The 70162-nt window shown below is 34.9% G+C and overlaps 4 protein-coding genes across 8 annotated transcripts in view; 3 read left to right on the top strand and 1 right to left on the bottom strand.

Moving 5' to 3' along the window:
- Positions 1–9465: 9465 nt before the first annotated feature.
- LOC131163837 (annexin D4-like) lies at positions 9466–14148 on the top strand. Its single transcript, XM_058120623.1, has 6 exons — positions 9466–9539; positions 9967–10136; positions 10639–10857; positions 12002–12232; positions 13618–13689; positions 13793–14148. Exons 1-6 carry the CDS (start codon positions 9491–9493, stop codon positions 14009–14011), a joined length of 960 nt encoding a protein of 319 aa, XP_057976606.1. The 5' UTR covers positions 9466–9490; the 3' UTR covers positions 14012–14148.
- Positions 14149–26318: 12170 nt separating this feature from the next.
- LOC131163836 (annexin D4-like) lies at positions 26319–29536 on the top strand. Its single transcript, XM_058120622.1, has 6 exons — positions 26319–26386; positions 26788–26960; positions 27800–28018; positions 28447–28665; positions 28996–29067; positions 29222–29536. The coding sequence occupies exons 1-6, from the start codon at positions 26338–26340 to the stop codon at positions 29420–29422; spliced, it is 933 nt and encodes a 310-aa protein (XP_057976605.1). The 5' UTR covers positions 26319–26337; the 3' UTR covers positions 29423–29536.
- A 354-nt stretch (positions 29537–29890) lies between these two features.
- LOC131163835 (annexin-like protein RJ4) lies at positions 29891–32669 on the bottom strand. The gene is made up of 6 exons (XM_058120621.1): positions 32435–32669; positions 31934–32079; positions 31032–31247; positions 30606–30818; positions 30304–30393; positions 29891–30208 (listed from the first exon to the last, which is right to left on the bottom strand). Exons 1-6 carry the CDS (start codon positions 32505–32507, stop codon positions 30005–30007), a joined length of 942 nt encoding a protein of 313 aa, XP_057976604.1. The 5' UTR covers positions 32508–32669; the 3' UTR covers positions 29891–30004.
- A 32312-nt stretch (positions 32670–64981) lies between these two features.
- Positions 64982–70162, top strand: part of LOC131163833 (protein LNK2) — an 86601-nt gene continuing 81420 nt past the window's right edge. For 4 of the 5 annotated variants that reach the window (XM_058120620.1, XM_058120616.1, XM_058120619.1 and 1 more), the window contains exon 1: positions 64988–65437. In XM_058120620.1, the coding sequence (XP_057976603.1) occupies positions 65414–65437 (24 nt within the window). In that variant the 5' untranslated portion in view covers positions 64988–65413. Of the gene's footprint in view, positions 65438–70162 lie in introns of all 5 variants that reach the window. The other variant, XM_058120615.1, reaches the window with a different exon arrangement.

Here is a 70162-nt window from a genome sequence, read left to right as displayed (position 1 = left end):
TACCCTAAATTTTTACTAAAAATTATATTAAAATATGAAATTATAAAATAAATAAATAAATAAATAATCACTTAAAATTAATTGCTTTAGGAATTTGATTTTCTTAAATAATAGGTACAAATCATCCTTAGAGCTATATTTATAAAGAAAAGGTTCATAGAAAATGCTTAGGGAAAAAATGATAATGGGAATACAAGAAAATTTACTACGATTGGATCACTATATCTGTCTTTTGGGTACAAAGTCATTCCACATTCTCAAGTCGTTCCATTTTTTTTCCCTCACTCCCTTAAGTAACTTTTCAAATTACACATGTATCCTAATATAGTCGTGTATAAATAGGTAAGAGGAAGAAGAAAAATAATTAAAAACAACAATTTCATATTTTAAATTCCTAATTTTTTTTAATTGAATAAAAAACTAGAATTTTTTTTTTTATAATTGTTCTTCCCCTAAATTTTTACTAAACATTATATTAAAATATGAGAACATAATAAATAAATAAATAAACACTTAAAATTAATTGCCTTAGGAATTTGATTTTCTTAAATAATACCGACAAATCATCCTTAAAGCTATACTTATAAAGAAAAGGTTCGTAGAAAATGCATAGGGAAAAAACTGATAATGGAAACACAAGAAATTTACTATGATTGGATCACTGTATTTGTTTTTTGGATACAATTTGTGAAGGTAGTTCGATTTTTAGACAACAACAGTAATAAATTTGATTATATTATATTCTTATACAAAATCTGTAATAATAATTTTTTTGGAAATGAAATTAAATGAAAAGTTTGAATAGAAAGTATGAAAAAATTGAATAATAAATTTGATTACATTCTATCTTACTTAATTCTATTCTTATGTATGTAGTTAGTTCTCATCATTTGGCATGACCTTAAAAGCATATTTTTTTTCTTTTTGTTTTTGCCAAGCCTAGAGTGAAAGCAATATGTAGTATATAAAATTTCTTTTTCAAAGCATAAATAAATAAATAAAATAATTTTACTTTTATTTCAACAATAAACGTCATATTTAATATATTTTCATTTAGTTTATTCATGAAATCAATTAATTTTTAACAATTTTTGTGACGCCCTGACCCGCCAAGTGGGGCCTGAGTGTCACGTGTTCCAATCACCTGTATCTGATACCATAATTATCATGCACGCAGCGGAACATAATAAATATCTCAAATAAATACCAGAATTCTATATAACAACCCAAAAACAAACACTACAACATCCAGATGTTTATCTCCACAACTAGTATTTAAAACATAATCTAGTACAAAAATATTTATACATATTTCGGTATCTCACAATACCCAAAAAAAAAAAAAAAACACAAAAACAGTAACAGCCTAGGCCTTCAAACCCGGTCTCCAGAAGAACCTGAAAAAATGTTAATCCATTAGGGTGAGACACTTCTCAGTAAGAGTGGAATAAATTATAACAGTGTGTGACAATTGAGTTTTAATATTTATATCTCAAAATAAACTGCTTCTTATATAACATCAATAACAACTGAGAAAACGTATCACTGGTAACATCACTAACATATGATATCATACGCACACCCAAAATGCACAAGTACATAATTTTTATACAGACGAAAGTCCCCAAGGATAGGGAAGATTACCCGCCCATACAAGTAACTTTCCTCTGCTCTGGTACTAAAAACTACTTACCAGAGCACTCATCTTACTCAATAAGCCCTTAGGTGAAGTATTACCTCGCCGCCAGTATACACATTTTATTATTTTAAAGGCTAAGGTTTCTGAGGATCGGGATGTCTACCCGCCCATACAAGTAGCATCCCTTTGCACTGATACTAAGAAACTACCTAGCAGAGCACTCGCCTTTCTCAGCAAGCCTACGGTGGTATGTTTACCTCGCCGCATGCACACACATGCATTCACAATATGTTATACCATTATTTTTATGCTATAATTAAATTCACATGTGCACAACACATCCACACAAGAATCATGCAACTCATACTTCATCTTCCAATGTTCTCAGTACATGGCCCACATAGAGCAACTGCGTATATGTCAGTAGGTCCACACAGGCACCTACGTACTTCCTATCTACACGTGGCCCACACAGGCACCACTAACCACACAGGGTTCATAACATGGCCCACACAAGCGCCATTATCCACACAGGATATAACGTGACCCACACAGGCACCACTACCCACACAGGGAATATAACATGGCCCACACAGGTGCCATTATCCACACAGAATATAACGTGGCCCACACAGGCACCACTACCCACACAGGGTACATAACATGGCCCACACAAGCGCCATTATTCACATAATATATAACGTGGTTCACACAGGCACCACTACCCACATAGGGTATAAAACATGGCCCACACAGGTGCCATTATTCACCAGTATCCAATTCCCATGACCTACCCGTCATACATCAGTAGAACAAGCCCTCGACCTGCCAATGTCCTACCCCATATAAATGACAATATGACAAACTCCTCAACCTACCAATGTCATATCATGATTTACATTTAGGCAATATAACAACCTCCTCATGCCAACGTTATTGAAATGCATACGAATAACCACACCAGTTAGTTCACACAAATGTATCAAATCATTTCTACACAGGATTCCAACATATCAATACATTTCCCACACAGTATCCCAACAGATCAATACATTTTCACACAGGAGTCAAACATAACAACTCATTCATCATGCTATAATCATTTCAAACACCCCCACATGCAAACCTAAATGTCACAAAAATTCATATTCAATTTATTAAAAAGAAATTGTTCTCATGCCACACGGTTTTAATATCATAAACAATTATCCCAAATATAACTTTAAACCAAAATCATTATTTTCTCAGTAATCAGGCTATTCTGAAAATCATATAGATAAATAATAAATTTCGTATGCTCGTAAATAACTGGTTTACTTTAATAAAATACTGATATAATTTTATTCCCCCTTACCTAATTCCCTGAACCACGCCTGCAGGGCTCCTAAAATTATACCCGTAGCGCTCATCCAAATCGTAGTTTAATCAAATCAACCCCAATAAAATATTATTTTAACCTTTCCTAATTTATAATAATTAAATACTAATTAATTTCTAAATAACTCATTTATCCTAATTTTAGAACTATTCCTACAACAACCCTACGAGAATTTCGCTCCGTTAGACTTGTAGAGAATCATCCCTAAATTCTCGTGATGGTGTCTGATTACCTATTTGGCTTAAAATTTAAGAAAAATTAAGATAATAAGAATTTGTCTTACCTCAAGAGATATGTCCACGCAATTCCTACAACAAATCCACTTCGATAGATATGTCGGTGGCAGAGAATAAAGTTCGATGATATTCTCGGATTTTCAATTGGACGAGAATCGGCCGCGAAATCATAGAAAGAAGAGTAGTAGAAAGCGTGAGAGAATATATTTTAATTTTTTTTTCTTTCTCTTTCCTGCTCTTATCTGCGCGTGAATCTTCATCTTTCTTCTCCTCTTCTACTTCTCCAGAAAACTCAACCTTTAAGTTTTTTTTTTTTCTTTCCTTTATCCTCTTTAACCTTTATCTTTCTTTATATATACTCTTTATATATATATATAATACTTATAAATACTTATAAATACTTATATATTTCCAAAATTCTTAAATTTCTTAATTTAATTAATTTTCTTAATAATGATTAATTAATTAATAATAATATTTTTTTAATTAATATATATATTTTTTGGGTCGTTACAATTTTTTTATTTTTTTTATAATTTAAATAATTTCTATGTCAAATTAATAGTATTTAAGATCTTAAAAAGTAAATATCAACAGAAATTTGAAAAATATTTGCAAGTTCACAATATTTTATGACATTATCATTAATATTTTATTTAATCAATATTTTTATAAGAGAACTGATATATACATGCACGCACACATATATAGTTTAAAAGCAATTTTTGATGTAGTAAGTTTTGAAAACATTATAAACCAATTTTTATATTCAAAATTAAATATTAACTACGAAAATAGGACTAGGCAATTAAGTTCTTAAAGACCAACTTAAAATTAATTTTGTATCATAAAATTATTTTTAGTAATTAAGTTTAGTTTGACTTTTTGAGTTCGATCTCTATTTTAATGTTAACAAAACATATGATTCTTATGTGTGTATTTAATATGTGAACAGATCTTTAATTCAAACATACATATAAGGAGAAGTGAAAGTCATGAAAAACTTCAAGCTTATCATCATTATGACATTTTCCATGGAGTTTTGAAGAGTAAAAGGAAAATGAAGACATCTGCTTTTAATTGTATATGCATTTAATTTTTATTTTTTGTCTGTAGTAATGTATGCATCTGCATGATCTGATTATATGCTCAGACAGAACCATAGTTTGACCATAGGGAACCAAATAACCTTAGGACACTTAACATTTATAAGAAAAATCTTTTTCTAAAAGACTAAAATCATACAAAAGGTTTAAAAATAATTTATGGTCAAATTTGGGACAAAAACAGACTTGTCGACCGACGTTGGAGTTTTTGAGTTAATTGAATAGCTCTGGTCGACCAACCTAGTAACGTTTAAATCACCACAGTTGACTAAACACTTTGTAGGCCAGGATGTAAAAAGTTTGACTTGCTCGGTCAACCGACCCACTTTTGAACTAAGCTTCCATGATCGATCGGCCTCTGAAAATTTGACTTTTCCACCTACCTAGTCGACCGAATTTATAGTTTAAAATCACATTGGTCGACCAAACCTCATAAATGGTCAACCGGCCATTTTGCCTTTGTCGACCGAACCCACAACGGGTTCAAAATCGTTGTGCAATGATTGACCATCATGCTTCTATGGTCAACCGAGCTATGACTTAAAATTCAATATTTACACATGTTGATCAACTGGCCTTTGCCCTTGGTCAACTGAACCTATCGGGTCAGACCATTTTTAAACACTAAAATGAGTTTAAAAATTAATTAAATTTTTTTAATAATACCTAACGTGTCCTCAACGGCAAAAAAATCTTCCAAACTCTATATATACCCCTTCATTTGCTTAGATTAGTAACTTTGATTAACTCTAAAATTTTTTCTAATCCTTTGTTAATCAAAGTTCTTTCAAACCAATTCTTTATTACTAAAATCATTTCTTTGAGGCATATTTTTTTAAACAAATCTCTCTCAAACTCTCTTTTATTTAATCATTTCAAAATTCATTTTAGAATAGAGTATTTTTATTGAGCATTTATTTTTGCAGTGTGTTTATTATAAAAAAATTTTTGTGTATAAATCCTAACTTCTCCAAATATCTTTTATTGCAAATCTTTGTTGGAGAAAACTTTTATTACATTTTGATCTTTGAAATTTTTATTGCATATTTAGTTCACATCAAAGATCATATATGTATTGTTTTTGCAAAAATATTTTTGAGAGCAAAACCCTAAGTTCTATAGTTTTTGTTGAAATATATTTTAGGAGAAAATTTTATTCGAGGTCAAATCTTTGAAGCATTTATCATATATATTCTTTTCAAAGATAACAAAATCATTTTTAGAAAAACACCCTTACTCTACTGAGCTTATATCATATCATATTAGAGTGCATTTTATGAGCTTAAATGTATACATCTCAGCTCATTGTTTGAAACATGTAATATGTACAAAAATATTTTTATTGTACCGGTTGGGTTTTTAGCCCATTAATTGAACTAAAAAGTTTCAATCCCGTAAGTGAGATCGATTTGGTTCAGTCTGAAAATTGAACTGGGGTGTCTCTGCCCCGTAAGGAAGACCAATTGAGCTCAACCTGGTAATTGAGTTGGGATTTACCTCGTCTCATAAGGAGAGGTTATAATGGCTTCTACTCTGTCCGTTTAAGTGAACAGGGATAGTGTAATTCTTGGGGCGTATGCACAAGGCGGGGACATAAGCTGGTTTAACCGAATCTTGATAACAAATATCATGTGTCTCTCTCTTTATCTCATTTACTTTCTACACTTTAATTTTCACATGTAAATGATTATTTATTTACTATTATGATTATTTGCATGCACACATTTGAGTTAAATGAGATATGCCTCATGTGTATTTTTAAACGTATAACTTCATCATTTTTCATACACGCTATTATACTGAATGAGATATGAATTGTAGTGAATCGGTGTAAATGTTTAAATTGGGCGAAATATTTTTAAAACCCAATTCACCCTCCCTCCTTTTGGGATCATACAAATTCCAACATTTAGATTAGTGAAGAATCCGAAAAAAATGTCATCTATGTTTGAACACTCTAAACATTTATAATTCTTATACAAGCGCATAAAAATAAAAGGTTATTAAGTGTTATATATACACACACACACTAAAAGAGGGCAATGCCTCCATTTATTTATTAATATACCCTCACTTTGGTGGAAAAATACCGTGATTACATGATAAGCAAAAGGGAGATAACGGAAAAATTCTCCCAAAAAAACAATACTAGCAACCAACAAAATTAGGACAATAAAACTAAAACATAACTAACAAAGAAAATAAAAACATAAACACAACAAAAAACAAATCAAAATACACCAAACAAAAATCAAAGTGTAATAAATATTACGATATTACATACCTATCAATTAATAAAAAATAACTTAATACCCATTGGACGATTCCTCAACCCTTTACCATGTTTTTTTTTTTTGTAATGAAATCCCAATTTTATTGATAGCTCTCGCTTATGGTGGAGGAAAATTGTGGTAACAAGCAGGACACATGTAATTTACATATAAATTATCAAAATCATCCCATACATCAAAACCAATAAAAATACCAATACAGTATTTGGCCTATATGAAATCAACACCAAACAAATCAAACAAAAAACAAAAACTAGAGGAACACCAAATGGTGTTGCCTCCCTCCCCTTGACAAGCCAAAAAACCTTTTACCATGTTGGAGTTATTAAATATTCATAATAGAGTACTAAATAATTAAACACCTCCAATTTTAAATTCAATAATTATAAAATTCATCCAAATCCCCACTCTTGTTTTAGTTCTTTTGGCTTTCTTTAAAAAAGAAAAAGAAATTACTTTTTCTTATTTACATCTTATAATAATGTTGGGAGCATGAAGAAACAAATATCTTCATTTTCTAATTCACTTAAAAGGGTGAGTTGGTGGGGTCGCTTGCTTCATAACTAAGAAGGGAATTAGGTTCATGCACTCAAATTTCTAAAGTTATGTTTGATTTGCCGATCCTTTTTTGAGGAATAAACTAGATTTGATAGGTTAGTTGTAATTAGTTATGCAACAAATTATATTGTTACCTTAAAGTAAATAACAACGTGAAATATTTTTGAGTTCATAATAAATAATAGATAATAAATAATTATTTAAATTTATGAACAAAATTTTAATTTTACACCTTACTAATATTTAATATGTCCTATTTTTTAGTCGTATTAAAATAAACTTTTATTTTTTATAGTATTTAACAGAGAAAGAAAAAATAAATTTATTTCTTATTTCCCTTTTCTTTTCATTTCCCAAGTTAAATCCTTGACCCAAATGGACCTTAAGTACAATTTATATATACAATATGTAATCAAGCTTAATATATATATGAATTGTGTGGATCATATTACGAAATCCTATGTTGAGATATGGCACGTTTTTTTTTTTCACCTATTTTGTAAACCTTTTGTCCTCTCTCTCTCTCTCTCTTAGATGGAGGTCTCTCTCTACATTAATCCATTTATTTTATTTATTATTATTTAAAAAACTTATTAGACAAAATTTAAAAAATCCCTAAATAGATTTCACTAAATAATTTTTTGCAAAAACAATTCCAATTCAACAATTTTCCATCATTTTTTTCAATACTTTATTATAAAATTAATTTAAATTATTAGTTTCTACTTTCTTTATCATTTAAATTATTAATTGAAATACAGGTAATTCAAATATTCAAATTTTCATGTTTCATAAAATAGAGTATTTAAATTTTACTCAAATTTTATATTTTAAATCCTCTTTCAAAATAATTATGGTTTATTTGATTTTTTCAATTAATTTTACATTTAAATTCATCCGGCCCAAATAAATTTATATCCATAATATTTTTAAAGTTTTAAAAAAGTAATATAAAATATTATATTAAATTTTAATATTTTTATTAAAATTAATTATCAAAATACATATATATACTTGCGAGGCTTTATGAATTCATTAATATTTTTTTTAAAGACATGTCCTGTAAGCACCATACTCCATTGTACTGATTTTCCAATGATACCCTTGCACATTTTGTTCTACATTGCGTCTTAAAGAGATCTAGATGGGGGGAAAAGGTAAATTCACATTTAAAATAAGGACTCAACAGGTGTCAGTGGGCTCCAGTTGACATAAGCTTCCTGGGGTAATCAAGTCCCACACTCCCACAAGTCAATTTTTTTATACCAATAATACCCTTGATTATTAAGTGTCCGGTTGCCCCAAGCAGCATGATCTAATTTTTGTCTTCAATTTGGTTAACAAAATAAGAAGAAGAAGAAAAATAAATTAAAAACAACAATTTCATATTTTAAAATCCTAAATTTTTTTTATTTGAATAAAAAACTAGAATTTTTTTAATAATTTTTATTACCCTAAATTTTTACTAAAAATTATATTAAAATAAAAAATTATAAAAAAAATTAATAAATAATCACTTAAAATTAACTGCTTTAGGAATTTAATTTTCTTAAATAATACGTACAAATCATCCTTAGAACTATACTCATAAAGAAAAGGTTCGTAAAAAATGCTTAGGGAAAAAACTGATAATGAAAACATAAGAAAATTTACTTTCACTGTATCTTTTGGGTACAAAGTCATTCCATGTTCTCAAGTCATTCCATTTTTTTTCCCTCACTCCCTTAAGTAACCTTTAAAATTACACATGTATCCTAACATAGTCATGTATAAATAGGTAAGAGGGAGAAGAAAAATAATTAAAAACAACAATTTTTATATTTTAAATTCCTAACTTTTTTTAATTGAATAAAAAACTAGAATTTTTTTTTATAATTGTGCTTCCCCTAAATTTTTACTAAAAATTACATTAAAATATGAAAACATAAAAATTAAACAAAAACAATTAAAATTAATTGCCTTAGGAATTTGATTTTCTTAAATAATATGGACAAATCATCCTTGAAGCTATACTTATAAAGAAAAGGTTCGTAGAAAATACTTAGGAAAAAAACCGATAATGAAAACATAGAAAAATTTACTACGATTGGATCACTGTATATATTTTTTGGATACAAAAATCTTTCTGAATTCTCAAGTCATTCCATTTTTATTTTTTTTTTCCTCACTGCCCCTTAAAGTAACCTTTCAAATTACACATCTATCCTAACATACTCATGTATAAATAGGGCATGTAAACACTTCTTCCATTGCATTACCAAGTAGAAGAAGAAGAAAGAAGAATGGGTTCTCTCCAAGAAGGCAAAGCCATTGCCGCAGCCATAACAACAGGTACGTCAGCAATGGGTGGTGTTGTTCTTTCCAAAATATTAAAGAGGAAAATAGTAATTCAATTATTACACTAAGTTCTTTTGTTTGGGCTTGTAGAAAATAGTTTAATTTTTTGTTTTAATTTTTTAAATAATTAAAAAATGTCATGTTATTTCTAATTTTTCAACATTTATATTTGAAAGTCAGAAAGACAATAAAAACTTACTTTACAAGTATAAAAATAACGTGATATTTTTGTGATTGTTCGAACAATTGGCAAATGTTTTTAGATTTTTGTTTCTTGATTTTCCATTTGCAGTTTATGATCTAGTAGTGTTTATCTAGTGCATCATTCTAGTTATACATCGGAAATGAGAATTTTTATGATAATTTCATGATTTGTAAGAGGAACATTATTGTGGTTATTTAAATTTTGTTCGATCTATAGGGATTGGAATCGACGAAAATCGGTTGGTCTCACTTGGAAAATGGACTTCGAAGGACATGCCACTTTTCAGGAGCGAAACTCAATTCTTTTCAAAAGACGACACCTATAATTTTGAAAAGTGGAAGGATGGGCTCTTCAAACATTTGAAACGTGAATTCTTGCGTTTTGAGGTATGTAATGATTTTTTTTAGAAGAAGGTGTGGCAATTAGGAGGAGAAAGCAAAGATTTCATGTACTATTTAGTTTACCTTTAATGATTGGAGATATAAAACAACTTCTAATTCAAAGTTCATTGGATCAAAGTGCCTTGATGCACTAAAAAGCTTTCATGTGAAAAGCTGCAATAACAAAAACAAGAATAATAATAACAATTTATGTTATACCAAACAAGGTATTAGAATTCAATGTTTTTTTTTTTTTTTTTAACTAAAAGAGAACATCACCTCAATTTTTTTTTATTAATATACCCTCACTTTTGACAGGAGAATATCGTAGTTATAAGATAGGCATTAGAATTCACTTATTATAAAATAGGCTTGTAAGGAAAAAGAGGTAATACGTAAAATAATAGATTGTACACAGAATAGGATCCTAATTTAGAGCATTATTGAGTCTTTTTTCAAATTATTTTGCTGATAATTTTTATGAGTCTACTATTAAATGAATCATTAGAACGCATTGGTGCAATGGAGTATGCATCCTTGGGAAAGGGATGCACGTTTGGCAAACGAAGCTTTAAGCCAGCAGCGGCAATCTTATGATGTGCTTGTGGAGGTGGCATGCGCCAGGTCTTCCGAAGAGCTTCTTGGGGCAAGAAAAGCCTACCACTCCATATTCAACCTCTCTCTCGAAGAAGACGTTGCTTTTCGTACCAGTGGCGGCCAACGCAAGGTAACTCACTAGCTGCACTTTATTTAATGTCCCCCTTTCAATCTCATGTGCAAAATTTATAGTGAAGAGAAATAAAAAAGGAATGGATTAAGAAATCTTTAGTTCGAAGCTCGTCGTGAGGTCGTAAGTTTTCTCTCTCTCATAAAAGAAAAAAAAGAGAGTAAGATTGACGGGTTAGGAATTGGTACTAGAACCTCGCATGAATTGAGAGTTAAGAGAGACTCTTCGAGATAGATTGTGTATGTCATAAGCATCCTAATCATATTCGTATTTTGTGTTTTAGGAAAAGTTAGTGTCTTTTGTTCTTCTGTTTTTTATTTTTTAGTTTTTATAAAAAATTTTAAATATTTTGTTTTATTAATTTTTTAATATTTAAATAAAAAATAACAATAAAGAGTTTATTTAAATGTGTAAAATAATTTTTTTATTTTTTATAAAATTTAAAAATAATTATAAAAAATAATATGTTATTGAATTTTTTTTATATAAGTTAATATTTGGAAGCAAACTTGGATTTTTTAGATTCTTTGCCAGGATTAGTAAGATTGTACATTCTTATTTTAATTTTAATTTTAAAAAATAAATTGTTGACATATTCTTATTTTTCAAGCTACCTAATGTATTTAAAAAAATTTTATGCTTAATTTAAAACAAATTACATGACAACTAATCATGAAAAATATGATCTTTGATAACTAATAACATTTTATACATTAAAGCAATTTTTACACCTAAAATTGTTCAAACGCGAGACCAAATTTTGTATATATTATCAGATTTTTGAATTAAGTACGAAAAAACTATGTCGGTGTTGAGAATTTCACTTATGAGCTTATCCCACATTGAAAAATTAGGGTGGATAATGAGTGCTTATATACATGATTGGACCCAATATCTAATAGGCCTGAACTTTTATGTCAAATTGATGTTCATCAATGTGTATCAAGCTCATTCATAGGCTCCTCCGGTCCTAACAGACGGTATCATATTATTTTTAGGATAATATTTAGCTTTTTTTTACTCAAGGATACTACTCCAAAACATTTTATTAAATCAAATGTTTGAATAAATAATATTTTCAAATGACTAAGGAGGATATTTGATTTTTCTTTTTTTTTTTTTTTTTTCATCCCCACGCCCGAAGTTGTTGGTGGCACTTGTGAGCTCCTACAGGTATGAAGGGCAAAAGACTAACTCAGCGATTGCCAAAGAAGAGGCAGCGAAGCTTCGTACAGCGATTGAAAATGGTGATAAAATTAAAAGCAAAGCCATTGAAGACGAAGAGCTGGTTAGAATATTGAGCACGAGGAGCAAGTTGCATCTCAAGGCAACTTTTGATCACTACAAGGAAACTCACAAGAAGAATTTCGACGAGGTATGAAATGGAAATAACATCAACCAAATTATTTGTTCATGTTAGCGATAATAATTATTTGCATTATTCTATATTCTCGGGAAAATTGAGAGATTTGAAGCAATGAACCTCTTAGCCCATGTTTGGAATCCAAAAAACAAAAAAATTAAAAATAAAGTAATTTAAAATTTGAAATAATATTTTTTGTCATAAAAAAGTAGAGAAAAAATAAAATATATAATCAATCATTATAAGACTTTACTTTTTACAATGTTTACTATATAAATATAATTCAAATTATTTATTTTTCTTTTTTTTTTTTTAAAAAAATGAGAGCTATTCCAACAAACTAGGAACTAAAAAACCAAATTTCTCTCCCACCCCAGAAAAAATTGGGCCCAAGCAAAACCGAAAAAGGAAGAGGTTTTTTACTTTTGATGAAAGAATGATCAATTTTAAGAAAACTAAGAGACTTGTAGAACCTATAGTTTTCAATGAAAACTTTTTCTTTTCCTAATTTTTTGTTCCCCTTTGATTCTATCGTGGTATTAGAGCAAAGCTCATGTTCCCTTTACTTATTTTTGACATAAAATGTACAAATATGACGTTGAGTTCGATCTTTCATAATGTTAATTTTATCAAAAAAATAATGAAAAAAATATCTTTTATTATTTTCTAGATTCTTGATTTCTTATAAAACATTTGAAAAATTGAAGAACAAGATGTGGTTTGAAAATTTAGAAATGAAAAATGAAAAGTAAAAATTATTGTACACAGGTTCTTCATTTTCTACCCTTTTTATTGCATTTGGAGAATTGAAAAATAAGCTAGCATTTTTTTTATATAACCTTTTTGAAAAGATAAAAATAAAAAATATAAATTTTATGATTAATCGCGTCCTTATAATTGCATATATTCAACATATAAATATTCGTAACTACCTCATAATTAATTTATAGATATATGTAATTCTTTGTTTCTTGTCTACCTTTTAATATATTAAAATATTACTAAACAATATCACTTTTTTGTTAAATTATAAAATAAACAATTAATTAAACTTATGAACAAATTGAATAAATAAAGCATTATATGTGTTGGCTAGCCTAATATAGAAAGGAAAACTTCAATTTTAACTAAAAAAAATAAAAATCTTTTACTTCAAAAATTTTTTCTAAGTTGGAATAATTCATTATAAACTGGAGTGTGAAAGTTATAGACATGCAAGAAGTATTTAATTGAATAAAAAGTGAAAAGAACCATGTAATTTTATTCATAAAATTAAATCAAAACATATTACAAATAAGTTGAAGAAATCCAAGCAAAAGTGGAAGCTCAAATTTTTATTTTTTATTTTGATTTCTTGAAAATCGTTCTTCTGATATAATTCCTCGTTCCGTTTCAAGGATATCGGAACTGATCCAATCCTAAAAGCGACAGTTCAATGCCTTTCCACTCCCCCGACATATTTCAGCAACGTAAGTTGAAATTCCTGGCTGCGATGTTACAGTAGGGAGTTTCAGTTTTCTGCTCATACGATCTCTTGTTAACTTCAATTTCGGCTAATTTCTTCTTCTTCAGGTTTTGGATGAAGCACTGAAAGATAATGCAGACGAGAAGGCAAAACAAGCCCTGACCCGGGTGATTGTGACCCGGGCCGAAACCGATATGAAGGGCATTAAGGAAGAATACCAGAAGAAAACCAATGCTTCTCTATCTGACAAGATTGGAGAAAAAACTCGAGGGAACTATAAGGAGTTCTTGCTCAACTTGGTTGCAATAGGGGATGAATCTAAGTAATAGAGCTAAGTGGGAACTGGGTTATAATGAAGTATTCTCATACTTTTGGGTTGTGTTTGTTTCTGTTCTTCAATATGATTGTTGCATTGCTGTAAGAAACATCTAAATAACTAAATGCAATCTGCCCTTGTTTTGTATCTTCTTCTATGTGCTTGGCTAATTTTTTCCTTATCTATCTCTACAGAGGAGGATGTTAATTTCAAAGTCCTATACACAACTGACAGCACTTTTTATTTGGTGTTATGTTTTCATTTTTTTTTTCGGTTGTCCTATTGCTATGAATAAAATTGTGGGCAAGAAAGCTTTTTGTTTTGATAGAAATTCTTGGCCTAAGCCAATTTGGTTATCCCAATTCCCAAGTGATGGTGGGTTATCAACCATTATAAGTGTTGAGTAATTAGGACATTTTTGTTGAAGATTGAAAGGAAAATAAAATTAGCGCAAGGGAAAATGACTGAATTGCAATGTACAGCCAGAGTTTATAACCATTTGTGCATTTGTGGGCGTCTTTGTGGTGAGTGATGTCAATTTCTGGAATCATTACTTTATATGAAGGCAATCTTTGGGAGAAAAAACTCACAGATTTGTCTTCACAGCTGTTCATTTTTTCCTAAGAAGTATATAACTTAAGGTTGAAGTGATTGATCTGAACTGAAATTTCCAGGTACTATATTGTTTCTATATTTGATTTTCCAATTCCCTGGAGTTGTTGCTAGACATCCTTGCTTTATTTCTGCTATGCGTCTTTAATTAGGATTGGAATATCTAACAATAAAGTGCTTATCCCTATGGCTGAACTGAGTTGGGGGAGAGGAAGCTAGCGGGAGGGGGCAAACAAATTACGAAGGTCAACTCAAAGGGCAGCTCCACCTTTGGGGCAGGTATAATTTTCCTGTCAAATGTTTTTCAATTTTAGTTAACAAAACACGTGGTATTATCGGTTAAGGACCACTGTAGTTAAGGAGTTCGTTCCGTATTCACACAACTGAGGAGATTAATTTAGTCATGACGGCATACATTATATATAATATATAATTCATGTTTTGCAGAAAAATAATTGAAAGAGGAAATTTGGTTTTTTGATTTGTTTTTATAGGCAATTAAGAATTAGGTGATCTAGAGCATACTTTCTAACCTCCTTGTCTATTTTATGTCCCTTCCTTGCTGCTCAACTGCCAAGGTTGGAAGGAATTCATAGGAGATTCTTGTGGGGAAGCGTGGAAGAGGAATTCAAGTATAATCTCATTAACATGGGGATGGTTAAAAACAGCTGATTCAAAAGGAGGCTTGGGGCTTAAATATATCTCTACTTTTGACAAGGCCGTCCTTTGGCAATCACTCTGCAGATTCATAAAGGAGAAGAATCATTACTGGGGGGAAGTCTTCTCCTCTAAGCATGGTGTTCACTGTTACGATTGGGCAATGAAAGAGGTGAGATGTGCTTATGGTGTTCAAACTTTGGAATTTTATTAGAATGATTGGATAACTTTTTCTCCTATATCAGTATCCAAAATTGGGAATGGGAACAATGGCTTCTTTTGGCGTGATATTTGGTGTAATCAATCTCCTCTCAGGACTAAATTCCCTACCATTTTCAGTGTGGCCTGCAATAAAGAAGCCTTAATCAGCAGCCACCTTTTGTTTACAGAGAATGGATTCTCCTGGAATGCCCCCTTGGTTAGAAATGCCTTTGATTGGGAAATGGATCCCAGATAAAAATGGTTATTTTATGATCAGATCATATTACAAAATTCTCACTCTTCCAACAGCTACCAATATGAATTTCCATTGAAGCCTACAGCAGCCCCCACAAAGGTCATCTTTGCATCGAAGCATCTCTTGGGAAGATTATTACCAAGATAAATATTATTAGGACTGATTCAATGGAATATAAAATGAGGACAAAGTGTCCTCTAAGAACAAAAAAGCTACAACCAAACAAACTCCTATAGTGCTGCCTTCCAATCCCTTTGAAGGTCAGATGGTGATAAACCCCCAAAAAATCCAAATGAATAGGCCAAATAGAAGCCAAGAACACCACTCTATCTCATAAAAGCAAGGATAAGTATCACTCTTGAAAGTTCTCACATTCCTCTCAATCCAAAGAGTCCATAAGATAGCAAAATCGCAGCAGACCAAAACGCAGCCCTTTCTACATGAACCCGAAACCCCAAGGTATCACAAGCAAGAGACCTCCCGCATTCCAAGGCACCACCCAAGCTTCACCAAAGCAAGAGAAGAAAGCATCTCAGAGGTGGGTTGCCACCTTACAATGGAGGGAAAGATGAGAGTTCATTTTTTTGGGTTGCAGCACATCAAGCACATGTAAGGATTGAGTTGACAACCACTAAAAAGAGGTCTACCTCTTGCCAATAGATGCTACTTTTGTTTGAAAATGTTGAAACAGTCGTGCATGTTCACGTACTTTTGCACTTCTATTGGGCTAGATGTTTTTGGACCCTGGCCACTTCTCTAAGCAGGCAGCAATGGGTTATTGCCAAATAGTGGAAGGTTAGATATGGACATAAAAGGGAATCTACTCAAGCAAGGTTAGGAGGAAGGCTTTGTCTCTTATTCCCCTTTCTATCTTTTGGGCCGCGTGGAGGGAAAGGAATAGTAGAGCTTTCAAAAGACCATGTTGTAATATGTGGCTCATATGATTGAGTGGAAGGCATGTACAAAGAAAAAACATGAAGAAAACATGAATGCTAACTTGTAGGAGGAAACCGCCGACGAGTTCCCTGTAACCATCAACGGTTTGGCCCAGATTCAGTGAAACAGTCAAGGGTTCTAAACCTGTTACATCAACTGTTTGATCTTGGTATTTAATCGTTGACGGTATCTCTACAAACCGTCGACGATTATGCTCTCTGTATTAAACCGTCGATGGTATCTCTGCAAATTGTTGACGGTTTGATTCGGTTACTTAGTGTTTGTTTTCAAATTTTGAATTGGGACGTTGGACAAGTTGGGTTTTGGAGGGAAAGCCTTCAAAAAAATTATAAATATATGTTGTACTATGTAACAAAGTGTCTTTGGACACAAGATGGTGAAAATCACATTGCCGATTGCTCCCGCGGATGTAGGCATTGCCGAACCACGTAATTCTCTGTGTCATTGTTATTGCTTTCATTATAATGTATGTGATTGTTGTTCTATATATTTCACTGTTGGTTGTTGTGTTTGTAAAATCATTTTATTCCGTTGTGCATTCAATTTACACAACAAATTGGTATCAGAGCATTGTTGTAATGACTTTTGGAACTTCTTCTGCAAAGTTCAATGTTGTAAAGTTCGATAGAATGAGAAACTTCGATTTATGGTAAAGAAGGGTTAAGGATATGTTAGTCCAGTAAGGAATGGTGAAAGCTTTCTACGGAGTTCAACTGGAAAGCATGGATGAAACAAGTTGGAATGAATTGGAAGCGAAGGATGTGGCGACTATCAAATTATGTTTGGCCGATGACGTGCTGTATCACGTCATGGAAGAGGATTCTCCTGCGGCTATTTGGCAGAAACTTGAAATCCGGTATATGTCTAAGTCTTTTACTAATAAATTATTTCCTAAACAAAAGTTATATTGGCTTAAGATGGTGGAAGGTTCGGATTTGAACCAATACATCAACGCATTCAATCAAATTGTAAGTGATTTAATGCGGGTTGATGTGAAATTCGAGGAAGATGACAAGACACTGATGCTATTGAATTCCTTACTTGTGTCTCACATGTATGAGAAGTTTGTTACTACTCTAACATAAGACAAAGAAACCTTGAATTTGGAACAAGTAACAAGCACACTGCTGGGTTTTCATCAAAGAAAGAAAGCCAACGATGAAATTTCACATGGTGAAGGGCTTGTGGTAAAGGGTAACCAGGAACGCTGGAGAAGAAAATTTCGGAACAGATCGAGTGGTAATAAGTCTCGGTTGCTGTCCAAGAATAAGAAAGATATTCGATATTTTAAGTGCGGGAAAAAGAGGTACATAAAATCGGAGTGTCCAAAGTGGAAGAAGGGAAATACTAAAAAACAATAGGGCACTTCAAAATTAGCAAATGCCGTAGAAGAAGAAAACTTAGAAAGCAGTGATGGTGATATGCTTTTAGTTTCATCGGGGTCAGATCGCCACACGGATTCTTGGATCCTAGATTCTGCGTGTTCTTATCACATGACATCAAATAAAGAATGGTTTAGCACCTACAGGTTAGTTAATTCTAGTTCCATTCTAATGAGAAATGATGTTGCGTGCAAAATAATTGGAATAGGAAACGTCAAAATAAAAATGTATGATGGTGTTGTAAGAACAATATGTGATGTAAGGCACATACCAGACCTACGGAAGAATTTGATTTCATTGGCCACTTTGGATTGTAACGGATTTAGTTACAAGTTTGAAAGTGGGGTTATGAAGGTGTGTAAAGGCGTTCTAACAATGATGAAAGGGCATAAGTTAGCAGGAAACATCTATACACTGTTGGGCACTATAGATGTAGGTGGAGCTGCAGCCATAGATTGTAAGTTAGATGACACCATTTTGTGGCATATGTGGTTAGGGCATATAGGTGAGCATGGGATGAAGGAATTTCATAAGAGGAATCTTTTGAAGGGTATTAAAACATGCAGGCTGAACTTCTGCAAGTTTTGTGTTCTTGGGAAGCAGAACAGGGTGCAGTTCAAAACAACCACTCACAAGACGGAAGATATTCTTGACTACATTCATTTGGATATTTGGGGGTTGGTAAGAGTAGCATCACTGGGTGGACATATATACTTTGTGAGTTTTATTGATGATTACTCATGGAAGGTCTAGGTGTACTTCATGCGGCACAAGTCAGAGATGTTTATCAGGTTTAAATTGTGGAAAATTGAGGTGGAAATACAGTCCGAGAGGAGAATTAAATGCCTCAGGTAAGATAATGGGACCGAGTACACTGATTCGAGGTTTATGTAGTTCTGTGAGCAGAATGGCGTAAGGAGATATTTCACAGTTCGCCGGACTCCACAACAAAATGGTGTGGCAGAAATGATGAACTAAACTCTGGCTGGGAGAGCTCGGTGTTTTGGGTTTAATGCAGGGCTAGTAAAAACTTCTAGGCCGAGGCAGTTAGTATGACATATTTCTTGGTAAACTTCTAGGCCGAGGCAGTTAGTATGACATATTTCTTGGTAAACTGATCGCCAAGGACATCACTAAATGGGAAAGTTGCAGAGGAGGTATGGACAGGTAATGCAGTAGACTACTCTAGTTTGAGGGTATTCGGTTATCCAGCTTATGTGCGCATTTCTAGTGAGGATAGATTAAAGCTTGATGCAAAGTCTAGACGCTGCATTTCTCTGGGGTATCAGAAAGTTGTGGGATCCAATGGCAAACAAGGTGATGATCAATACATACGTGGTTTTCGATAAGAAAGGCATGGTGCAGCGTACTCAGGAGGAAGATGAAGAGAAACTGGAACCAAAAAACTGAAGCAGAGATGAGCACATGGTTTTAAATAAATGCTGCAATTGTTACGTAACGCCGTTATGTAATGGTTTTTTGGGTTACCGATACCGTTACACTGCAAAATCGGTGGGAAGAAAAATCAAAGCCGTAGTGCCGTTACGGACTGCAACTATTACGTAAAGGCCCACTACGGCCGTTACATAACTGTTGCAAGACTGTTACACCAAAAAATTATTTTAATTTTTACTTTTTCTTCTCACTTTTTCCCTCTCATTCATATATCATTCTCAATATACCTAGTGGCAAGAGGGGGAAAAGATTATAATGAGGATGACAATGATATAAAATTTACTATTTCTTTAAATACTAACAATAGATGCATTAATTAACAATTTGAAAATACTAACTTGTTAGGAAAATATTTTATTTTGATAATATTAGTAATGTGATATTTATGTTCTATATTTTTCAACTTCAACCTTCTTTGTTTTCTAGCTATTTTATATTTGCATTATTAGTATGTCTTGTGTGTGTAATAAATTAATGGAGTGTGTAATGTATTTTGTTTTATTAATTAATTTAGCACACATAAAAATTTATCACAGATAAGAACAATGAGAAGTATAAATACGCACACGCACACGTAATTTTTCTATCAATGGTGGTTTAAAACAAATGTAAACTTGTTACCCTTACCAAATAACTTAGTTACACAAACTAAATGATCCAAAATACACTAAAACTCTTTCTAAGAAGGGCTAAAAGCTTAAAACATGCAAGTACGCTAATATGCACAAGATTATGCGTGCTTCAAAAAAATTCATGGTCATTAAACCTACTTCCCATTATGTAACATTCGCTACTTCTACTTCCCGTTACACCCATTACTGTTTTGTTACGCTACTCGCTACCGCAATTTAAAACCATGCATGAGCATGTTGTGCAGGTGGAATTAGAGACTCAGGGCAGTGATGACAGTATTCAGAATGCAGGGAATTCTAGCTCAGAAAATCAGCAGGATCACAGTATCCTTATACGCAGATCCAGACGTACTATTTGGCCACCGTCAAGGTATGATTTTGATGATCTAGTGTCTTATACTTTTATTACTAGTTGCAAGGATCCAACTACTTTTCAAGAGGCAGTGCACAGCCAAGAGAAAAGTAGATAGATGGGTGCTATGGTGGAGGAAATGGAGTCATTGTATAAGAACCATACGTGGGATTTGGTGGAACTTCCATAAGGGAAAAGGGCGATAGGTTGCAAATGGGTGTATAGGAAGAAGGAAGTAATTTCAAAAAGGGAATGAGAGAAGTTTAAAGCATGGTCACTAGCAAAGGGATACTCACAAAAGAAAAAGGGTTGAATGTGATGAAATCTTCTCTCCTGTGGTCAAGCACACTTCCATCAGGATAGTGTTTGGGCTAGTGGCGCTTCATTTTATGCAATTGGAGCAAATGGATGTAAAAACAGCATTTCCCAATGATGATTTGTAGGAGCAGATTTATATGGTACAGTCAGAAGGGTTCAAGCAACCCAGACATGAGCATTTGGTTTGTAAACTGAAGAAGTCATTTTACGGGCTGAAACAGTCTCCAAGGCAATGGTTGACTCCTATATGATCCAGATAGGCTACATGAGGTGTGAGTATGATTGTTGCATGTAAGTAAAGAATCTTGATAATGGTTCTCTCATTTTCTTGTTACTTTATGTTGATGACATGCTAATTGTTGTGAAAAATATGATTGAGGTAAATTGGTTGAAGACTCTGTTAAATGAAGAGTTTGACATGAAAGATTTTAGTGCAGTTAAGAAAATACATGGGATGGAAATTCGCGAGGACAGAATTGCAAGGAGATTGTGATTATCTCAAGGCGATTATGTGGAGAAGGTGTTGGAGAAGTTTAGTATGGCTTATGCAAAATTGATAAGTACACCGTTAGCGAATCACTTTAAATTTTCTACCGTTCAATGCCCAAGGACTTATAATGATATCCGTGATATGTCAAAGATTCCCTATGCTAGTGCAATGGGATGTTTAATGTATGCTATGGTATGTACAAGGCCGGACCTGGCACAAGCTGTCAACGTAGTAAGTTTCTTTCAAATTCGAGTAGACAACATTAGTATGCCGTCAAATGGATTTTCAGATACTTACAGGGTACTTCTCACTATGGCATCATGTTCAGCAAGCTACAGAGTAATCCGTCAGTTGTGAGGTATGTTGATACAGATTATACAGGGGATCTAGATGACAGGAGGTCTACAACAGGGTATGTGTTCACCCTTGTGGGAGGATTCATTTGTTGGAGGTCCATGGTACAATTTCTGGTGGCATTATCAACAACTGAGTCAAAGTATATGGCAGTCGTTGAAGCTGTGAAGGAAGCGTTATGGTTTACTAGTTTAGTCAAGGAGCTGTGCATATAGCAAGGTGGAGTTGAGCTGCGTTGTGATAGTCAGAGTGCTATCTATTTGGCGAAGAATCAAGTGTATCATGCAAGAATCAAATATATAGATGTGAGGTTCCAAAGGATTCGGGAGTTGATTTCTTCGAGTGAACTTGTACTTGAAAAAGTTAACACTTCTGAGAACGCAACAAATATCTTGATGAAGCTAGATACCACGGATAAGTTCAAGCATTGCTTGGACTTGCTGAATGTCTCCAGTTGCTAAACGGGAGACGGTCCCAACCTAATCTCCCAAGGTCAAGGTGGAGCAACGGGTTTATGTTTTCAACTTTTTCTTAAGGGGCGTATATTTGCCCAGGTGGAAATTATTGTAATATGTGACTCATATGATTGAGTGGAAGGCATGTATAAAGAGAAAACATGAAAAAAAAACAGGAATGCTGACTTGCAGAAGGAAATCGTTGACTATTTGGCCCAGATTGAGTGAAACAATTGACGGTTCTGAACCTGTTACATCGACTGTTTGCTCTCGGTATTAAATTGTCAATAGTATCTCTACAAACCATCGACGGTTTGTCTCGGTTACTCAATGTTTGTATTCAAATTTTGAATTGGGATGTTGGACAGGTTGGGTTTTGGAGGGAAAGTCTCCGAGAAAAAGTGTCTTTGGACACAAGATAGTGAAAGTCACATTGTCGATTGCTCCTGTGGATGTAAGCATTGCTAAACTAAGTAATTCTTTGTCATTGTTATTACTTTCATTATATTCTACGTGATTGTTGTTCTGTATATTTCACCGTTGGTTGCTGCGTTTATAAGATCCTTTTATTCCGTTGCATTCAATTTACACAACAAACTAGTTACCCCCTTCATGTTGTTAAAGACCAACAGATTGTTACCAATGGGCATATTGTTTTGGTTGTGAGTGGCAATATAATGCTTGAATTTTTTTTTTTCAACACCCTGCAATGTGGGTATTTTCTTCTTGTTGTTTGCACTTGCATGGCATCCCCTTGATGCCCTTTAATGAACTTATCTTTACCAATAAAAACAACTGTTAACTATTAGGTGAAGTTGCATTAGAGTTGAATGTTCTGCTATGCATTTGATACTGATAAAAAAGGAGAATAGGAAGAAAGAGAGAGAGAGGTTTCACAAAGCCTTTGCCTCTTAGTGAGATTCGGTTTCACTTAGAGTGTAATGTGTTTCTGTTAATGCTGCTCAATTTTACACCCGTAGAGAAAATTTGTTGAGATGAAAAGTAGTTCCTATGTTAACAATATCAACACTGAGTAAGGTATTTGCCACAAAAATGAGTTGTTTAAAGCAATTTAGTAATAAGAATAAAAAAACTAATGCAACTGTGATTTCATGTTTGAAAAGTTGCTACATTAGTTGCAGCAGTGGAACATCAGCAGTGATTGTGTTATTTGCCATAAAAGAAGTTGTATAACTTGTAATAGAATTTGGAAAAATCTCAAAGAAAAAACAATACAACTGATATTAGCTGAGAGCGCACACACAAACGCAAGTTCAAATAGTATCTAGTTCAAATCGTTGTAACTAGGTATCAATAAGTGCCCAGAGAGTTGCTGGGTAAATGTCAAAAGAGGCCACAGAAATCTTTTTTCTAATTCATTTCTCAGTCTTGTGCTGGAGAAGGTAATTTTTTATGTCTGTTTAATGTTAGTGTACCCATTTCCTGTTTTGTCCTTGACAACAATTTCGAACTCTGAAGCCAAAATTTTTTTTTTTTTTATCTTTCAGATAGAAATATGTATTTGAGAATGTAAGAGCAGTATCTTTCACTTTCTCCATCCCCATTTACATGCTTCTGTCTTAAATCTAAGAAGTGTATTTTTTTTCCTTTCCAATCTGAGTTGAATTTTTTCATTTATGTTGTTTCAGAATTTTAATAGAAAAGATAGTAAAAAAACACTATATAATATACAAGAAAGTTTAAGGTGGTCCAAGTATTATTTTCTTTCATTAATCATTAAAGACCAAGTTCTTTTCAACAGACGAACTTTTTTTTTTTTTGCAGACTTTAGAAGTTGGTCAATAGTTACTTGTTCAATAAGGTGAGAATGTAAATAAAGCAAAAGGCATATGGAGTTGCTTAGGAATTAATGTAGCCAAAATTCCTATCTTTCAAATGTCCCACAATTAGAGCACATACTAAAGCACAATATGTATGGAAATTGCATATGCATATATTTGTAATTGTGGCATAGAGCTCTCCTTTTTTTTTTTCTCCCTAGATTTTCCTTTATTTTTCTCTCCCTAGATTTTCCTTTATTTTTCTCTCTTGCTTTTTTTCTTCCATCATCATTTGGACGTTGAATACGTGACATCACTTCCCACCCAAGTACCATCATTCATTGCTTTCTTGTTTTGATAATAAACTCCTTATTCCTCCATCTCCTCTCCTTTAACCGAGTACAACAAATTTGAATAAATTTTAGACTATATGAATTACATGACACATAAGTCATCAGATTATGTCTTATGGCTTGATTTTCTGTGTGAATGCTTGGATTCTTCACCCTCTTAAGGCAAGGACAATATTTGGTGGCATGATACTCCAGCACCAATCAAGGGCACAAGTTAGCAATCACAGATTTTCTGGTCCTGTAAAACTCACAAGGACAGCACAATTAAAATATTAACAACAAATTTTAATCTCTGCTAAAGCACTATTAAGAGCAAAAAAAATTTTCTTAACCATTTGAAAAGGTTAGTTTTGGGCAGTACTTCGTTACGAGGAAGAGAAGTGGATACGGCTAGAGTTGAAAGCATAATACCCTACCGATGCATTTGTCTCAGACTAAGTGAGGCTAGGCTTGGCTGAGCTCTTTATAGTTTACGTTTGTTGCAACTAAAACAAGGAATTCTTTTAAATGTGTTTGGAGAGGGGAGGGGGGTGTTGAATGGACTAGAACTGGCTGGTCCCCCAGGATCTTCTGGGGTATAAAGAGTAACAAAAATGTCCTTATCCTATTCCTCAAAGATGGCAGCCAAACATGGGCCAGCCGGTCCTGCAAAACCCAATCATGCTCGAACCACACCATTAAAAATTAGCCTGTTGGAGGCTAGAAACAAAATTTTAGTCTATTGGTTTTGGCATGGAATCAAAATGCAGTTGGTGTATCTGTATCTTGCTTGAGCTAAAAGGGTAAAAAAAATGCAGGGACTGGGTGCCGGTGATGTCTGAATATTGGATTGACTCTGCTCCTGTTTTAGTAATCTATCTAATTAATCAAATTCTCATGGATAGTAACCGCAGAAGGTCAACCAAATTTTCCTTTATATTGAAGATTTAGTTTTTCTGTGCTTTCAGAAATGATACCATCTGAGTGTTATGGTCCCCAATGAGACAAGATAATAACTTCCTTGTCAATGTGCTTTACCTTGATGAACTTAAACTGCAACTAGTCTCGAAAATCTAACCAGTATATGTGGCTATGATGAATAATTTAATCAGAAAAATGAATTCTTAATGAACAAATTCCAATAATAACAGAAAATTATGTGCTGATGTGGCCATAATTGGTCTCAGCAATGTTGCTATATCCTGACCATGTTATCCCAGGGCCTTAAAAAAAACTGAGGGTGGGTTTTACAATCTGCAAATTGGGATCAATAGTTAAATATAAACTAGCTTTTTTAACTCTCAAGCATTCGACACAATTGCTGATTGTCATGCTCAATGCCAACTGACTAGGTTTGCACCACTTTCTAGAATCCATCTAAACGATTTGAAGTTGGCATCCTCATTCAACTTCTACTCCTTATGAAACTTCTGATCACAGTGATTCTTATTTGCGATTACATAGACCTCAGATATAAATATTCCTAATAATTGCCGATCAATAATTAGCGAAAACCAAACTTCTCATTAACAAGGGGCCGAGTTAGGTCCCTTTCCTTGCATTCTGAAGCATTTTAGAGCTAACTGCTGTCTATTAATCTTTCATGCAAAATGCCTAGAAGGCTTGATTTGTGCTTTATGCTCTTAATTTCTCTTGGTTTCAGACTTTCAAGTCAGGCATTATGTCTTAAATACACACTACTTGTTGGACTTCCAAGAACAAAAATGTTATAAAATTTGGTACACAAAAAGTGCACCCTGTTCTTAAATAGAATAACCTTCTAATTCACAGCCCCACTATTTTAACAATGATTTGCATCTAATTAGTTAGTTTACATAAATAGTACTAGCAAATTTTGTTCCAGCATGTATGAAGAAGAAGGCATTAATCAATATAAATGCTTCCCCATATGTGTTTGGAAATTAAGTCACCAGACCTTTTACTTTTCTGGCACAAAACCTTTTTGGACCCACAAGTCATTCCATTTTTTATGTCTTCCTACCCCTTAACTTTCTTAAGAACAAAAGTATCCTTGCATATGCATATAAAAATAGATAGGATGGCAGAGCCTACTTCTGCTATATAGTTTGCTAGCAGAAAGAATGGCTCCGTCTCCAGAGGAAATAGATGCTGTCACCAAGGCTCTCTCAGGTCTCTATCTTTGTTCATCTTTGTTCTTTCCAAATTTAAATAGCACGGATGGGGAAAAAAATAAAAGACTTAATTTATTTCTCCATTTCGTGGCACTATTTGGAATTAATGGTCCTTTGACCCAAAGCCTGTTACTTGTTTGAATGCTTGAGCAAGAATGCATGGAAAGAGAAGAAAGCGTGTGTTCGTCATACGTTCATCTTTCTTTCAATAAAATTTATTGGAATTCTTTATTTTCTCAATGTTTATGCTACAGTTAAATGTTCTGCATGGTGTTTTGTTATTGGTTACAACTTAACTAAAGCACCAGCGGTCCTACAATTCAAAGACGCACTTCAAACGTTATCTGCAGTTCCAGTTTCTAAACAAAAAATGCTATTAAAGTTCTTTTTACTTCCTAGGAATTGGTGTCAAAGAGGAAACATTGATATCAAACTTGGGAAAATGGAATCTGGACGACATGTCATCCTTCAGGGAGGGATGTGATAGGTTCTTCGCAAAAGACGACCGTGGTTTCCATAAGTGGTTTGCATCCTTCATAGAAGCTACTGAACGTGAATTCTTACGGTTTAAGGTACGTACCATTTTATGCAGCACCCATGATAGTTATTCAATTGGTTTTTGCGCTGCACATCATCCAGGGACGTTCACAATTTCTCTCCATATATATTAATTCTGTTTGCAATTATCTTCCCAGAGTAATCAGCTTATTTTGAACATCATTCACTAGTTTTGTTAAAAAAATCTTACAATTTGTTGTTTGATTTCCTTTTTATAAACATGTTTACTGATCTTAGTTTCATGCAGTAATATTCAAGAAATCTCTGACAAAATTCGTTACTCTCTAAAGTTGTGTTTGATTTCCATTAAGATTGAAATGAGAATACAGAAGCAAGGAGGCCCATGTGAATTGTGTGTCTTCCCCTATTCTTTCTCATTCTTATCCCAGTTCCACCATGCAACCATATGGAAGGAAGTTCAGGAAATTTTTATATTATTCATTATTGATGTCTTTTACTATTAAACAAGAACAACCTTCTGCATGGATCTTTTTTATATTTTTATTTTTTGCCAACAGCAAACAATTCCTAAATCCAGCGGCTTCCATATTTTGAACCCTAATTAATTACCACCCCTTTTGAGCTACTAAGAATGATTTACACAGTTTATGTATACATAATGTTTACATTACATTCTCTTAATAAATTCCTTTTCTATCTAAAAGAACATGTTTACACTCCCCGTCCACTTGATGGATATCTTTTAAATGCCTAGGAAAGAATTTCCAGATCCAACAATCACAGCTGTCTGATATCTTATAAAAACAATGAAAACAGTGGAGAATGATAATAAATTTAGTACGAAATTAGATCACAAGGTCTTGACTTTATGGGCGTTCTGTTTATACTTTAGAGGGCTGTGGTGCTATGGACCATGCATCCTTGGGAAAGGGATGCTCATTTGGCCAATGAAGCTCTCCAGCATGGGCAGACGTGGTATGGTGTGCTTGTTGAGATTGCATGCACCAGGTCATCAGACGAACTCTTGGGAACAAGGAAAGCCTACCACTCCCTCTTTGAAAAGTCAATTGAAGAAGACGTTGCATCCTGCATCCAAACCAGTGAGCGCAAGGTGGGTAGCGACAAGTTCCCTACATCAATATCTTGCATGAATAGCTTGAGCTTGGTTTAATGTACCAACAAGCAAGCTCAACCAATGCAATGTAGATTGATTCCCAGGTAAACCAAAAGCTTAATCACATAGATGCTCGACTTGGTTGATGTGGATTGCAAGATAAAATCATCACTTGGGAATAAAAGATTGGATTATATTAACTTTCCAACCTTACAAGTATGCACATATGCACAACTTGATTAATGTGGCTTGCAAGATTAAATCATAATTTGAGAATAAAATATTAGATTATATTAACTTCCCAACAATCAGACCCACGTACGAGTATGCGCAAGCATGCTTGTGTTGAATATGCCACCACTTCTAGGGAATGTACCTAATGAGGCTTTTTTTGTGTTTTCTGTTTTTCCCATTTGTGTCAATAGCTGTTGGTAGCACTAGTCAGTTCTTACAGGTATGAAGGGTCACGCGTGGAAGAAGCAACTGCAAAATCTGAGGCCAAGTCTCTTCGTAATGCCATTAAAAGTGCCGGAGTGGCCATTGAAAATGATGAGGTTGTGAGGATACTAGCAACAAGAAGCAAGCCCCGGCTTAAGGCAATATTCAAGCACTACAATGATATTGAAAAGAAGAGCATTGAGGAGGTACGCTAGGACAACCTGTTTATAATCCATTTTGTAAAGTAACTATCCTAAATTTTTTGTTCTGGATTTCTACTTAGAATTCTGTTTGGATTTATCTTTCATCATACCCCTCACGATGCACATCATCAACCCAAAATATAAATCCTTAACATTCCCATCCGCTAGGGAAAACAAAATGTTTGGATGTGCAGATAGCATTAATTCAGTAATGTTACTAATGCCCCAGTCAGCCCAGATTGGATTGCATCAGAGCTTCTACATTTTTTTAGAGCCATCAAACATTGGTTTCCATACACATCCTTTTGACGTTATTCTTTCTCCTGTTTCAAGGATCTTCAAGCATACCCCATATTGCAAGCAACTGTACAATGCCTTTGTGCTCCTGAGAAATATTTCATCAAGGTAAGCCACATTGCGTAGATGTTTCAGTTTCTGCAATGATCTCTCCACCCACATGTTTATCTTTTCATTCGTTTCTTTTTTTCCTTGTTTTCAATGAATTTTCCTTTATTCATAAATTTATGTGTTCATTTACTTCAACTTTGGTTTTGTTCAGGCCTTGGATAAAGCACTGAACAATGGAAACGCTGCGGAAGACCTGACTCGAGTAATTGTGACTCGAGCTTGTACCGAAGATATGAAGGAAATAAAAAAGGAATATCTTGAGCAAAATAAAGACATTCCTCTTTCTCAGAAGATTAAGGAAAGAACTCTTGGGAACTACCAGAGTTTCCTGCTGAGATTGGTTGACAAGTAAATTATAAGTTCTAATGGATCTTTTCAAAAGAAAAAGAAAATCTATTTTCATCCATGTAAGGAGTATGCTATGCAATAGAAATATCAATAAATAAAGGTATGTTAACCTCTCTTAGAAGCATGTGTTGCTGATTCGTTGTTCATTCTTACATACTAAGGGCTCATAGTCTGTACTGATATGCCTTCGTGTTTGCTGCTAAGTTGCTAAATTTTCCTCCCCTTTCTTTTTCCCAAACAAAATCTTTGATCCAAACAGATCATTTATTTTTTTCTGTATTTATACTTTTCTGACATCTCCTAGCCCTCTAAATCATGTGCTCTGTTTACTTATTTTAATTATATCTTAAACTAAGACGAAAATTAAATCATTTAACTAAAGCGATCTTCAGCTGATGGTGTAAATTTTGAAACCAACCATCAGAATGAGAGTTGCGGCCTGAATTCCAACTCCAAAGCAACAATGGAGAGATTTGAGAGAAGACAACTGGAAATAGGATTGAAAACAACTCGAGGTTCCAAGTGCATAGCCATTTATAACATGAAAACAGGGAAGCATAGTAATAGGGATGGGGCATAGTTTCTATTAATCTTCCTTGCCTAGCAGAGTGAGGAGGAAGGCTTTGTAATCCCCTGAAGTCTCCTTGGCCACAGCCTGCTCAAGAGCAACAGTGTTTCTCTTGAAATACAGCTCCTTGATCTCCCTCAAGTCTCTCTCTGCTCTTGTGACGATCACTCGGGTCAGTGCATCATCATCGTTTCCGCTCTTGTTGAGTGCAGTGCGCAACACCTAGAAGCATAAAAATTAAACCTTTAGTTAGAGGAGCCATAGGAGTTTAACTGCTCAGTTACACGGGAGCAACTTCTAATATTAAAAAGCCTCACCTTCTCGTAGTATTTCTTTGGATCATTGATACATCGAGTGGCTGTGCGCAATGCCTCTAAGTACTTATCAGATGGATTGCCTGCCAGATCCTGGAGAAGAAACAAAATCAATATTCAAGTCCACTTCAGTGAACAAATGAAACCCATATTTCAAGTATAATATAGGATCTTGAAGGTAAGGGTGCACTTAAATAATTCTTTTATGATGGATTCTAATCAAATTGCTGATTAAAGCTACTAAAAATCTAAGAATGCGCATTTAAATTAGCATGCTAGAAATTTCACGTATTCAAGCATAGTACCTTATTGATGGTAATGCCATAGGCCTCTCTGTAGTGGTTTAGAGTTGCAGTGACCTGCAGTTTGCTCCTTGTGCTGAGGACTCTAACAATCTCTTCATGGTAATAGTCTTTCTCTTTGATAGCCCCATGAAGAATCTCAGCTTCTGACTTTGCCAGTCTTGTATTTATCTCGTTTCCATCATATCGATATGCACTCACTAAGTTAACCAAGAGCTGTACCAATGATCATGAGCCAACGGAAGTGTTAGTGCCTCTACATAAACATAACTAAGCATTTGGGCATAATGCTCGTTCAAATTCTTTTTGGTTGCTGAGAAAAAGCAATAGAAGACAGGAAAACCAAGTAAAATTTTCAAACCAGGATTTGTAAATGATTTTTTTTTCCTGGAAGTTTGAAGTAAAAATCATCAATGACCAATTACTAGCCTTGCGAATAGCACCGGTGGTATGGGAAGCCACATCTTCCTCCAAGGAACGCTTGTAGCGGCTCTGATAGGCTCGTCTCACTGCCAAGAGCTCTTCAGGACAATAGACACATGCAATTTCAACGATCACATGATAATCAACCGATTTTGTTATTGCTACATTAGCTAGTACAGCATCTCGTTCTGCTGGATCCAATATCCATCGGTACATGGCTTTCTATGTCCACACATAGTAAAAAATAAAAATAAAAAAATCAGTATCTTACAAAACTAGTAAGAAACGAAAACTACATTTGGAATGATCACAAGCACCAATCTTCCAATATAGGAAAACTGGATTGGGGAAAATTACAGACAGCTCAGGTACACATCAGGATCATCATATACTTTTGGATCACATAATAAAGATAGATTAACCTGTAATTTTAGATGTTCTCCAAGCCTTTTTATTGAAAAACTGAAGTAAAATGAAAGATCTGAACAAAAAGTCCATCATATGGGATTGTCTAAACTAACATGAATATGGTAACTTGAGATAACTTTGGTTTATCCATCCCCCAAAATATGATGAACATCTGAACTTATCCAATCTCCTGGGTTCTCTGCAAACCCTCATCTTGTTCAACCTACTGGAAGACAAATTCATGCTCTTCATATTTCAAGGGTAAAGAAAAATTTTAGGCTTCATTACAGCTATTCATGAAAAGGCCATCTTCATCAAAAACAACAGATACCCAAATTAATGTTACGTATGTGTGTTAAGATTATGTGAATTTTGACAAGTACTTGCGGTGTTGGCAACATAAATAACAGCAAATGAACAACAATAAATAACATTAACCTTAACCTATTTCACCAACCAAAAATAAACACAAAAATAAAGATAACAATAACAATATTAACCTCCAAGTCACCCTTGAGTTCTTTCTCCAGACGGTGGATGAGATCCTCCTGATACCGATCCTCATAAGCATGCCTAATCAGCTTCCTCTGAGTTGCATTCCTGTGCCCAAGTATTGAAATTACGGCCTTCTCATCGGTCCCCCATCCTGCACAAAATTTTCCCCGCAAAAAAAAAAAAAATCACCGTCAGTTTGGAGTTCTCTTTACCATTTTGAGTTATATTGAGGGATGATCGACTGAAACACTCAAGATTTTAAAATAAAATAAAAAAACAAATAGTATGATCCAGTAGCAGGAATGTTAACAACAAACCGATCAGAATCAAGAAAAGGATAAAATGAAAAAAGTGAAAACACGACTAAAAAGTTTTGCAAATGTCAAATCAAATGTGTGCTGTGAAGCTTATGCATCCAAAACCATTCAAGACCCAGAAATATCTTTAAAATCAAACAAACATGGCAGGCAGAGTATGCTAAAATCTACACAAGTAGAGAAATGAACCTTCACAAGCCTTGTGGAGAGCATCGGCATCTTCGACTGGGGAAGAGTGCTGCGGGGTAATGAGGGTCGCCATTGTTGAGAATGCCTGAGATCTTCACTTTGGTGTGAAGAAACCACTCCATCACCCTCCAATTTATAGTACAGAAAGTGCCCATTATGGGAAGTAACGCCCAGAAAAAGGTCAAAAAGATAAATGCAGGGGGAGAAGAAAAGAGGAAGAAAGAGAAAGTAATGCAAGGAGACAATAATGGTGTCTGGACCTGTGTACATAATGACAGTCAAACAACCATCACCTCCCCCTTACCTTCTTGCCTAATTACATACTTTCCAATTAATGTATCTTTATTAATATATTGTATATTTGTACATTTAGCTATGGAATCCATCAATATAAAGGTAAAATGTTCAATACACGCCTGGCATGGCGCGATGGAAATGCATTAGTACATAAGAAGAAGTATCGGGAGTTCAATTTTAGGTAAATACACTCACGAAACCAGCGGTACTTGTGGATAGTGAGAATTTACTCTATGAACCAATGGGGATCGTGGATGGTAAGAATTTGCTCTATAAATCAGCGAGAACCGTGAATGGTGAGAGTTCTTTATGAGCCAATTGGGATTGTGGATAGTGATGAAGATGTGTCCCAAGGGTCGAGTTGGTTGAACGTTCAACTAATGCACGGAAGTCATGTCCGCATTCCGAGCTTTACCTAATCAGCAATACCTAGGGGGAGGACGTTAATCCATAAGTTTGGTATTGTACCAGGTGGTCCAAAAGGCTTATTGGTGGTTAGAGTTCTTATGTAATAAAAAAATATATATTCAATACAAGGATCATACATCATCTATCAGGTTTCGATCCATTTTGTCACCCCTATGTACAAAGAGAATAAGAATGTGGAGCTTTGGGAGTCATGTGGATACGGGTATAAGCTCACAATGCATTGAGAATTTTCCATTTATGTTTTTTTTTTATAATGTTTTGTGTGTTCATATTTTGTTGTACAATAAGTAAAATACTTTTAAAATAGTTCTACATCATTATACTCAAATTAATACTATTACGTGATAATATTTAAACATGAAAAAAAAACCATGGTAGGTGCTAATGTAATTGAGAATTGAAAACCCCTAATAGGTGAGGATGTTTAAAAAAACTCTCTCTCTCTCTCTCTCTCTCTCTCTCAACGAGATGAGGATTGCACAAAATGATAGTACACTATTTTTATTGGATGGTATTGGCATATTTGATGTTAGTAAATTTCATTTGTACTTACATTTTGTAGGAGTAATGTCACATTCTTTTTGTAAGTGAACCCAATTTTTGTAAAAAGAGCTAATGCAATGTCTCGAGAATGTTAAATTATTTTTATATACGTATTTTTATTGGAGTTGAACATTAGAATATTATTCCTTAAAACGTTAAGAATTTTCTAAATTAATTTTGAAAAAATATGACGGTTTCTACTTTATATCTTTTAACAAAGTGTGCATTAAATTATTGCACTAACTTCACCAAACTATATATATGTGTGTGTTTAAACACACCCAAACTATGTCATACATACATTTCATACCGGTCATAGATTTGAATATGGAGACATTATATTTAAAAAATAAAAAATAATTAAATTTACTTTTGAAAAATGGTGCGAGTATGGTTTTATGAAAATTTTCTCTATTTTTATTCCTTCCACAAGTTCAAAATCAAACTTTAAACTCCCAACATATTTAAGAATTGAAAAAACATTAAAAAAAAAACACGTTAAATTTTTGTAATGTCTTCACCAGACGACTTACAATATTGCAATGAGAAATATAATGCTGATAAACACTAATGTTTTCACAATTTGCTACACAAATCTTAGCAAATGAATTTTATATAATTAATTATATTTGAATATCCTAAAACTATTTAGTCATTCATATGTAATCTATTTTAGTATGACACATTTGATATTTTAAAATGTGTATATTATTAAAGAAATTGTATCGTTTTCCAACAAACCATCGATGATTTCAATAAACCTCCTGAAGATTTGATATTATCCGATATCCTGTGACAATATAAGATTCTTGAGTTGTATTACTAGAATATCTATTTGTACTTGATAGTTTAAAATTTATTTGATTTAGTATTTAAATACTTTTGAAATTGTATTTGAATTTGTAACAACGAAACCTCGCACAAGTCATATATAGAAGACATTTCTACACCAATGAAAGTGTCCCGCATTTTTTATATATATAGTTCTATAGTGCATTTTTAACATCAAACACTTCCTGCACTTCTCGATTTTTTCTTTGGCAAAATTTTTCACTCTTTTAATATGTTTTAGACATTTAATATGTTTTATTTTTATTCATACAAATCATAATTATAAAAGAAAATTAGCAAACAATTCTTAAAATTTGAAAAAAAAACATACTAACATCGTCTTTGTATTTATATGGTGTGTCTTTATTTGTGAAAAAGAAAAGAGAAAATAAAAGGAAGAAGGCATTGTTGCTCTCACAAGAAACAAACAAATTTGAAAATTAAACAGTGCAAGGAACAAAATTGCAAGCCCATGGTTTTGAAAAATCCTGGGGTGAGGGCATCCCTCTGCACACTGCCCAAAAACTCCTCTCTTCTTTCTTTCTTTTTTTTATTGCATTCATAGTTCATACAAAAACCAAAGCCAACAGGAAGTGTTGGGATTTACCAAATGCTCTTTTTCATTTTCCTTACCTCTTCACTCCTGCAGCTAGGGTTTCGTTTTAAAATTTTTATATTTAATTATTAAAAAATAATATATATATATATATATATATATATATACTGATATGCAAATTAATGCACAGTGCAAATAAACGATCTTATAGTAACCAGTAGTGAAATATACAGAAAATATAATTATGCAAATTATATGAAAGTAATAAAATAATAACATAAAAAATTATGTGACTCAACAATGTTTATGTTCACGAGAGCAAACGATAGTATATTTTCACTATCTTATGTCCAAAGACATAAAGCTATATCATACATGTATGTATCCCTTACGAATATTTTTCTCCCCAAAACTTAACCTATACAACTCTTAAATTCAAAATTTAAAAATTAGTAAATTACTAAATAACAATATTGATGGTTTAAAATCGAGATCAAATAATCGATGTAACAGGATGAAAAGAGTCGACTATTTCTTCTAAACCTAACACAACAATATTTTTATTTTTTCTTTACACAATTCCACCCATATAAGTCACACAGCACAGCCTACCAGATCAATGAACCAAATTTTGATATTAAAATAATTAAAGAATTAATAAAAATAATTAAAGAATGCAGCGGGTGGTCGAATGGAGATGACGTGGATTAAAGTAATTGGTCTACCTGTCTCTCTGAGGTGTGCACGTAGACGAGGTGAATATAAATGACAATTATTAAGGTGGGTCCCGTCGGGGTCCTAAGCGGATATGGCGGGAGACACGAGAAATTGGTTCACATGATCTGCGATGCCACGTATCATATGTTGACTTAATTAAATAATATTAAATTATTAATAAATATTAATTCCAGGTATTATCTGAGTCATAGATCAGGAGTTAGTGCATACAGCTGTTGTGCATATCCTCTCTGGGGAAGGTTGATGTCCTTGTGTTTTTCACCCACTCCTCAGTCCTCGCCACACAAAATAATAATAAAAAATTTAAAAATAATATTATGCTTTGAAATTCAAATTTTAAAACTATTCACCCACTTCCCCACAAGCCAAAAATTAATTAATCATTTAATAAGAAAAACATATGCACAAAAATATTATGCTTTGGAATTTAAATTTATAAATTATAAATTTAAATTTGAATGAATTTTTTAGATAAATATACTATAAAAATTTATTAACTTTTTTTCAAAAATAATATGAACGTATGTTTATTGACAGAATCTTAAGGATTTAACATTTCATAAAATTTGACGTACTAACTGTATAGTACGGTGTTGGTGTTTTTAATACAAATGGAATTCATTACCATGAAAATGCATGTATATATAAATTATTAGTTATAACTGATCGTTAAAGATAAAAAAATATGTACAAAAAATAATTATCTGATGTAATGAATCGATTCAGTATACTGAAAATTTTATGTGGTGTTTTTAATTGAAAAATAATAATACAGTATAACGGGTTGAATTTGTTAGGTTATCCCGCATCAATTGGGAAATGGACTGGTGGTTAGTTATTAAGTGTGAGAGAAAGTCTCACCTCATGAACTAGCTTTTGGGGCTGAGAAGACGCTAGACCACCTAACATTTGTATCAAAATTTTGTTCAACCTTCTCCCTAGTGTGTCGTGCTGGGGGAGACCCTGATGCCTTTCTAGGAGAGATCCCAATGTGTGACGGGAAGATTCTTGGGTTATCCCCCATCAACTGTGGAAGGGGCTAGTGGTCAGTTATTAAGTGTGGGGGAAAGTTTCATCCCTTGAGTTAGTTTTTTGGATTGATAAGACCCTAAAGCACCTAACAGAATTATCACATTGTAAATTTCATGCGGTTTCTGGTTATATTCAAAATATTAAGACAATATAATGAGCCGGATTGATCCATAAATTTTATGTAGTGTTTTGTTTTATGTTTTTTTTTTTGGAATTGAATTGAAAATGCTTACTTGTGTTCTTAGAAAAAAATAGGGTTTCCTACAGCATAAAGAAATAGTTGGATGGGTTGTGAAAAAGTATGGTGAGGAGCTTACAATTTGGCCATGGGAAGCCAAATTTTAGATGATCACTTCTTTGGTTTCTTCTTTTGTACTGGTGGAGGTGGTGGCATGTAACGCCCCAAAAATTCTAGCTATATTATTATTATTATTTTCATTTTACTTAATAAACTCTAATACCACAAACTGTAAATAAAGTCGACTTGAACCAAAAGTGGGGTACCGGGAATATTCCTGTTCATAGATACATATCAACTGTACAACAAAAAACATGATATACCTAAACCTTATACATAATACCAGAGTCCTACTAACTTCATAATTACATATATACATCCCCAAAAATCCATAGAAATATTCTAGGAACTCACACAAAATGTCACACCCCGAATCCGCAGATGGGTCCCAGGTGTGAAAATAGTAACCCAACCTGTCTCTATATCAATTAAACCTACATGATATAATGCTGAAAGAGGGTCCGACCCTATGGGGTATACAAAAGCCCTACAAAAACATACATATATACATCCATGCTCATCAAATACACAGCGGAAACTGTTCAATCTATCAATATAACATACTATACCAGAGTCTATACAATACTAGGATATGTGTTACCCATAATTACAAAACATATTTTGGGTGTTTATAAAAACCGTCATGACAACCCGGTTACAAAACTCGTACCTATCCAGGCACTAACTATAGCTAAACGACACCCCCGCTTCTAGATGCTAGGATGTTAGTTTCGGTTACTGAAAGGACCTGAAAACATTTGTATATACATTCGGGGTAAGACACCTCTCAGTAAGGAAGAAAACAGGTTATATCAGTGTGTGGCATACCAGTGTTATTTTACGTAAAATATAACACCATCCAATACAATACAGTTTTGAAACATTTCCATACAGTTCCAGTATTTTCACAAATCCATTCCAATACATACGATACCCAAACATACAGTCAGTGTCTTCACACTCAAGCAACCAAAACCCTGTGATAACCGAAACCTCACAGTGATACGTCGCCAATACGGTGTAGTTCACACCCATCGGTGACCAGCTGGAATACACTGGTGATATTTCACACCCTCGGATATAGAGCCGGACACTCTCGCCCACGGTAATGAACCGGTACATGGCGCAGCGTACGGTAATTAGCCGCCACTATTTGATTTGACAAAATCTGGAATCATTTTGGAACTTATGTTCCTATACTCATTAGCGTACGGTAATTAGCCGTCACTAGCTGTTTTACAAAATACCTGGAACAATTACATACAACCATACATTCCATACTCATTTGGTATACTGTAAATCATATTGTTTTCCAATTCAAGCATACAGTTTTATACAAATATGGATACATTCACCTCAATAATATAGTTTAAGTACAACATACCATTTTCTAACCAAAGTAGAGATGATACCCAATATCCCCGATTTTCCCAAAATCTGTAACCCGAAAATCCCACATTTTTACCCGATAGATTTTCCCAAATAAGTAGTCAAAACATACATACGATCGTAACCTACCAATTTACCGATCTCGATTTCAAAAATAAACTGATAAAAACAGAATCCCCTTACCTCAAAATCGAACCACGAACTCTACGGCTCTCAAAACTACAAACCAAGACACCAAAACATAAACAACACAGAACAATACTTCCTTACAATCCGTACTATTACACATATTTCGAAACATAAGTAGAAACCGAGCCTTACCTCGATTTTGGACCAAAACCCGAAACAGCTCGAAACGAGATTTCGAACCACTATTGGTGAAGAGAATCCCGCTTTGATCTATGCGGTAATGTCAGATTTACAAATCAGGTGATGAACGACAAAGAAATCTAGAAAGAGAGAGAGTGTTCTTCAAGTTTTAGAGAGAGAGGGAGAGGATTTTTTTTAGATTACTTAACTTGGAAGTAAGGAAACTGATATTTATAACCCCTTTGACCCGGCCATCCTCGTCGACGAGGTCATACAGTTAGCTCATCGACGAGACAAGGACCTCATATACGAACCTGATATTATCGGTTTCTCGAAATCTCTCGACTTCTCCTCGTCGACGAGTCTCTGAATTTCGTCGACGAGAAGCACATAGACTTTGTCGACGAACTCTGGCTTTGTCGACGAACTCTACTTAATTACCAAATTACCCTTATTTTATATAGTTAATCCATACATCACGTGTAACGACCCGGAAAATACTGATATTTAAATATTAGAGAGAGAGGAAAATGGAAACATGAATAGAAGGGGGCCATAGACTTTGCGTTCGTCGACGAAATCGCATTTTGGAGATAATAATAATAATAACAATTTTAAGAAATTGCCAGGACTCGTTGACGAATACAGGGGTTCATCGACGAGCGCATAAGGAAATTCGTTGACGAATACAGGGTTTCGTCAACGAAGGCAAGATTTCATCGACGAGAAACTACCGAGCAAGGAATGGGCTACTCTAAATTTCGTCGACGAATACAGGGTTTCGTCGACGAATTTAATGAAGGACTCGTCAATGAGATGACGTGTCTCGTTGACGAATCTGGCCCTATAAATAAGGAAAAATCGGATTTTTATCTCATTTCAGCGCCCCTCTCTCTCTCCTACGACTCTCTCTCCTTCTCTCTTCGTTTTCGGACCTGTTTTTCGCCGAATCGAAGGTCTGAGGCTACCACAACGCTTTTGGGGAAGTTCTCTGCAAGTCTTCTGGAATTGATGGTTGGAAAAGTTAGTTTGGATTTTATCACAATCTTAGGGTAAGACATTTTATTTAGTACTTGCCTTTCCCTCAGTTATGAGAAATGTTGTAGGTAAGAAAATACTGATATTTTGTTCTAGGGAATTGTGTTTTCAAGATGTTGAGCTAAGAATCCTGCGGGTATAGAGCCAGAGTTTTATAGGGGCTTTTCAGAGTTAAGGTAAGGGATATATGCTATGCTAGGATTTTACATAATGCTATCAGAGATTTCATAGACACATATTTATACCAGTTTATTATACAGTATTTACAGAATGTGAGTTTAAATGCTTGTGTGGCCTGAATAGATTTTCATGTGATGAAGGAATTTATATAACTTTTCTAATGTATCATACTATACTGAATACATAGATATAGACAGTATATACAGTTTATATAGTTTTTCCAGTATATGAGATTACACAAAATATACGGATATAGATTTATATACACAAAGACTATACAGAGAAATGTACATGCATATACAACTTTTATATGAATGGTTTCATAAAATATATATATACATATACATGCATACAGTTTTACTCAGATCAGTATTTATATTACAACTTTATACAGAACAGTATATACAGAGTTATAGTATGTCATGTTTCCTATTACCATAACATACAGAGTATACGGACAGAGTATATAGACAGCGTAAATAGTCAGAGATATAGAGGTAGCATCAAGATGCTACAAATACAGTATATAAAGATTATAGTATTTACAGTACAGAAAGATAGAGTTATGGTAATTTTGGAAACATGATGAAAACAGTAAAAGAGTATATATGTATATATGTATATAGTATTAGATCCCTATGGAAAGATTACAGACAGATACAGTACAAATATAGAATACAGAGTACAGTACCAGTGCTAGATACAAATAGAGTGCAACCACATATTTCAGATAGTGTGTGAGTACTGTCAGCCGTGCTCGGAGAGTATGCAACTCCCCAGTTCGCTGGGTGGAGGGGGCCAGTTTGACGAGGTAGTAGCCAGTCCCGAGCTTAAGAGTGGATGCAGTTTGGCCGAGTTGAGGTAGTGTAAAGTATATTGACTTATCTAGAGGGCCGACCAGATGAAATCCCGCTTACAAGCCGCACAATCCTATCATGAGAGGTCAAATCATGACGTACAGAGTCTCAGGGATAAAGCACAGATATGTATATATATACAGCTTTACAGTATATGATGAGTATAGTATGATATTATCAGTATGAAAAGTAGAAAATACAGACGATACAATATGTTTTAAATTGTGAAAGAAAGATATGCTTTACAGATTATTTATTGCATTACAGTTCAGTTACTATTTAAAAGTACTCTTAACTTAGTTGCCACACACTTGTAATAGCATATTTCCACTTACTGAGCGTCGACTCACCCATCACTTTAACATTTTTCAGCTGAGCTAGTTAGGCGAGCAAATCAGACTCGCGGATAGAGAGTGTTCTGATTACCCTAGTCATAGGGTGCGTTTTTTGACAGAATTCTGTATATTTTGGGTAGATAATGTTGGAGGAGTATTTTTGTATGGCTATAGTCTGTATATACTGGATTCTGGTATTGCATAGTATATTTGTGAATGGTTTTATGATATGTGTTCCTGCTGCTTTGGTATAGATGTAGATACACAGATATATATAAATAATGGTAAGAATTTTGAGGACATTACATCACGATTCTGGTTCTTACACAAAACCCCTCTTCCAACTCAAACACTTTTCCTGCAGTTAGGGTAGTACTAAAACCACCTCTATCTCGGAGCTCGCTCCGCTTGTCTGTCTATGTGACGACCTGCTCAATTTCCACACACATTTTTTAAAAAAAATCAATATCACATATCTCATAACCCAGCTCAACCAATCATAATCCACTTGGACCCGTGGGTACCAGGGATACATCAGAACACAATCAGAAGCTTGAGCAGCAGGAAATATATATATACACAATATTGTAAATACAAAACATCCATCATTTTACCACAAATACCAGAGCCACTACATTCACCGTATTTCCATATATACATCTCAAAAATAAGACCTAGGGACATTTTCCCAAAAATCTAACTATTCCTACAAAACTTACCCTTCAAAAAGGGCAGATACATAGCACTAGTTCAGCGGGGCTTTTCCCGCTCTCCTATCTGGGGCTCCTGAAAAGTTTATGAATTTAGGGGTGAGACACCTCTCAGTAAGGGAAATAAACTAATACCAGTGTATGGCAACATGAGTATTCTGTGTTCTACATATACCATACATAACATATTTTATCACTGTTTTGTCAAATTTGGGAAAACATATATACATGTCAAATCATGGCAAAACATATTGCATTTTCATAATCATATCTCATCTCATAAAATAATAATAACATAAAAACATTCCTGGTAGGTTAGCTGGTTGTTGTCATGTATTACCCTCACATGACTGGGTTGTGTGGCCCGAAGGTGGGACTTGGCAATGGTTGGCCGACCACTGCCAAGTCAATCATATAGTCTGTAAGTCCGATGGGTCAGCCAGACCTAGTCCGTACATTAGGGGCGATCACACACTTCTTAAAACCACATCGACCATCCAATCTCACACTACTCCGTACAACGGCATTAACATAGATATCATGATCACGAAGACTATGGACACATAACTACGGTACCGTGCAAGTGCTAGCCTAGACCAAGCCAACTAGGTCCTGATACTATATAACAAATGTTAAAACTGTGATACATGGATATCTCATATCGTTAATTAACAGATTAATCATATCATTTTGCGTATATACATATATCATGAAAATCATCGGCCCGTACGTCGATATTACACATTTTATCATAGCACGGCCCGTACGCCAGCAATCACATCATAGCACAGCCCGTACGCTAGCAAATCACAACATAGCACGACCCGTACGCCGACAACCACATATATAAAATCTCGACCCATACGCCGGTTTTCCCATTATAAAACCCATATCATAATCTCATCCAAGAAAACAGTATTTCACAACATTTATACTCATGCCACACTGAACTGATTTTCCGCATATTCAACATATCGTTATTTCAACAGTATTTTCCCAAAAACATAAATCATAGATTCATATAAACATATTTATTTTTCAGAAATCATATGTTATACATATATACATACATTTTCTCAAAAGGACTAGCTTAGTTTATCCCGTTGCCTGACTACAGAGAAAGCCCCTAAAACAATCTAGTCTAACTCCCGTAGGATTTCCTGACCAATACCCTAAAAATGAAAACTCCCAGTATTAAAGTTCAGTATTTCCGTACGTACAACATTTTCTATAACTACTACAAAGTCAAATTTGGCTTAAAAAGCCTTACCTTAACTTAGGGATGATTTCCTTCTAGCTTTCACCAACAATCCGCTCCGGCAGATTTGCAGAGAACTTCGTCAGGAGCGCCGTGGGGGCTATGGATTGTCGATCTGGTGTAAATATGGTCCGGAATCGAAGAGAGAGAGAGAGAGAGAGAGAGAAAATAGAAGGGGAGAGAGAGAGAGGGAAGAGGTAGCTTTGTTTGTAAGTTAAAATCCGAATTTTTCTATTTATAGATAGGGGATTTTGTCGACGAGGTCATTCGTCGACAAATCCTTCATTAATTTCGTCGATGAAATTCAGTCCTCCTTGACGAAATTCAGTCGGCTCAAAACCCCCCTCTCGGTATTTCTTCGTCGACAAATCCCTGTATTCGAGGATGAAATTTTTGTAAGGAGGGGAGATTGTAAGAACCCAAAATATGAAAAATGGGTTTAAATATTAAGAGGGGGGCAAAATTGGAAATTTCTGGGTCAAAGGGCTATAAAAGGAAATTTCTTTTGCTTCCTCATTAAGAAATCTCAAATATATCTCTCTCTCTCTCTCTAAACCTCTCCCTACTCCTTCTCTCTAGAATTCTTCGCCGATCGTTGATGGAATCGGAAAACGGAAGTTACCACGAGGATCGTGGAAGGATTCTCTACAACTTGTATGGATCGGAATCTCGTTTTGGAGATTTTTGGGTTTCGGTGTAAAATCGATTTAAGGCTCGATTTTCAATTCTGATCTGGTAGATTTGTAGGTAACTGTCTTGTGAACATATTCTGTACTGTGATTTGTAGGTTTTGGAACTCGGTTCGCTGTTTAGGGACCTTGGAGTTCAGGATTTGCTTACGGGGTTAAGGTAAAGGGAACTATGTTTATATTGGATATTTTTGAAATCGGACTCGGTGGAACTGTGGTCCACAGTCCTATGTGTGTTTTGGCTACTCATTTGGGGGGATCTAACGGGGAAAACTATTGGTTTTTCATTATTACAGTTTTGGAAAAAAGGGGGTGACGGATTGAATCCTGGGTTTTGTTGAATACCGAGTATATGTGTGATTTTACTGTGATATTGGGATGGTCGTGCCTTGACTTTGTTTAAACTGTATTTTTTTGGAAAACCATGATTTAGATTACCAAATGAGTGTGGTTTGTTTGGTTATATGAGCATGCATGTGTGTGTGATATGTTGAAATGCTAGTAGGAACGCGGTTCCGAAATTGTTCTAGGTACTAATAGTGTCCGACTCTATATCCGAGGGCGTGTTATCGTCTGCCATGTAGGCAAGATTGTCCGGCTCTATATCCGAGAGCGTGAGCCTATTCCGATAGATCAGGTCGAAGGGTGTGGATCCACCAGCCTAGTGCCGGTACGATGCCATGGGAGTCGGGGACTAGCTATGTACCAGTGGCGCCGTGTTCGCGGGTTGGCTACGGCCAACGCCGTATGTCGCGGGCTGGCTTCGGGCCGAAGAGTGTGACGACATTGAGGATTACTGATCATGTGTATGTATTGTGACGGGGCTGCGTATAAATGGTTGCTGTATGTGTGCGTGTATGCACTGTGTAAATTAGTACTGGAGTGCATTTAACTGCGTGTATGTTATATCATGATAACACTCAAATGCCACACACCGATATAACCTATGTTCTTCCTTACTGAGAGGTGTCTCACCCCTACTGTACGTACATTTTTACAGGTCCTTCGAGTAACTAGAACTAGCGTCCTGGTGTAGGGAGCGTAATGGCCGGTGTATTGCGTTAGTGCTTGGGTAAGTGCTAGGACTGTAGTTTTATTGGGTTGCCATTTTGAGTTGTATTTGGGCACTTAGTTTGCACATTTTTTTAGAGCCATGTTCTGCTCTTGTATAGACTCTGGTATGGTACTGCATATGTTGATATAGAATGACTTTTTTCTTGCTGCGTATATGATTATGATTGGATGTGTTTAAGGTGCCTGGGAACCCCACGGGGTCGGACCCTCATCCTTTGTACTATATCTGTGATGATTTGTATGATACAAGGACATGTTAGGTTGCAATCTCACCCCTGGGTCCCATTTCGGGGTTTGGGGCGTGACACCCCATGAGAACGAACTATCTTCTAAATGTAGATCTCCGCTAAACGGCTGAGGGAGTAGCTGATCTTGATAGGTATAAAGTGGGCGGTCTTAGTCAAATGGTCAACAATCACCCAGATGGTATTCTAGCCATGTAATGTTGTCGACAGTCCATACACGAAGTCCATAGATATATGATCCCACTTCCACTCTAGGATAAATAATGGTTGTAGCTGCCCTATCGGCCTCTAGTGCTCAGCCTTTACCCGCTGGCACGTCAAACACTGGGCTACATACTCAGCGATCTCTCTCTTCATGCCACTAGTACGACTCTCGCAAATCTCTGTACATCTTCGTACTACCAGGATGAACTGTATACAATGATCTGTGAGCCTCCTCTAAAATAGTCCTCTTGATCTCAGTATCGGCAAGAACGCATAATCTAGAACGGAACCGCAAAGTTTCGTCATCTGCAATACTGAAATCCTCCCCCTGACCATTCTGTACTCTATCCATCACCTCTGCAAATTCTAGGTCTTCCTTTTGAGCGGCTTTAATTCTTTCTTGCAGAGTAGGCTGCACTACTAGGCTAGCAATACACACTGGAAGATCACTCTCTACCAACTCCATGCCGAGTCTCTCCAGATCCATCATGATTAGAAGCTGGATCTCCATAGCCACCAACACTGATTCCCTAGATTTCTTGCTTAAAGCATTAGCTACCACGTTTGCTTTTCCCGGGTGATAACTGATGGTACAATCAAAATCCTTTATCAGCTCCAACCACCTTCTCTGCCTCATATTCAGTTCCTTCTGCGTGAAGAAATACTTTAAGCTCTTATGGTTGGAAAAGATCTCACACTGCTCACCGTACAGGTAATGCCTCCAAATTTTCAATGCGTGTACCACTGCAGCTAATTTGAGATCATGTGTAGGGTAGTTCTTTTCATATTCTTTCAGCTGCCTGGACGCATACGCCACTACCCTGCCATGCTACATCAATACACAAGCAAGTCCCTTCAAGGACGCATCACTGTAAATAACATACCCCTTGCCCCCTAATGGGATAACCAATACTGGCAATGTGACTAGTCTTTGCTTCAGTTCTTGAAAACTCTGCACACAACTGTCTTCCCACTCAAATTTGACATTCTTCCTCATTAGTCATGTCAAAGGCCCTGACAAAACTGAGAATCCCTTAATGAAACGACGGTAATAGCCAGCTAGCCCCAAGAAACTCCTAATCTCTTAGGCATTCCTCAGTCTAACCCAATTCACTACAGCCTCAATCTTGCTAGGATCTACAGAAATGTCGTCTCCAGATACAACATGCCCCAAGAACACGACCTTCTCAAGCCAGAATTCACATTTACTGAACTTGGCGTACAACTTCTTTTCTCGAAGTGTCTGCAAAACTTGCCTCGGGTGCGTCTCATGCTCCTCAAGGCTCCTCGAATAGACCAGTACATCATCAATAAATACAACAACAAACTGGTCTACGTATTGGTGAAAGACTCTGTTCATTAAGTTCATAAATACCGCAGGAGCATTCGTCAAACCAAACGGCATAACAAGAAACTCGTAATGACCGTACCTGGTCCTGAAGGCCATCTTCGAGACGTCTTCTGCTTTCACTTTCACTTGATGGTAGCCGGATCTGAGATCAATCTTTGAATACACTCGTGTACCTTGGAGCTAGTCAAACAAATCGTCGATACGGGGTAGAGGATACTTGTTCTTGATTGTCACTTTATTAATCTCCCTATAATCTATACACATCCTCATGGTCCCGTCTTTCTTTTTCACAAATAAAACTGGAGCTCCCCACAGAGATACACTGAGTTGTATGAAGCTTTTATCAAGAAGATCTTGCAACTGATTCTTTAACTCTGCTAACTCCGCTGGCGCCATCTGGTATCGTACTTTAGAAATCGGCGCTGTACCAGGAAATAGATCAATAGGGAAATCTACCTCACGATCGGGTGGCAAGCCTGGTAACTCGTCTGGAAAAACATCTGTAAAATTCTTTACTACAGGCGTGTTAGCAAGTTTCAATTCATTTTCTGACATCTCCTTTACAATAGCCACAAACCCCTGGCAACCACTCAGCAATAGTCTTCTGGTTTGAATAGCTTAAACTAGCTGAGGCTGGGATTGCACTCGTGACCTTACAAACTTGAATTCTGCTTCCCCCAGAGATCTGAATATCACTTCTCGTGCTCGGAAATCTATGCTGGCAAAATTAGCCGCTAGCCAACCCATGCCAAATATAACATCAAACTCGTGCATGTCTAGTACTATTAGATCAGTAGACAAAATCTTCCCTTGAATGTCGACTGGACAACCTCAGAGCACCCTACTACACCTCGCTGCTAGCCCGGTCGGTGTAGATACCAATAATTCAACATCTAACGATTGTGTTTCAACCCCACATAATTTAACACACCCCGAAGACACGAATGAGTGTGTAGCTCCTAAATCGAATAATGTAATAACTTTAAAATAAAACATAGTAACCATACCTGTCACCACGTTACTCGCCGTCTCTCCCTCACCCAGCGTCAGAGTAAACACCCTGGCTGGAGTCGTATTCCTCTGCTGGCCCCCACGTGGTGCCTGATAACCTCCCCGGGCTGCCTGATGTCCTCCCTAATAGGATTTGGGAGTTGGGACTGCATCTGGTGGGGTAGGATAGTCTCGCACCATATGCCCCGATCTACCACAGCGGTAGCACACCAAAACATCTGGTGGTGTAGGACAGTCTCGCACCATATGCCCTGATCTACCGCAGCGATAGCACACCACACCACCTACTCGACACTCCCCCCAATGCCTCCTACCACAAGTCTGATAGACCGGAGGACCCTACCCTATCTGCACCTCGCGTCCTCCCATCTCCTGCCTCCGTCCTCTGCTGTGATTTCCTTTCCTCCATTGCCCCGATCTATGACCCTGCTGAAAGCTGGTAGACGTAGATCGCTTCCTCTGTCCCTGCTCCTCTACATCAAGGCACTCACCAATCTCTGCCAAGGCCGCCCTGTCAACTAACTCAGCAAAGTCCTGGATCTGCACCACCACCACCTGCTTGAATATGCTCCATCTCAAACCTCTTTCAAACTTCCTGGCTTTCCTCACTTCATCAGGAACAATGTATGGCGTGAAACAAGAGAGCTCAATGAAACGCGCCGTATACTGCTGGACGGATAGCTGTCCCTGCTTCAGACTCAAGAACTCTTCTACCTTAGCCTCACTGACAGTAGCTGGAAAATACCTATTAAAGAACAATTCTTTAAACCGGTTCCATGTCATGGCTATAGGGGTCGCCCTCTGCTGCTCCAACAGTCTCACTACAGTCCACCACCTCTCGGCCTCTCTTGTCAGTCTATAGGTGGCAAAGAAGACCCTCTGTTCCTAAGTACACTGCAATACAGTCAAGATTTTCTCGATCTCCTGCATCCAGTTCTCAGCGGCTGCAAGATCAACTCCACCCGAGAACACCGGAGGATTCATCTTCGTAAATTTCCCTATAGTGCACCCATGACCTGTAGATGGACCACTCTGCTCCCTCGAGCTCCTAGCTATCTCAGCCATAACCTGCTGAGCCACGCTACGTAATACCGCGTCAGAGTCTGTCCCAGCTGCACCTGATGATCCTGCTCCATCACTGCCACTCACATGGGCACTATTTCCTTCTAGATCCATCCTGAAAAATAGCAGTTGCAACTCAATAATCCTATCCTCGTAATTTACCCTCCTATCCTCACCACTTATCTCAACATTTCTAGTTCATTTCTAATCCCCTGTCCTACATTCTAGGAACACAACCCGACAATAGCTTACTATGGTTTTCCTGAAATCGTCACCCCAAGAAAAACACAGAAACTACCATGAAAGTTCTGCTTCTAGGCTGTAGAACAAAGCCTCAAATCATTTCCTAAACTCTGGTATTGTTTCCACTGTATTCTAAAGTCTACAGAACCTAACAACCTAGGCTCTGATACCACACTGTAACGACCTGCTCAATTTCCACATACATTTTTTTTTTTAAATCAATATCACATATCTCATAAACAAGCTCAACCAATCATAATCCACCTGGACCCGTGGGTACCAGGGATACATCAGAACACAATCGGAAGCTTAAGCAGCAGGAAATATATATATACACAATATTGTAAATACAAAACATCCATCATTTTACCACAAATACCAGAGCCACTACAATCACCGTATTTCTATATATACATCTCAAAAATAAGACCTAGGGACATTTCCCCAAAAATCTAACTATTCCTACAAAACTTACCCTTCAAAAAGGGTAGATACATAGCACTAGTTCAGCGGGGCTTTTCCCACTCTCCTATCTGGGGCTCCTGAAAAGTTTTTGAATTTAGGGGTGAGACACCTCTCAGTAAGGGAAATAAACTAATACCAGTGTTTGGCAACATGAGTATTCTGTGTTCTACATATACCATACATAACATATTTTATCACTGTTTTGTCAAATTTTGGAAAACATATATACATGTCAAATCATGGCAGAGCATATTGCATTTTTATAATCATATCTCATCTCATAAAATAATAAGAACATAAAAACATTCCTGGTAGGTTAGCTGGTTGTTGTCATGTATTACCCCCACATGACTGGGTTGTGTGGCCCGAAGGTGGGACTTGACAATGGTTGGCCGACCACTGCCAAGTCAATCATATAGTCTGTAAGTCCGATGGGTCAGCCAGACCTAGTCCGTACATTAGGGGCGATCACACACTTCTTAAAACCACATCGACCATCCAATCTCACACTACTCCGTACAACGGCATTAACATAGATATCATGATCACGAAGACCATGGACACATAACTACGGTACCGTGCAAGTGCTAGCCTAGACCAAGCCAACTAGGTCCTGATACTATATAACAAATGTTAAAACTGTGATACATGGATATCTCATATCGTTAATTAACAGATTAATCAAATCATATTGCGTATATACATATATCATGAAAATCATCAGCCCGTACGCCGGTATTACACATTTTATCATAGCACGGCCCGTACGCCGGCAATCACATCATAGCACAGCTTGTACGTTGACAAATCACAACATAGCACGGCCCATACCCCGGCAAACCACATCATAGTACAACCTGTACGCTAGCAAATCACAACATAGCACGACTTGTACGTTGGCAACCACATATATAAAATCTCTGCCCATACGCCGGTTTTTCCATTATAAAACCCATATCATAATCTCATCCCAGAAAACAGTATTTCACAACATTTATACTCATGCCACACTGAACTGATTTTCCGCATATTCAACATATCGTTATTTCAACAGTATTTTCCGAAAAACATAAATCATAGATTCATATAAACATATTTATTTTTAAGAAATCAGATGCTATACATATATACATACATTTTATCAAAAGGACTAGCTTAGTTTATCCCCTTACCTGACTATAGAGAAAGCCCTCAAAACAATCTAATCTAACTCTCTTAGGATTTCCTGACCAATACCCTGAAAATGAAAACTCCTAGTATTAAAGTTCAGTATTTCCGTACGTACAACATTTTCTATAACTACCAAAAAGTCAAATTTGGCTTAAAAAGCCTTACCTCAACTTAGAGATGATTTCCAACTAGCTTTCACCAACAATCCGCTTCGGCAGATTTGCAGAGAACTTCGCTAGAAGCATCGTGGTGGCTACGGATTGTCAATCCGACGTAAATTTGGCCCGAAATTGAAAAGAGAGAGAGAGAGAGAGAGAGAGAGAGAGAGAGAGAGAGAGAGAGAGAGAGAGAGAGAGAGAGAGAGAACAGAAGGGGAGAGAGAGAGAGGGAAAAAGTAGCTTCGTTTGTAAGTTAAAAATCTGGATTTTTCTATTTATAGACAGGGGACTTCGTCGACGAGCCACATCATTCGTCGACGAATCCTTCATTAATTTTGTCGACGAAATTCAGTCCTCGTCGTCGAAATTTAGTCGGCTCAAAACCCCCCTCTCGGTATTTCTTCATTAATGAATCCTTGTATTGATCGACGAATTTTATTAAGCCTTCGTCAATGATTACAGGGGATTCGTCGATGAAGCCCTGATGGACCCTTTTTTGTTTTTCCTTCCAAAATGCAATGTCGTCGACGAACGCGAAGTCGACTGTCTCCTTCTGTTTTCGGTTTCCATTTCACTTCCTTTTATTATTTAAATCTTATTATTATTCGGGTCGTTACAGCCTAGGTTTCCTGAAATGTTTGAATTCTAGGGGTGAGATACCTCTCAGTAAGTGGGAGAGATTAGCATCAGTTTGTGGTACATGAATTTTATTGTGTTATAAACATATACTGTACATACTTAATTGTAGCATAATTTACTGTAGCTGATAAGTTAGGAAAAATTTGTTCTATATAAGTCTAAAGAAATCGTATTTCAACATAAGCATGTTGTGTCATAATAAATTTTTGTATGCATATAAATCATCTACTATATCTATAAAATACTGAAATTAATCGTCTGTTATATTTGTATAATACTGAAATTAATTGTCTGTTATATCTGTATAATATTGAAATTAATGGTTTGCTATATCTGTATAATACTGAAATTAATCATCTGTTATATCTATATAATACTAAAATTAATCGTCTGTTATAACTATATAATATTGAAATTCTCCCCTAGATGGATAGCTAACTGATATCATGTATTACCTCCACATGATTGGGTTGTGGAGCCCGCAGGTGGGACCTAGCAATGGTTGGTCTACCATGTTAAACCAAAACTGACTCGTCTATAAGTATGATTGGCCTACCTAGCCTGGTCCGGACTGCCAGGGGGGCACACTACTACACTAAGCTCAATCGACTATCCATTCACCAACACTCTAAGACGTGTGGTGGCACTAATATGAACTCATAGCTACCGTATCATGCTTTGAAACTAAACTAAGTCATCCAGGTTTTACTATAATATGGTAAATTTCATAAATAACTGTAATATAACTGTTTCATGGTTCTGTGTAAAATTTGTCATAATAATGTTTCTAAATAAACTGTTATAAATATATCTAGTCACGGCATTTGGGCCGACTGCAATATCACGACATCTGGGCCGGTTGAATTATCGCAATATACTGAAAAAATAATCATAAGTTCCATACTGTTTATAGATTTTCTAAAAATTCGTTATAAAAACATGTTTGTTCTGTGTAACTATAAAATAATTTGACATGCTAATATCTGCAATAAAGTATTTATACTCATGCCATACAAGTGAGTGTTATTCTATAATATGTTAACTGTTTGGGAAGATTATATTTTCTAAAAAATAACAATAAATTAAATCTGTTTCCAGGGTTTTCTCAGTTCAAACTTCAGATTTTCCAAAAACTTACATTCATTCATATATACAACTTATGAATCAAATACTATATTTTAAACGGTAAACTTCCTGAAAATACCTGACATAATCTATGAAAGTCAAGGTGTTATCCCAAGAGGGGGTGAATTGGGTTTGTAAAAATTCTTTTAAGTGCTATTACAAATTTTCAATCTTTTGTAAACTTAAACAAACACACAAGAATGACTTAATTTTAAATCAACCACAATCCAAACACAAGCCAAATACCAATCACAAACCAAACAATGATCAATCAACCAATTACAATACTTAACCAAATTGTGAAAGCTTACAGCACTTTCTTATTTTAGCATTTTGCCAAATTTCAGTTTGTAGCCTTGTATGAATGAATTTTTAAGTGCTCCTTTTAATCAAGATTTTTGCAAGCGGTTAATCAATGTACTCCTTATAAGGTTTCTGCAAAAGATTAACCAAACGTACTTTCTTAAATTAAAAGGTCTTCTCAATCTCAGTTTTTTAGCAAACCTGCACTTTCAACCACAATTTGTATATGCTGAAATTTAAATAGAAAATGATAGAAAGTGAGACCGAGATTTTTTATGAGGTTCAACTTATCCCCAGCCTACGTCCTCGCCTTAGGCAAGACCACCTAAGGTTTCCACTAACTCATTCCTTTGCGGGCGGAACAAACCGATTACAACCCTCATTTAGGGTGGAGCCCCCTCTCCAAGCGATACCCCACGCTCGATTACAATGATCCAATCACCTGAACTGTTAAGAAACAAGAAACAAGAAACAAATTTCTTTTGTACAACGAATGCTCTCAGATAAATCTGGTTAGTACAATTGAAATCACTATATACTTCAAAACTTAATATCAAAAGAAATAGAGTTGAAGCTCAAGAATAATATCACCGGAATACTTCTCTACATGGAAATTCGTATTTCAGATTGTAGAGCTCAGAAAAGAATGATCAACACTTCAGAATTTCAATAATTCTCAGTTTGCAAGAGTGAGCAAGAGAGAGCTTTGAGAGAACTAGAGAGTCTTCAGCTTGAGAGCAAATTTTCAATTGCTTGGTGTATGTTTGATTCATGAAAACATGTATTTATAGGCTCAAAAAGGTTAATTTGTGTTGCCCAAGTTTACTTGGAGCATTTCCTAAGTTTTTACAAAATTTGGGGCACAAGAAACTAAATTTTAAATTTTAAATTTTTTTAAAAATATAGCCATTAACAGTGTTTAGGTGCCTGAAGTCTCGGGGTCAGTTGCCTGAAGTTCTTTAAAATTAAAATTTTTAAACTGAAAATAGTGTCAAGCGCCTGAGGTGACAAGGGTTAGTCCCCTGAGGGTACACTGCCTCTTTAGAAATTTATCAAGAAATTCTTCAGGTGCCTGAACTTATTCTTCTGTCGCCTGGGGAAAATCTTTAGGTGCGCGAGCTTACACTTCAGTTGCCTGAACAGACAAATTTTCTATTTTTCAGGTTATTTTTCAAAAACACTTGGCTCTCTTGCTTTGTTACTTTATGAAAACATTTTCCAAGGTTTTTAAAACAAGGTTTCTAAGTCCAAGACAAACCCTAATAAGCTTCAAAATATTTTCACATGATATTCAATATGAAGTACTTACATAATTCATCCTAAAGCCTTAAGCACTCTAAGTTTTGAAGTCTTCATATGAGTTTTTGCTTTGAGTCCTCTAAGACTTTGAGCTTGAGTCAACTTTAGGTTCCCCAATGCTTTGAATCATTTTGGTCCACTTAAGCTTCCTTTGGATCACTTTGGAGATGATTGTGACTTTGTGGTCCTTGGTGATCTTTGAACTTGCATTTCCTTTGATATTTTGAACTTTGTCATTTAAGCATTCCTAAAACATCATCACTTAACAACACATGTTAAATCAACCTTCATTTGTTATCAAAACGAGATTTAGCCTACTGCTACACCTGATACAACCAGGGCACTCACCTTTCTCAACAAGCCCTCGGGCGAAGAGTTTGCCTCGCCCAAACGTAACATGTTTTACTAGCATAAATAATGATACTAGCATAATACATTATTTTGTTTGCTATTATTCTGCATTTCTCAACTATTCATGTTTTCATCTTTTACATTTCATTTCATTTCACTTTACGTGACTCTTTCTCATTTTACATTGTTCACATTTCATATTTTATTTCCGTTTCATTCATTTCCATTTTTATTGCATTTCATGACATACCCAACATCTTTCAGTTGTTTTACCCAACATTTGTCAGCTGTTTTACTCAGCATTTTTCAGCTATTTTACCCAATATTTTTCAACTGTTTTACCCAACATTTTTCAGTTGTTTTACCCAACATCTTTTAGTTGTTTTACCTAACATCTTTCAGCTCTTTTACCCAATATTTTTCAGTTATTTTACCTAACATCTTTCAACTGTTTTACCCAACATTTTTTAGTTGTTTTACATGGTTGCATTAACACTCACATGCAACATACTTCATATAACATTTTCATACTCAGTTCATTTCCAATATATCCTGCATCTTATACATATAACATATTTTCACACAAAATTCTTATTTACTCATGCCACACTATTTAACAGTAAAATCTATATATATATATATATATAATCCACCTGTAAAATAAGCCAACCTACATTAACATTTATATGCTAAAAATATACCTTTCATTTCTTACATAATTATCTTAAAAATATCTTTCACTTTCGTCAGTTCAATTTCACATATATGTATCTAATAAAACATAGCTCTAAGCTCAGAAATCATAATTTAAACAGTTGACATTTTTAAACCCAAACAAAAACATGTACATGTAAATTCATAACATATTTTATTTTTCAATTAATCTATAAAAATCTAGTTCAATATATATATATATATATATATATATATATATATATTCCCCCTTACTTGGTTTTTTAAACTACGCCAACAAGGACCCCGGAAAGTTACCTGTGGTGCTTACCCGAGCCCTGAATAAAAAATCCTAGTTCTATTAAATCAACCATAAATAAAATATTATTTAAATATTTCCTAGACCCATAAATTCCAAATAAATAATTTTATCCTCAAATATAATCAATTTACTTAATTCCCTAAATCTCACTCTTACTTTGGAGTGAGGCCTAAGAAACCCAAATTGGAAATTTACTCCAACCAAAATGACGACAATTGCGACTAGGACCTCGTGGTAGTGCTCGATCGTTGATTTAGCGGTAGATTTAAAAAGAAATTGAGAAAATAGGGAAAAAGTTACCTTACCCTAGGAATGGTGCCTACGCGCTCCGACGAAAAATTTACTTTGGTATAAATGTCGGTGACGGAGTTAGGAATTCAACGGTACCTTCCGTTTCCCGATCAACCGAATATCCGTCAAGAAATGAGGAGAGAGAAGCACGAAGGAGAGACGCTGGGGGGGTGCAGCTCCTTCTCAGCTTATTTTTTTTAAAAATTTCTTCTTCCTTCTTCCTTCTTCCTGAAGCTGAAGTTAGCTTTATATATATTCTTATATTATAATATAATATATTATATTATATAATTTAAATAATAATAATAATTTAATTAATTTGATTTTTAAAATTTTATTTATTTATTTATTTGTATTTATTTTTATTTTTTTTGGGATCGCTACATCTGCTCCTCCAGGAGTCTCAAAGCAGACCACCAACGCTCAGTCTCACCTGTCAGTCTGAAAGTGGCATACAAAACTCTCTATTCATCAGTGCAGTGCAGCACTGTCAATATTTTCTCAATCTTTTGGACCCAATTCTCAGTCACGAACGGGTCGGCTCCTCCTGAGAATGACAGGGGATTCATATGAGTAAAATGACTGATCGAACAACCTTGATCCACTGCTGGGCAATCCTGATCCTTAGAATTTCATGTTATTTTTGCCATTACTTGCTAGGAAACACTACATAGTACTGCATCAAATCACCGCTGCCCATACTAAAAGGCTCTGCCCCATTACTCCCACCAACATTCGTATTATCATTCCCAGGGTCCATCCTAAAAATAGAACAACATAATCTTAGAATCCTAACTTCATAACATGACTAATACATTAATCTAATTAAGAACCTCATATAACCCATTAACCTAACGTCCTTATTCTCAATTTAAGATTCAATCCTACAATTTAGAAACAAAACCTGAAGATAGTTTATCATGATTTTCTTGAAATCGTCATTCGAGGAAAAACACAAAAAAACCACCACGAAGGTCCTACCTCCAGACTGCGGAACAAAACCTTAAATTTTCATCTTAACTTCCAACCTTGATTCACTAAAATCTTGATCTACTCATTTCCTGTCTTCTTCAAGATCTATTCCTATACTCTGGTATTGTTTTCCGCAGTACACTAAAGTCTACAGAACCTAACAACCTAGGCTTTGATACCACAATGTAACACCTTGAAAATTCTGGCTATATATTTGTTTTTCCATTTTACTTAATAAACTTTGATACCACAAATTGTAAACAAAGTTAACCCGGACCTAAAGTGGGGTACCAGGGATATACCTATTCATAAATACATATCAACTGTGCAGTGGAAAATATGGTATACCTGAACCTTATACACAATACCAGAGTCCTACTAACGTCATAGTTATGCATATACATCCCCTAAAAATCCATAGAAATATTCTAGGGACTCACACAAAATCCCCCTTCTAACTCAAACACTTACCCTGCAGCTAGGGTGGTACTAAAACCTCCTTTATCTTGAAGCTCGCTCTGCTCGTGTGTCTGGGTTTCCTGAAATGTTTGAATTCTGGGGTGAGACACCTCTCAATAAGTGGGATAAATTAGCATCAGTGTGTGGCACATGAGTTTTATTGTGTTATAAACATATAATGTACATAATTAACTGTAGCAAAATTTGCTATAGCTGGTAAGTCAGGAAAAATCTATTATGTATAAGTTTGAAGAAATTGTATTTCAACATAAACATGTTGTGTCGTAATAAATTTTTGTATGCATATAAATCATTTGCTATATCTGTATAATACTGAAATTAATCATCTGCTATATTTGTATAATACTGAAATTAATCGTTTGCTAAATCTATATAATGCTGAAAGTCTCCCCTAGATGGATAGCTAGTTGATATCATGTATTATTCCCACATGATTGGGTTGTGCAGCCCATATGGGAGACCTAACAATGGTTGACCTACCATGCTAAGCCAAAATTGACTCGTCTGTAAGTACGATTGGCCTGCCTAGCTTAGTTCGGACTGCTAGGGGAGCACACTACTACACTGGGTTCAATCGACTATCCATTCACCAACACTCTATCTGAGGCGTATGGTGGCACTAATCTGAACTGATAGTTGCGGTACCGTGCTTTGAAACTAAACTAAGCTATTCGGGTTCTGCTATCCTATAGTACATTTCATAAATAACTATAATATAATTGTTTCATGGTTCTATGTAAAATCTATCATAATAATGTTTCTAAATAAACTATTATAAATATATGTAGCCACGACATCTGGGCCGACTGAAATATCACGACATCTGGGACGATTGAAATATCACATAATTTGGGTCGGCTGAATTATCACGACATTTGGGTTGGCTGAATTATCATGACATCTTTACCGGTTGAATTATCACAATATACTGAAAATATCATAAGTTCTGTACTGTTTATAGATTTTCTAAAAATTCGTTATAAAAACATGTTTGTTTTGTGTAACCATAAAATAATTTGACATGCTAGTATCTGCAATAAAGTATTTATACTCATGCCATATGTAATAACTCAGATAATTATTGGAATTAAATAATAAAGAAAAGAGAAGGGAAAAGAATTTTAAGGGGGGATATTACAGGGCCTCGTCGACGAGAATTTACTGAGAGGTTGTTTTTCAGGGCCTGAAATTCGTTGACGAGGGCACCGTCTTCATCGACGAACCGCCTTTATGGACTCATCGACGAGGTGACGTGGCTGGTCGACAAGGCCACGTGAACAACATTTATATAGCCCTAAATTAGATTTCCTATGAAAATTTCATTTCACGAGATTTTTTTTCTCTCTCCAAAATGTATTCTCTCACTTCTCTCTAAATTTCTGGCTTTGATTCTCCCTAGTTTGACAATCAGAAGCTACCACGATGATCCTGGGGAGATTCTCTACAACTTAATTAGAGCAAAAATTTAATTTGAGCAGTTTGGGAATCATTCCAAAATTAGGATAAGTAGATTTTTAGATATTTTCAGTATTACTAGTATTATTTAAGGCCAAATTTTGTGTACTATGAGAATATACCGGTGTTTTGTCTAATAAATTTGGGGTGTCATATTTTCAGGAATAGGGTGTTTTGGGCCCTATAGTTATAGGTGAGGACCCTAGCAAGTATCTGTTCGGGAACTCAGGTAAATTATGATTTAAGAGATTTATGAATATGCAATTTCTGGAATTATGGGTGTGTTGATTTACTGGAGAATATGTGTATATAAATGCAGGTTTTTGAGGCTGATACACAGAGTGTGCGAGAGTGGAGGCCAGCCTCACAGTCGGATAGGAAGGGGAAATATGTTATACTAGGGATTTTAGAAAGTATATCAGAAGATTATGTATATATATATGTATCAGCTTATTATTCAATTTTCCATAATATTATTATTATTATTATAGTAAGAGTTACATATTTTAGAGCATGAGAATCTAATTGCTTAATTGTGTGACATGAGTTCATAACAGTTTAGTAAAGTATCAATACAATTTTACAAATATCATGCTTTACAATATATTGCAAAAGATATCCATATGCAGTTTCCAAAAAATATAGTTTAGAGTATTTTTCGGAATGCCATGACTACAAAACCATAACTTAGATAGTGCGTGGATATTGTCTACCGTGCCAAGAGAGATTGCAGTCTCTTTAGAAAGCTGGGTTGAGGTGGCTGATTTGATGAGGTAAAGTAGTATCGTGCCCAGAGAGACTGTAGTGAGCCAGATTATTGATTGGTAGAGATTCAGATTGACTTACCTAGTAGACCAACCAGAGTTAAGTCCCGCTTACGGGCCGCACAACCCCGTCACGAGGGGTTATATCATGACATTCAGTTCTCTGGGTATTATCACAGTTTCTATATATATATATATATATATATATATATATATATATATATATATATATATATATATAGATTTACAGTGCAGCAACAATTTTATTATATTATTAGAATTATGTGTAACTAGAAAACTCAGATATACAGTTGTATTTTAAACTATAATAAATGTAATCTCTATAGTATACTAGACTATCGTTTTTACAATTCAGTATTATATCAGTATGTGAAACGTGTAACTCAGTTGCCACACACTAGTGATAACATATATTCTCTTACTGAGCATCGTCTCATCCTAGTGACTTAACATTTTTCAGGTGATCCAGTTAGGCGAGCAAATAAGGCTCGTAGGTAGAGAGGTTCTTGCGCTGCTTTTTTTGAAGGGTGAGTGTTTCCTGAGTGTTGGTTGTTTGGGTAGATTCTAGGGTTTTTGATGATGTCACTGAGTACTCTGTGATGTATATTTTGGGACTTTTAGATTTCTGGTATTATAAATATTGTTTATAGTTTTACGTTTACGGCTGCCTAAAAATGTAATGTGAACAGAGTTTTCTCAATGCTCCCTTGGGGACTGAGATGTTTTTAGCAGATAATACAGGGAGATTTGTTATATTTGTTTAAGTGGAGAAAAAATGGCGTGAAAAATTAGGTCGTTACACCATACAAGTGAGGGTTATTCTATAATATGTTGACTATTTGGGAAGATTATATTTTCTGAAAAATAACAATAAGTTTGTTTCTAGGATTTTGTTAGTTCAAACTTCAGATTTCCCAAAAACTTACATTAATTCATATATACAACTTTTGAATCAAATACTATATTTTAAACAGTAAACTTTCTGAAAATACCTGACATAGACCCTTACCTATTTTTGGAACTATGCTTGTAGGGAATCCAATACTATGCCTGCGCGCCCGCACAAAGCCTATCTCCATAAACCCTAATTCAATCAACTTAACTCCAGAATAACAACCATTCAACATACCTAGGCCCACATATTACCAATAACTAACTAAACTTTTAAAAATAACCTCCTTACTTTGGTTTTGGAGTGGTGCTTGAAATGTCCGATTCACAAAAGTACTCTGGTTAAACTGCAGAGAATCACCACTGGGATCCTGAAATCACGTTTATCAACTGATTCGGGCTTAAATCAGGCGAGAAATCGAGGAGGGAAGGAGGGAGAGCCGCAACCCTAAAAGAGAGAAAGAGAGATATTTGATTTCCTTTTAAAAAAATGAGCTGCAGGACCTATTTTATTAAGCACTGCCAGACAAAACCGTCGATGGTTTTCCTGAAATTGTCGACAGTTTGGGTTTTAACAAAACCTTTTCATCATTTTACCCTTAACCGTGCTGCATTAATTACAAAACCGTCGATAGTTTCTTGCTCCCCCACCAAACCGTCGACAATTGGGTCTATACCAAACCAAATTTCTTATTTTCCTTTGTTTTTCTTAATATTCCTATTTTCCGAATCTCTACATGGCCAACCTGGAATGACTAAACAACAAAAATTGCATGTGCATTGCCATAATATTAGGCTTCTTGAATGTTTTTTTATCTTTTTAAGTATAGAAATTGAATCTTGCTTAATTATTTTTTACTCTAGTTTCGTAAGGTCAATATAAGTTTTGTTTTAGGGATTTTAATTTTAAGGGTTTTCAATCTCAATCGAATACATACAAGGGTAGACCTCACATCCAATTTTGGTTTTTTCTCTTAGGGATATCCGTGGCAATTTCATAATACATATGTCAAAAAATTTAATTATTTTTTATTTATATAGTCCCGTGATTAGTGTGTTTGCACATACATTTATTTTATTTTCATTCAGCTGACATTGTTTTTTTGATGCATCAAAATACTTATTGTTATAAAGTTTTGTACTTGATTTCACTTCCTCGCTATTGTTAATAAAATCAATTTCGATATTCCATGAGCCACTAAATAGTGTTGCCCAATGTCTCCTGTACAAACTAATTAATCATTTCTAATGAGGTAGATATATAGTTGTATTTATACACTGTAATTTTTGGAAATAGTAATAGGTCAAATCATACTTATGATATATTAATTATTTTTAACATTGCTTTATTCATATTATATATTTGTATTATATATATATTTGCTTAGAAAATAATAAGTGTAATTCTTTAAACTTGAGGGACAGGAAGTAAAGGCATGCATGAGAGTAGGGGTGTGCAATTGGTTGGTTCGATCAATTCAGCCAATTAACGAAATTAATTAATTTTTTTTGATTTACTCCACCACATAATCGAACCAACCGAATTGAGCTTTTGAACCAAATCGTACCTGATCGAACTGAATTGTCGGACAATTTGATTAACCGAATTTAATCGAATAAAATTAAATTAAATATAGAAAAAAATATGAATGTATAATTTGTATGCCGAAATGGGAATGGCCGAATAGAACATTGGAAGTTTAGAACCTTAGCTTAAAATCATATAATTTAATAATTTATATTTAATTATTAATTAATTAAAATTTGGGTAATTAGGTTAATTGAATTACATTTTCCTCATAACCGAACCAAAAACCAAACACCCGAATTTACCTCATTCTAATACCGAACTGAACCAAACTACAAATTAACCAAACTGAATCGATCGAATTCAGTCGGTTAATTCGGTTAAAACCGAATTATGCTTACCCCTACATGAGAGAAAGAAGCTTGAACCTATTTAAGCAACCTATTCATAATTGACCCCTAAATTACCCATTAATAGTTAGGAAAAATAAACTTTTTTAGTTTTGAAATTTCAAAATCAAAATTTTAAGTAAGGGAAGTACATTAGTGTATACAAATCAAGAGTAATTTTTTTTTATTTTAAAAAATTTGTTTATAATAAAATGTTTTATAAAATTGACAAACAGTTTACTCACACAATTATTTTTTGAGAATTAAAGATAAATTTTAAAAATAGAGTAAAAGTGATCATTTTATAATTTATCTACATGTAGTGAGTAGCATTTGAAAGTTTGTAATTTAATTTTTGATTACGATAAAATTAAAAAATTACATTAAATTTCGTATAAATATATACAAATCTAAATTCATACTCCCAATATTATCTCAGAGAGTATGAAATATGAATTTCAAGTTTTGGGTCCAAACTTGTGTAGATTCATAAAAGAAAACTTAATACAAATTTTTTATACACTTCTTTAAAAAGTGAGTAAAATTGAATTTAACTAAATTTATTAGCGTTAATAAACAATTTGAGTTGAGCTCAAATTTATATATAATTTAATTCTTTTTTGTGTCTAATTCATGATATAATTTCGTATAGAATTTTAATTTTTTAGTAAACACATGCATTGAGATTTTGTGAATGTAGTTTTTTAAATGTGCGAGAAAAGAAATAGTCATGCATGAGAGGAATTAGAGACAGTGTTTTTTTTTTACAAAATTGGGGTTATAAAAAAATGAGATTTCATAAAAGGAATGTCCACAAAACATAATACAAGTTGAGTCCGTAAAAGATTTTAATTTATTTTTTCTGAATGTTCAATTCTCGAACACTAAAAATGGGACAAAGCCAAATTAGTGAATAAAATTTTAATTTTTACACATGATTAATATTTGATATTTTTAATTTTTTAATTATATTATAAATGTTTATTTGTAATAATATCTAATATTAAGAGAAAGCATAATGAAAAATAAACTTCAATTTGATTTTTCTTATTTTTCTTTCAAACAAGATCATTGATTTAAATGGATTTTTAAATTTATGTTTTTTTGAAACAAGCAAATACATAAGAGAGACATGAAATTATTATCCTTTCAAATTATATTGACAATCCGCAAACCATAAAATATTAAAAAATTAAAATAATATTTAAATTACGCTGTATTTTTCATCACATATATCACTCCAAATGCTAATAAAAATTAAAAAATTTTATGAAAAAATTCAAAAAATACTCACAAAAATAAGAAAATTTCAAAAAATCATAGAGATTCATAAGATTTTTAAATACTATATGTATATATATATATATAAAATTTAAAAATTCCAAAATATAAAAAATCTAGAAGAATAAAAAATATCATAAGTAATGAAGAGATTAAAAATTAATAAAAATTATATTTTTCACCATAAAAATTTAGAAAATTCTTAATTTTCATAAAAAATGTATACAATTTTAAACTCTCTAACAATTTAGAAATTTTATATCATTTCCATATTTAATTAAGATTCAAGAAAATCCATAAAATATTATGAAAGTAAAAAAATCTCGTAAAATATAGTAAATTCTAATTTTCTCCACAAAATCTACAAATATCATAGAATTTCAGAAAATATCATAAAATTCATATAAGATGAAAAATAATATAGAACTTAGGAAATTTTAAAAATTACACAAAGGTTTGTAAAATTTTAAAATTATTATAAAATAATCAATTTCAAATTTTTTTAAAAATTACATTTTGAAAATTGCGTAAAAATGCGAAGATAAAATTTCAATTAGAAAAGCACATAAAGATTCAAAAAATTCCAAAAAGACTCATAATGTTCTAATAGGATTTTTAAATGATCAAAATTTCTATATTATAATATAATAATCAACCAAATTCAAAACACTTTTAAAAATGTCTCAATCGATTTTACTTTTTTATTTATTTCCCTTTATCTAAGTGAAGTCCCTCTCCAATTGAATTATTAACTTTTCAAGAAAAACTAAAAAAAAATTCATGCAATCAAAAGAGAAAATTATTTAATTGTCAAAATTGTCTTCCAATCCCTTAGAATATCGGAAAGCAAAAGAAAAATAAATTGAGAGTGAGATATAATATATAAAATTATAAAGATAAATTAATTTCGTTCTCTTACCAAACACAAAGTCAAAACCTAAAACTTTATATAAATATAAAATTAAGACCAAAAATCTATGTTCTTCCCCCAAACACAGCCTCACAAATTATTTACATTTTATTTTTGGCACAGCAGGGCATTAGGTAAATGCAAGTTGAAAATAATCTTAGGAGGTTTTCTTACCCGGACCGGAAAGAGGCGGTCCACAGGTGGGACGCGAGCATGCGGGGCGGGTCGGTCCACTCCCGGCCCACGAAAGCGACATCCAGAGCGACGCCTACCACGAATCACTCAGGCGCAGTGGGCGCACCCACATATCCAAATCCCGGCCCCATATAAAATGAAATCCAAATGAACCCCAAATCCAACTCAGATTCATATTAAATTGGATCCCAGCCAATCACATCCCTGCATTAGATCGCTCTCTCCTGGCCACTACTTCAGATACGCACCCTTCTGGCCTTCTCACGTGTCGCCAGAATTCCCATCCAATTCTCACCCCGGGACTTATCACTTCTCCCACGTGACCTCACGTGACCCCCACCTGCTCTCCCCTCCCCTCCCCTCCGCTCCGGAAAGTCTCTGTTTGCTGTGTGCTCTGCGCAGAACGCCTCTCTCTCGCCATCTCTTTTGGTTTTCTCTCTCTTGTTTTTGATTCTCTCTGGGCTGCTCGTTTTCTACGTTGATGATTCTCGAGCTGATCGTGTCTTGCGCGTATCGTTTGTGAATCCGGCGATGTTCGAAAAGGGCTGCAATCGACGGAGAAGGATATCTAAGAGACTACACAGAATAGGAGTGGAGATCGCGCGCTGTGGTTTCGGAGATGTTTGATTGGAACGACGAAGAGGTACGCGAGTTTATCCTTTTTTTTTTAAATAAGATTTCTTCTTTTGAGTTTTTGGAGCTCCGTTTGGACGTTGAGAAAAATAGTGGAAGGAACAGCACGTTATTTGGATTTTTTGGCATAATTTGAGGATTATTTTCATTAGAATCAGAGTAGGTGACGGTATGTGGTTCGAATTTCTTTTATTCTCTTTCCCCCTGTTTCTTAGCCACGAGGCAAGGGGGTAGCGTGATTACTGTTCAATGTAGTATGTGGACGAAATGTGGGAGGGGATGTGGATTGACTGGCATCAATGACGGAGTTAGGACCTTTGATCAGTGGAGTCGTGGACACAATACTATGTACCTTTAGATGTTATAGGGCATGATGCTTTTTAAACAAGAATTAAACCATTTTTTCAATTACGTAGATTTTTAAACATGGGATTTCACATTTATTTAATTGTATTATGAGAAATCAAGAGACAGGACGATCTCTGTTTATTTTACCATAAATAACACAGGAATGTTAGATCAATTTATCTAGATTTGAATAATTATATCAAGTAAATAATAAAATCCCAGTGCGGTCATTATAAGACAAAATGGATACATTGTATAAATTGTTCTCAACGAATTTCAATGTTATTAAATACATCTCTTCGAGTATATGTAACTAAACAATTGTTCATCCAATTTCTCGTATGATTATGCTTGAAGTGAAGAAAATTATACTAGGAATGACACAAAAATCACTGAGTCTTTTCTCAAATGAAAACCCTTCCTCCCCTGTCTCAATATTTTCTTAGGTGCGTTGCCTCTCTTTTAAATCAATTAAGCTGTTCTAGTTTTGAGGTTAGTCAGCCGATAACATTAGTTCAAATGGGGCAAATATATAAAAGGTCTTTACAGTTTTTAAATGTATAATTTTTGCAATTTATTTTGTATTTTTTTTCCGGAGTTAAATGGGGGCAAATATATAAAAGGTCTTAACAGTTTTTAAATATATAATTTTTGCAATTTATTTTGTTTTTTTTTCCGATTGGGGTTGGGGGGGGGGGGGGGGTGGGGGGGGTGGACGTGTGTCAAATTCCCACGCTCAAACATACTTGGCTCTTTCTATGACTTGAATATTGTTATTGATGAACATTTGTATTGGTTGTTTAAGAATCAAATGCGTTTTGAGTTTTTGCGACTCAGTGAGTGCTTTTTAAGAAATTTAAACTGAGCATATCTTTGTAAAATTGATGTATGGCAGTTTTTTAGTAATCCCCTGTTTCTTGATGAGTAGGTTAAGTAAGTGACGATTTGGGGGTAAATGGGTAATGAATTATGCACAAAGACTTTACTGGTGTTCAAACGCTTTGTGATGTTGGATGGCTCCAGATAAAGGGAAACTGGAGTATTCTGGACTTGGTCATTATAGAATATCCTTGGAGAGGATGGAATTCCCTGCACCTTAGCTTCTTTTGAGTGGCACATGTTTCATGCTGTCTCCATGAGTGGCATTTGGGTGCAGTTCAGAATCTTATAAAACTATATAAAAAAAAGGAAAATAAGAAAGGGAGAGAGTCAACTCTAAGTTCATTGAGGACCCTTTAAAGGTGATTCGAGGTCACCATTTGAACTTCGCACAGACTCATTACGAAAAGAAATGGCTGAAAGAGTACCTTGGGATCTTGTGTGATGACCCAAAATTTTAATGTAACTTTCATTTGCATTTGAATAAAAGTACGAAAAACTTAGATTCAAGTTCCCAAAAATAAAAATGAATTGGGTATTGTATCTTATTGGAATGATGAATTATCTTTGGAAAAACATAGAATATGAAGACATTTATAGTCCTTGCTCCTGAGTTTCTTACAACACTGAAAGGAGATTCATCATAGAGGGTATTCACATCAGGGGAGAAGAGAAGGAGCTGGGTCAGCTTGCAGGAGATTAGTATTTTGGTCTGTTGGAGGAGGAGGACAGGACCTCCTTATGAGAATTCGGATAGTAAAATGGTTCAACTTTTGAATGGGCTTGATGAGGTTATTTTGAGGGAAGAGATTAGCCGGAGGCAGAAAACTTGTTTAAACTGGGTTACAAGAGTGTTTTGCAATACTATGCTTTTCCATGGTCTCGTTAATGGTTTTGCTAGCAGCAAAAGATTCAGTAATGAATTGGAGGTTGAGTGAGATCAGGTAGTTAAAAATCAAGTGGTTATCACTTGTTGCTGAAAAAGAAATTTATAAGAGGATTGTGGAAACTTTTTAAAATCATGGAAGCATTGGAACCTTACCTTTCTTCCCCTTCAAACCTAATTCTTATTGATTCTAACTTGGTACTAGAGCCTTGACCCAGTTGAGAACACTTGAAAAGTCATCAGGGAGAAGAAGGACTACCAGAGCCTCCCCATTTGGGCTGACATCAGGGTGTCAAAAAACTGCATTGCTTGACTAACCTTGTTTTATAAGAATATGGTGATGTTTTCATGGTTATCTTAGATCATCTTGCATAGTTTCTGAAAATTTTCCTTATTTCTATGAAGAAGCGGTTTGTCACAGATCTGATTTTCAGAGCTTTTGGTCTGTTTTTTGCTGCTTCAATTTGCATATGAATGGTGTTCCAGAACCTTCTCATCATCTTCAATGTCACTTTATTAAGGTTTTATGGGCATTTAGCCAGTTTGTTTCCAGTTATATGGGTGAACCAAGGACTATTCTGCCATTTTTTTTGTTGATTTTTTAGTCGACGATCACAGTTGAGACTTGGGTGTCCCCATGAATGCATTAACAGGTTCTGAGTCTTCATGCCCACGCCAGTGTTGCTGCTTCTGAGGGTTGCACTCATGTCAGATTGGCATTGACAATTTGACTCTCCACGCTATCTAAATCTGATTTAACCACAGACTAAGTTGATGACACTCACAAACCAGCAAAATTTTGTGCGATTGCAGTTCTGTCACTAAAGCAGCGGCTATTCGTGGGTTATTCTTACCCTGGAAATACCATAAAATGACATATATCTGCTGTATGCCCTTTTTTCTTGCATATTTGATGCTACACCAACAATTGTAGGCGAATTACTTATGGAGGCTGACCAGTGCGCAAATCATCTGTTGGGTCCCTTTATTCTTTAAGTATCATGAGATGTGTTGGTTGCCAACCAGGTTTACCATCTTGCCTCAAATCACAGCTGTTGCAAGCAGCATGCACTGTTCTGGATTGTTGTGCTCCAGCAGGACCAACTTGTTTCCTCTTACTGAAATCTCTTCACACACTGTTCATCACTGACAAATGAGCTGTAAGCTCATCAAAAGAGATGGATTTTTGAGTTTTGCGTTGCAAACACAAACAGTTGACAGTCCAAAGAATTTTGAAGTCCATTCCGTGTTCTTGCGATGAGTTTGGAGTCTGGGACTACAACAGCTGCGGAGCTGCCAGGTTTTTTTGCAAGATATTCTTCAGTGGTCAAAGCCCCTTTTGTCCGATTTTTCAGATTGTTTCTCAGAAGATCAAGCTTGGACTCTGTAGATTGATGTAAAAGGATTTCTTTGGTTGGCTAAACCTCTTTGAAGTCTTCAAACCCAGGACTTGCACCCTGGCACTTGGAGAAAGAGTAGCTTTGATGCAAGAGAGCAAAAACTGATAATCTTTCAACTACTTGATGTACGTTGAAATTGGAACTTGGTTATCCTGCTCAGTAATTGTATTAGGAGGATGAGGAACAGATCTGTCAACATTCAAAAGGCTAGATCTCAAAGCAGCTAGCAGTTTTTTGAATCAAGCTTGATTGCAGCCTGATTTTATGGCATTCATGGCAATGAATGCTGAAAAGTGATTGCAGAGGGACTGGGGTTGGATGAAGCCATTTAGAATTATCCAGTGACTAGAAATAGATGAAAAAATGTTTCAAGGAGCGAAAAAATAAGATCAATAGAAAGGGAATGAACATTGGCAGATTGACCATGCCTCAAATGCTTCACACTCTGACACCATGAAAGAGAATGTAAGGGAATGTCTAAAGATCCAGTTAGAGTTCTCATGATATTCATACAAGAGTACAGACAATATTAAACATACTAATTAGTGTCTACAGCACATGCTCACGTACTCTCACAATGCCAAACAGCCAATTCTTTGATCTATGGGTATAGCAGCATGTACAATTTTCATAGGAAGTTGTCACACTAGATAATATTATGTACAGTCATGCAAGGCTGCCAAGGGACGATAATTTCTATTTGACTCTTAGGCTAATTATGTCCACATAGTGAGAACTAAAGGGAGAGGGATGCGGCTCAGATTGCAAATTTGATTTGGCATCTCTGGATTTTGAGAACCAAATTCAATAAGTACCAGTGGTCAGTACCAATCCCATGACATTTGTCAAATTCAAGGAATACCAATTTGTCAAAAATAAATCCAGGAGATCTACCTTCAACCATTCTTTTTTATCAGGAAAGAGTAAATATATTAAAAAGAGGCATCAAGGGGTTGCCACCCAAGGACAAAGGAAACAACAAGAGAGAAACATCCCTTATTGAAAAGAATCAAGAAGATCAAGAATTACAGAGGGTCACTTCCAGCCAGCCCAGAATGCCAGCTAGAGATCATAGCAATCCAATGGTCCACGACAGCCTGAATAGAAGAAGTTCCTCCAAAGGCTCTTCTGCAACCATGTTATATGCGTGTAAAATCGTGTGGTTTGCTTTCAAGCATCATGCCCTTTGAATAAATGTGGTGAATAAAGTTTCTCTCAAGAT

This window comes from Malania oleifera, chromosome 9, assembly GCF_029873635.1.
Source record: "Malania oleifera isolate guangnan ecotype guangnan chromosome 9, ASM2987363v1, whole genome shotgun sequence".
NCBI lineage: Eukaryota > Viridiplantae > Streptophyta > Magnoliopsida > Santalales > Ximeniaceae > Malania > Malania oleifera.
Note: the sequence above shows the minus strand (reverse complement) of the source record. Positions and strands in the feature narration are given on the sequence as shown.

Coding starts and splice junctions, on each gene's coding strand:
- LOC131163837 (XM_058120623.1), top strand. CDS start 9,491: ATGGGTTCTCTCCAAGAAGGCAAAGCCATTGCCGCAGCCATAACAACA. Junction 10,137..10,638: donor GTGAATTCTTGCGTTTTGAG/GTATGTAATGAT, acceptor ATGAATCATTAG/AACGCATTGGTGCAATGGAG. Junction 10,858..12,001: donor CCAGTGGCGGCCAACGCAAG/GTAACTCACTAG, acceptor CCACGCCCGAAG/TTGTTGGTGGCACTTGTGAG.
- LOC131163836 (XM_058120622.1), top strand. CDS start 26,338: ATGGCTCCGTCTCCAGAGGAAATAGATGCTGTCACCAAGGCTCTCTCA. Junction 26,387..26,787: donor TGTCACCAAGGCTCTCTCAG/GTCTCTATCTTT, acceptor TTTACTTCCTAG/GAATTGGTGTCAAAGAGGAA. Junction 26,961..27,799: donor GTGAATTCTTACGGTTTAAG/GTACGTACCATT, acceptor TTTATACTTTAG/AGGGCTGTGGTGCTATGGAC.
- LOC131163835 (XM_058120621.1), bottom strand. CDS start 32,507: ATGGCGACCCTCATTACCCCGCAGCACTCTTCCCCAGTCGAAGATGCC. Junction 31,248..31,933: donor AACTCAAGGGTGACTTGGAG/GTTAATATTGTT, acceptor GTGTGGACATAG/AAAGCCATGTACCGATGGAT. Junction 30,394..30,605: donor ATGGCATTACCATCAATAAG/GTACTATGCTTG, acceptor TTTCTTCTCCAG/GATCTGGCAGGCAATCCATC.